The 72,089-nt window shown below is 36.9% G+C and overlaps 4 protein-coding genes, 1 long non-coding RNA gene and 2 pseudogenes across 7 annotated transcripts; 3 read left to right on the top strand and 4 right to left on the bottom strand.

The window, feature by feature from the left end:
• Window positions 1–2,572: 2,572 nt before the first annotated feature.
• LOC142636728 (disease resistance protein Roq1-like) lies at window positions 2,573–9,062 on the top strand. Of its 3 annotated transcripts, none has more exons than XR_012844378.1 (6): window positions 2,573–3,372; window positions 3,580–4,684; window positions 4,800–5,255; window positions 5,369–6,838; window positions 6,943–7,634; window positions 8,494–9,062. XR_012844378.1 is itself a non-coding variant. In XM_075811014.1 (5 exons), the coding sequence occupies exons 1-5, from the start codon at window positions 2,870–2,872 to the stop codon at window positions 7,114–7,116; spliced, it is 3,708 nt and encodes a 1,235-aa protein (XP_075667129.1). In that variant the 5' UTR covers window positions 2,573–2,869; the 3' UTR covers window positions 7,117–9,062. The 3 variants fall into 3 exon arrangements, 1 of the variants encoding a protein (XP_075667129.1); XR_012844377.1 differs by having other exon boundaries at window positions 7,789–9,062; XM_075811014.1 differs by having other exon boundaries at window positions 6,943–9,062.
• A 10,161-nt stretch (window positions 9,063–19,223) lies between these two features.
• Window positions 19,224–33,735, top strand: LOC142635776 (disease resistance protein Roq1-like; annotated as a pseudogene).
• A 2,663-nt stretch (window positions 33,736–36,398) lies between these two features.
• On the bottom strand, window positions 36,399–37,920 carry LOC142633254 (uncharacterized). The gene is made up of 4 exons (XR_012843857.1): window positions 37,444–37,920; window positions 37,228–37,333; window positions 37,050–37,131; window positions 36,399–36,930 (listed from the first exon to the last, which is right to left on the bottom strand). It is a non-coding gene; the product is annotated as an uncharacterized LOC142633254 (long non-coding RNA).
• Window positions 37,921–39,655: 1,735 nt separating this feature from the next.
• LOC142635775 (biotin carboxylase 1, chloroplastic-like) lies at window positions 39,656–44,544 on the bottom strand. Its single transcript, XM_075809867.1, has 9 exons — window positions 44,523–44,544; window positions 43,374–43,513; window positions 42,772–42,843; window positions 41,328–41,417; window positions 40,812–40,871; window positions 40,251–40,436; window positions 40,048–40,140; window positions 39,813–39,869; window positions 39,656–39,757 (listed from the first exon to the last, which is right to left on the bottom strand). The coding sequence occupies exons 1-9, from the start codon at window positions 44,542–44,544 to the stop codon at window positions 39,656–39,658; spliced, it is 822 nt and encodes a 273-aa protein (XP_075665982.1).
• Window positions 44,545–44,771: 227 nt separating this feature from the next.
• On the bottom strand, window positions 44,772–46,184 carry LOC142633904 (uncharacterized). Its single transcript, XM_075808166.1, has 3 exons — window positions 45,831–46,184; window positions 45,341–45,608; window positions 44,772–45,208 (listed from the first exon to the last, which is right to left on the bottom strand). The coding sequence occupies exons 1-3, from the start codon at window positions 46,074–46,076 to the stop codon at window positions 44,772–44,774; spliced, it is 951 nt and encodes a 316-aa protein (XP_075664281.1). The 5' UTR covers window positions 46,077–46,184.
• On the bottom strand, window positions 46,176–47,769 carry LOC142635774 (serine/threonine-protein phosphatase 7 long form homolog). Its single transcript, XM_075809866.1, has 4 exons — window positions 47,659–47,769; window positions 46,792–47,555; window positions 46,336–46,426; window positions 46,176–46,223 (listed from the first exon to the last, which is right to left on the bottom strand). Exons 1-4 carry the CDS (start codon window positions 47,767–47,769, stop codon window positions 46,176–46,178), a joined length of 1,014 nt encoding a protein of 337 aa, XP_075665981.1.
• Window positions 47,770–50,495: 2,726 nt separating this feature from the next.
• On the top strand, window positions 50,496–53,337 carry LOC142637362 (lysine-specific histone demethylase 1 homolog 2-like; annotated as a pseudogene).
• Window positions 53,338–72,089: the final 18,752 nt, after the last annotated feature.

Below are 72,089 nucleotides of genomic sequence, written 5' to 3'. Positions count from 1 at the left end.
TTGAACGAAGTGATAGTGCACCAATGCCAATCCCATCAAAAAAAAGTACACCACACCAAAGTAAATATACACTGAATGGAGCTTATTAGAAATTTCCTACATACGCGTGACGAAGCCCCAATCTTCACTCTGCTCCTCAAAAGCTGTGCACACTGGTGGGGAATAGAAGGGTTGAAAATTTGCACCCTTTTTTTTATAAATTTTTTTACTAAATATATTGTAGAAAAAAATAAAAAAAAAGTCTCTTCTTTTTTCTTAAAATATTGTTAAATTAAAAAAGAAAAGAAAATCGAGCTCTTTTTTTTCTTTTTCTTTTTTGCTTTAAAATTGAGCTCTTTTGATCGGTCTTCGATTGATAGTTGATCAATCGACCATTCTTTTATGTGAATTTAAAATATTAGGTTCAGGGCATTGATTGAATTCTTGTCAATCGGTTAAATAAAGCTGAACAAAAAGAGCAAAAAATTAAATTAAAAAAAAAACTCATAATATACGTGTATACCAAGTACGATAACAAAAAACTAGAAAAAAAAAAGTGTAGAATTTTCTGTTGTTTTTTGAAATTAATATTATGCTTAAAGGAAGAAAAAAGAAGAGAAAAAACCTAAGGGGAAGGATAAGAATAAAAAAAAGGGGACAATAATACTCATTATATATGTGTTTAGATGTAAAATTAAAAAGATTAAATATAAAAAGAACAAAAAATAAACTTAATTTTTTTTTGTTTTATACTTTTATAATTATTAATTATTAATTCCTAGATATAAAAGTAACTCTTACAAGATATTCAGAAGCTTTTAAATTTCTTAATTTTATATAAAATTTAGTAATTTTCTTATTTTCTTTTAAACATGTCAGAATTGGACTCTAATTTGTTTATTCACTTAAAGCCTAAAAAATAACATGGTTATGACTAAAAACATTTAACCATTTTAAAAAATGGGCCAGATAGGATTTTCTTGGGTTATACGGTCAATCCATTTTTTTTAAGGATTAAAATTATGATTCTGTTTTACCTATTTTTTCATTCTTTACTAAAGTTATTAAATTAATGTATTATAGATGAAGAAATTGACAAAATTAATTACAAATTTAACGTATATTTCTCAAGCATGAATATTTTTAATGTTAGATCTACGACTACACCGAGTTGATTGAGTTAAAAATGATATATTTAGTTACCTGTGTAGGTATTTTTAATATTATTTCATATTATAGATTTTTGGCATCCAATTTGCATAGTTTTTTTTTTTTTTCACTTTTTCTATTGGGGGGGGGGGGGGGGGGGGAATGGTTAAAAAAGCATTTGGGCTTTGGGTCTGGTTAGTTGGTACAAGTCTGTCCACTCAAAGTCCTCTAGACCCACAGGTCAATCCGCACTATAATGGTCCGAGAAGTTGTCTGGGAAGGAGTATCTCCTCGGATAGGCCTAGTAAAGGCCGTAGGACTTGCTAGACAGTTTAGGGACAGAATTCTGAAAGATCTGTTGGATAAAGGAGTGATCCAATCCAAGCACCCGCTAGAAGTAGGAATGAGTGAGAAATATCTGAGGAAAAAGCTACTACCACCACATTAAAGGCCCTACATCTACCTCCCTAACTGCATTTATGGAGAAATGACCTCTGAACAGTAGCATTCAGCCTTCTAGCTATTGTTTGAAGACTTTAAAAATGTAATGGATGGGACAAATATCTGGAAAAAATATCTATGTTACACGTAGATGGATTAGGGAAGAAGAAAAAGGATATAAGAAGACGAGAGAGAAGAGAAAAAGGGGGCCTGCTTCTTTTTTTTTTTTAAAGCTAAAAAATTGTAATATTTTGCTGAAAGAAAGAAAGACTATACAATTTGTCATCGGCTTATATTCGAGGAGGTTTTTTTGTTACGTTCGTCTATTATTTGCATAGACTGCAGCATTCTAGCCTGTAGATCAACTTTCCAACATCCCAAACCTACGTTTTAAATCCATACTCTACAAATTTCAATGTATAAGGCTCTTTGGGCCTGAACTCATTACTTGTTTTTTGAGTCTGGGTACAAATTGTGCACTTACATCTATGATCATGACTTTTTTCTTTTCTTTTTTTACAGACGTGAAAAACTTCGGTCAAGAAAAAAAAAAAAAAAGGAAACGAATTTATATAAACCAAACAACCTTTTTCTTTTAAACCTTGACATAAATTCTAGCTCTTGCTTCTTATATTTCACAAATATTTATAATTGTAGGGTGATCATCATACTAAAAGTGTGCCGAGTATAAACTAAAAAATTAACTTAAGTATAATCTAGCTTTTGTTGATAGAATTATTAAGAAAAAGAAAAAAAGAAAAAAGAAAAAAAAAAGTGGACCCGAAGGACAGTTTAATTTTTCCTTTCAAATTTGACAAAAAGCAAAAATTGTCTAGCTTTTATTGATAGAATTATTAAGGGGAAAAAAAAAAAAAAAGTTGACCCGAGGGACAATTTAATTTTTCCTTTCAAATTTGACAAAAAGTAAAAATTGAAAAATGAGTGGAATTTGCAACTTACCTGGATTTTTCCTTTCCCTACTTTCTTTGTTCAGTACCACCAAAAGACTGTCACTTTAGTTCTGAACAAAACACTACACAATTCAGCTAGAGACAAAACCCAACAACCTATCCCGTTCCCTACTACACAATTTAGCCTTACGATAACACTCCCCCTGAGTTCTCAACTGTGAAGCTTCAGTTGTTCTTGCTCATAAAATTCCAAAAAAAAAGGTTATGTTTGGCCCCTCTGATGAAGGGAATTCATCAAATAGTTTTTCTTCTTTCATAATTGTTTTCTTTTTCAATTTTCTTCAGTTATAATTGATTTTTTTCCCCCCGCAGATCTATATCGTGATTCAATGGATTCAAACTCATTATCTTTACCAAGTTCATCTTCAACTTCTTCTACCAGCCGATGGAAGTATGATGTGTTTCTCAGTTTCAGAGGTGAGGACACTCGTTACAAATTCACTGATCATCTATACACAACTTTGGTACAGAAAGGCATTGTCACTTTTAGGGACGATGAAAAACTTGAGAGAGGAAAATCTATTTCATCAGAACTGTTGCAAGCTATAGAAGAATCGAAATTTGCTATTGTCATTCTCTCAGAAAACTATGCAACTTCATCTTGGTGCTTGGATGAACTTGCAAAGATCATTGAATGCGAGAAAGAGCTAGGAATGACAATTTTCCCTATTTTTCATTACGTGGATCCTTCTGATGTACGGAAACAATTGGGAGCTTTTAAGGAGGCCTTTGTTAAACATGAAGAACGTTTTGAGGAGAAGAAGGTGCAGACATGGAGAGATGCTTTGAGTCATGTGGGCAATCTCGCCGGATGTCATTTAAAGAACATTAGGTAATTTAATTTGATGTATTTCTTTATTCACATGTCCCACTTCGTATATACAACTTCATTTTGAACCTAAAGCAGATCTACATAATTGTTTTGTACTTCTTTTAATTTTTTTTTTCCACAAGCCAAACAATTTTCATATTTTTCGCATCTCCTATTTATTGGTGGTTCAAACTTCAAACTCAACGTATTGTTTTTTGTTCATTGCAGCCCTGAGACCCAAGAAATACGGAGCATTGTGAGACATATATCGTGTGCAGTTAGATATAAATTCTCTGAACTTAATCAGGGCCTAGTAGGAATCTACCCTCAGGCTATGGAATTGGAGTCTGTTTTAGCTTTAGATCAGGTTGATGATGTTCGGTTTGTAGGGGTTTGGGCCATAGGGGGAATGGGTAAAACAACTCTTGCTCGATTTGTCTATGATAAGGTTTCGAAAGAATTTGACGATTCTTGTTTCCTTTCTGATGTTAGGGAAGTTTGTGAAAAAAATCGTTTACCCACAGTTCAAAAAACCCTTATTCTTAAACTTTTGAAGGAAACCCATTTGGATTATGGTGATGATCATGATCTATCTAACAAAATCAAGACTAGGTTACGTCACAAAAAAATTCTTCTTGTTCTTGATGATGTAAATCAATTAAAACAGTTACGGGGGTTGGCTGGAGAGCGTAATTGGTTTGGTTTGGGCAGTAGAATTATCATAACAACAAGATACAAAGATTTGTTGCAGACACATTCACTAACTAAATCCGAAATATATGAAGTTAAACCATTGGAATATGACGATGCTCGTCATCTCTTTTCTTTGAGAGCTTTTAAAAAAGAGCACATTCCAGATGAATTTTTAGAACTATCTAACAAGTTTTTAAACTATATTGATGGTCTTCCTTTAGCTCTTGAGGTTTTGGGTTCCTTTTTGTTTGGAAAAAGTATTGTTGAATGTAAGAGTGCTTTAGAGAGGCTCAAAGAAGGTCCTGGGAGAATTGTTATCCAAGTACTTGAAATAAGTTTTGATGGACTCGATGACTTAGTCAAGGAAATATTTTTATATATTGCATGCCTCTTTAATCATGAGGAGAAAGATTATGTAGTAGAAATACTTCATAGTCTTGACCTCTACCCTGAAATTGGATTGAGGGAACTCATTGACAAATCTCTCTTGAAAATTTCAGATATTAATAAATTGCAGATGCACAATTTACTAGGAGAAATGGGTAGGAATAAAGCTTGTCAATACTCTCGTGATGAGCCTGGGAAGCATAGGATACTGTGGCTTTTTAAGGACATTGATCATGTGTTGAGAAACAATATGGTAAGAGGTTATTTACTTGAGTTCATTCAATTTCTTCATATTCAGCAAAGTTTAAATATGCATAGTTATGCTTATAATATATTTTTCAATTCACGAATTCCTTTTTTATTATTAGGGAACCGAAGCAGTTCAAGCCATAGATATCAGGCCAGCCAAGGATACAAGTATTTATCATGAAGAAAAAGAGGAATGTTGGAGGTCGCAAGGGTCAGTTCTATTGGTTAATCTTCAAGATCAGATTCTAAGCTCTCTATATTCGCGAGGGTTAGCTTTGTTGGTTACTTTTCATGGATGGGTCCAAAGGACTCTATCTTGGCGAGGCTTCACATCATCAAAAAACCAGACAGGGCCACTTTGGAACTCTAACGCCTTTTTGAAAATGCCCAATCTTAAATTTCTGAGAATTCGTAATATTAATCTTCTACATGTCCCCACACACCTCCCTAATAATTTAAGAATTATTGAATGGAGTGATTATCCTTCAAAATCGTTGCCTTATTTCCAGCCAGGTGAGCTAGTTCAACTTCGTTTGCAACGGAGCAAAATTGTAAGACTTTGGGAAGGAATGAAGGTAAGAGCGTTAATAAGCATCCTCATACAAATTTGCGGTTTTATAGTATTATAATTTTTTAAATAGACAATCAGAAGTTAATTATTCTAAACTTTTTTCTTTTCTCCTCATAGAATTTTGACAAGCTAAAGTTCATCGATTTGGCTGGCTCGTCAGCTTTGATTATAAGTCCCGACTTCACTGGAGTCCCAAATCTTGAGAAATTAGTTCTTGCATGGTGTTCAAATTTATGTCAGCTGCACCCATCCATCGGGAATCTAAAAAAGCTTATTCTTCTTGATTTAGAACAGTGCAAAGAACTAAGTTGTCTTCCAGACAAGTTTGAAATGGAGTCTCTTAAAACTCTAAATCTTAGTCATTGCTCAAAAGTCAAGAGAATTCCAGAATTTGTGGGAAACATGAAGTGCTTACAGGAACTTCTTTTGCAATACACTGCTATTACAGAATTACCTTCATCTGTTGAATGTTTGACTAGCCTTAATAAGTTGATCTTGCAAGATTGCAAAAATCTAGTGTGTCTTCCTAGCACCATTTGTAGTTTGGCATTGCTTAAATTTCTTGATCTTTTTGGATGCTCAAAATTGGACAAATTGCCAGAGGACTTGGGGAATATTGTAAGTCTAGAGAAGCTTAGTTTGAGGGGAACAGCAATACAAGAATTGCCTTCATCAGTTGAATTTCTGATTAGCCTTTGGTCATTAGATCTAACAGATTGCAAAAATTTTGTGTTTCTTCCAAGCACTATTTGTAGTTTGAAGTCACTATCTTATATTCATCTTCGTGGATGCTCAAAATTTGTCAACTTGCCCAAGAACTTGGGGAATCTCAAAGGTCTGGAAACACTCTATTTACAAGGAACAGCAATAGAAGTGTTGCCATCTTCCATTGGACATTTGAGTGCCCTTTGTACTTTGAATCTAAAAGATTGCAAAAATCTTTTGCATCTTCCTAGCACTATTTGTTATTTGAAGAAACTAAGCAATCTTGATCTTTCTGGATGCTCAAAAATTGTCAACTTGCCAGAGAACCTGGGGAATATGGAAAGTTTGTCGGATCTTTATTTGCGTGGTACAGCTATAAAAGAGTTGCCTTCCTCCACCGTTCGCCTTCAAATTGTCAAGGGAGTGTGTTTGAGTGAGCGTCAATGGCCATCATCTCCATTTGATTCTTTGCCAAGAAGTCTAGATCCCATGGGTGCGCTATTGCGTCTCTTATCAAGTATGCCTATAAGAGATTTGGATCTTCGGGACTGCCATCTTTTAGCGATTCCCAATGATATTGGCTGCCTATCCCTTTTAAATGCGTTACGGCTAAGTGGAAATGATTTCATTTCCCTTCCTGAAAGCATCTCTCAACTCTTTGAACTTAGATTGCTCGACTTGGATGGTTGCAAGAGGCTTCGGTCATTACCAAATCTTCCGTCAAAAGTTGAATGTATAAGTGTGAACAATTGTACCTCACTAAAGAGATTGCCAGAATCACAAAATGATTCCTTCTGGTCATGTCATTTTCAATTATGTTTCAAATGTATCAACTGCTTCAAATTGGCTGACAATATTCAAAGCAGTAGTAACTTGTTTAAGGTATTTCTCTCTGTTTTCTAAATATCTTTGTCTCTGTCCCTGTCCGTGTGTTGGTTTTTATTTTTTATTTTTTTAATCTCAACATCATGTGTTGTATATTTCAGGGACAAAGTGGTAAACTACTAGGGAGGAGATTACCTTCTGTTATTCCTGGAAGTGAAATTCCGACATGGTCTAAAGAAGTGAACATATGCGAAGACCCTTATAGCTCATTTGTTACTTCTTCCATTTTTCAAAGATATCTATATCTACTACGTAGCTTCCCAAATTTGGATTAAAATTTTAAAATAAAAAAAGTGAACATACAGGTGCCTTTTAATGAGTGTGATGAGTGGAGGGGAATTGTTTTGTGCTTTGTTTTTGTACCCAGCAAGCGTCATCAACACCGATCTCTAATTAATTTTCAATCGATTAAAGTCGATGGATTTCAAAAAAATTGTTGTCCATTTGACTTTCATATAGGGGAAAAATATGGTAAACTTAAATCGCATCACCTTGGGCTGCTCTATTTATCTAATCTCCACAATTGGGAAATCCCTTGCGTTTCTATTGATGCGAAGGAATTCCATCAAGTTGAGATTAAAATAGCTATCACGGGCTTTGAGGTGGAGAAAATCGGGGTCCGTTTGGTATACAAGGAGGACATCGAAGATCCCAATCAAACTATTGCACATGACAGCAGCAACCGCAGTGGGCGAAGATTTGGTAACATTGTATATTACGTTTTTGGGAGATTATGAAATCTAGGATCTAGATTTTAGCACCTCAAACAGAATTTTGTTCTCTTCTTTTACCTGTAAGTTATCATCCTTCTTCTCCTGCCATTATAAATCTAATTGTTTTCTTTCTTTTCTTTTTTGTGTTCCTGGACATAATTTCTTTTTCTGTTTTCTTCTTAGCGTTACCTTTTTTCAATAATTAAAATCATACTGTATCACTTTCTTTTTTAGCTTTTTAATCAGGTTGGAATGATACAAAGTTTTTCATTGTTCTCTTGTTGGTGCACTTGTATTTAATGGAAGAAGGGGACCAAAAGGCCCACCTGGGCTCTCACTATATTGGTCATGATCTCAGCTCTCAAGGGCTCAAAATGATAAATCATTTAAATTAACTGTCAAATTGCTCTTATTGTTGATTAAATAACTTTTCTTTTTGGTGTGCTGCACATGTAATACTCTTTCTTATTTTATTTATTTGGCTAAGCATATCTGTTAAACTTCTATTAATATACAAATGCATATGGTTCATATTGAAGAAATTTCCAAAATACACCTCGCTCCGTTCAAATGTTGATTTTGCTCCATGATTTGCACACCTATATGCAGTTGAAGTTAGTGAAAGAAAAGTAATGAAAAAATGAATTGAAGTTTGCAAAACCTTTTTCTATTTGGTAATCAAAGAATGAGAAGTGAATAAATGGATAACTATTCAATATTTCATGACAAGTCTTAATAAAGTTTATAGTAGAATACACTATTCACATGAGAGGAGGTAAAACTATCCCAAAATGCTACCTTATAATTTATCCAAGCAACAAACCTTACAGTTAATTATATAGCTGTTGGACCTCTATGCATTTGTCATTTAACAACCAGGACTTGTTCAATGGAGGAACTGATACAACTACCACGTCTATCTACAATCTTTGCTTACAGAAACAATGCGGCTTCATCCAACAGCAACTCTTCTGGTGTGCCTTATGCTGAGATTGATGTGGAAATTTGTGGATACACCATTCCTAAGCACACCCATGTGATTGTAAATGCATGGGTGATAGCCCGAGGTCTCATGTAGCCAACACAATTTATACCAGAAAGGTTCATGAGTACTGAAGTTTTGGATTTTTGAGGAACAAATTTCACTTTTATTCCATTTGGGTCTGGGCAGTGGATTTGCCCAGGTTTGTTGCCAGCTTCTCTCATTCACCAATTTGATTGGAAACTTCCGGATTGAATGACACCCGAAGATATCTACACAAAAGACAAATTCGGACTGACATTGCAGAAGGCTGTTCCATTTGTTGCCATTCCTGTGTTTGTTGCTAAAGTGTAGATTAAGGACCTTTTCCTATGTTATACTAATGTTGTTACTTGTTAGTAATGCAGCAAGTTGTTATTTGATAATGTGCTATTGCTGAATTGAGTGTAAATTTTTTGATAGATTTAATGTGACCTTGTGCTCCTCATTTCCAATTTTAAACATGCACACCTTGTGTTTGCTAAAATGCCCCGCTCATTATTTTCTTCAGATTTGCTCCAATTTTCAAGCATTGCGCCTTAAAGTTTGGGTTGTCAATGGTCTTCTCTAGCGTTTCATGTGCCTCAAGACGTGGGTCTTCATGCCACAGTACTCAAAATGACGTAATTTTGAATAATGATGTAGTTTTGAATATAGAAATTTCGTTGTTTTGAGTTTAGAATAATGGCGTAATTTTAACTTAGTGGACACTTCATCAGCAGAAATAAAAGTGTTAAAATCCAAAATCCAAACGTGATGTAACATTACAAGCGTGGGTCCAAATTTTGATACTTTAGAGACTAAAATCAAAATTACCATGAACTTTAAGGGTATAAATAAATTGTAATTTATTCTTCTTCCTAAAATAAAAGTCCACACGTTTAAATTACTTTTCTTCATGCTTGACCTACCATGAGTCTCCATGCCATAGTTGCTAAAATAGTCTTAAGCTAGTGGCCATACTTTGGAGTGTGCCCCATTGATACATTCATGTCTCGGCTTCTTAGAGAAAGTGTCCCTTTGCATTTCATGACAAAAAATGGGAGAGGTTTTAGGGTATTAGAATTAGCTAGAGAACTCTCATTTGGATAATGCAGGATATGTATATGACCTTGGATATATATTGTGCTTCATTGTTATATGTATGCTTTTGCTTATGGGGAAGATATGTCCGCCATTATTTGTGAAATTACCAGTAACTGACTTTTAGTATGGTTTAAAATTAAGATCATTGTCCAATGTTGATTATTTTGTGACTATGAGTTGTTGCTTATGCCTGTTTTTTTTTTTTCCTTGCCTTTAATGTGTTGCTCATGGTTCAGGAAAAGACAGGTTACTTTCTTTGTGATAGTCTCTAGTAACAGGTGGTAAGTCTTAGTTTGTTTTGTGGTTTCTCAGGATTAGCTGTATTACTTTAGTTTATAATGGGATTTAAAAAAAAAAAAAAAGAGAAAAAAGATTATAATGGGGATTTAGTCAAAGAATTGCTAACGGAAGAGACTATTAGGATTTTGATTGGCAAATCTCTTGTGATCCCCAAGAGAGTGTTTGAGAGATTGAAACCACAGAGTTCTTTTTCCAGCGAGGTTCATTGTTGCAAATATTCAAGGAGGTTCCTTGGAGTGTCAAAGGTTCTGGTTTAAGCAAACGAGAAGTTAATGGAGAAAATCATTGTGGAAATATTTAAGAGGTTCTAGAGGGTCTAGGCTACAAAGATTTTGTAAGTTCTGACTAATTGTAATTGTTCCTAGATAGTAAATTTTCTGAGTCATTGTTTGTGTCCCTCGACTGGTTTTTCCATTGAAGAGGTCATTCTTTGATTTTCCACTTCCTTACCAAATCTGTGTTAGATTACTTATTGCTTTGAATGATTTGGTTTTTGACAAACTGTGGTGGAATTATATATATATGGGTGGATTGCTTTACATTACAACTGGTGTGATAGAACTTCAAATTTGATAATTCTGCCATATTAATCACATTGGGGCCTGAACATAAATTTCTAGTCTGCTTAATTTCCATCCCAACCCTGGTCTACATTCATGATTCAACCTGTCTTTTTTTTTGGGTCAAATGTAGAAACTCATGACTAGGGAAAGAACCCCTTTGATATATAATTTTATATGACAATGTGTTTTCTGGGATGTAAGAGTACTCTTCAAAGTCTAGAGTGAAGTCTATCCTAGAAAACTACCAACCAAAATCGTAACTTGTTAGACGAACATGGCTACCTGTTCTGCATGGTCAGAACAAGTTATGGGACCTGTCAGGAAGACAAACTTCTTGTCTGTCCTTTGTTGCTTCTGTTTAAACTTAGGCTTCGCCATAGATACCATGCGATCTTCTCAATGCATCAAAGACCTTGAATTCATAATATCCAATGGAGAGGGCTTTCAGACTGGAATTCTTCAGCCCTATAAGTTCTGCCAATGGGTAACTTCGAATATGGTATAATTACATTTCTATATTCACTATCATACGAGTAGCTAACAAACAGAAACCTCTCAAGTGCTTACTATATCGGACGATGGCAATCTTGTGGTACAACCTATTAGCGTTTGGAGGGAAGAGAGAGAAGGTTTGGGAATTGGAATTGGGGAGAGAAAGGAAAGGAAAGGGTTTTGGGGAGTGGAAGAGACGAAGAGTACTCCACTGTGTGTGTTTGGAGGTGCGGGGAGGAATTTTGTGTCTTTTGTTTCTTTGGGTATGGTACTTGATTTACAGAAGTCAACTACTGTGTAAATATTATATTTTTATTTTTTAAAACAAATTTGATATTATTAGATGGAATTGAGAGACTGAATTGGACCAATTAGACTGAAATGGACTGATTTGGACTAAATAATTTTTTTTTAATCTATATATATAAAATCGAAACGTTTAGAGCTCCCACATTTTTACACATCAGTATTATTAAAAAAAAAAAATATATATATATATATATATATATATATATATATATATATATCTCTCTCTCTCTCTCTCTCTCTCTCTTTAGCAAAATCCAATTTACCTCTTTCTCTTTCTTAACTCGTCAGTTCCCTTTAAATTTGATGCACACTAATATATTTCATTTTTAATATATATATATATATATATATACACACACATATACACACACATTATTTATAGCCCTTAGAGCTTGCTAGACACTGAGAAAAATAAATCAATGTAATAGTTCTTTGGATAATAACTCAAATCTCATTAGATACCTCTATCCTTTCTAGCTCCATTGATGCCAATTTGCTTCAACCATTATATCTTCTTCTCGGAGCTGTGCTTTAGATCCCAAATTGAGATCGTAAGGTAATTCTTCCACTAAAAGGTGGGTACATAATATCTAAAAAACAACCATTTCTTTGTCAGTCTCTTAAATTTTTGCTTTATTACTTTGATCTCTTTAATTTTATTTTATAATTTTGGTTTGAACGCAATTGCCTTTTAGTTAAATGCACACAAATTGTTTGATAAAATAGCTAAGTGTTTTGCTTTAGGCAACAGTTTTTTTTTTTTGACACACACACACACAAGGGAGAGGGAAAGAAGTTCTAACACAAAGGTACACCACAACTCCACTCAAAAGCCATGGTAATGCAGAAGCAGCAAATTATTTTTCATGTGCTCATATTGTAAATTGCAGCAATACACAATAAATATGGTCTGCGCTTGAAGTAATGTTGTAAATTGCTTCAAATAAACACTATTTTGGTTTTGCTTTCTTTTCTATAATGTTTATGGTTTGTTTAACTTGATAATTTTGTCACTAAAGCAGAAAAAAAAAAAAAGAATTCTATAGCTATGAAATTTATCTTAAATGATGTCCATTTTGCAACATTTTGATTGTGTATGTGTGAGTGATATTAAAAAAATTCAAAAAATTTTAAGAATATATATATATTACAAGTCAATTCTTTCCATTTTTATTAGTGTGACTGTTATTTATTCCAACAGTACTATGAGCATGAATTTTATAGAAAGGTATATAACAAAATTTGCCAATTGTTTGAAATACAAAATCTTTGGTCTTTAATCTGCACTTTACCACTTCTTTTTATCATAAATCAAACATTAACTTTCTAAATACTGTATTTGTACTTTTGCTTTCCTATAAATTTTTTTCAAATTTAAGTAATTGGTTGAGTGACTATGCTCTGTAATTAGTTTATCGTCATACATGTATTGAAGATGGATTGTGGGTTAAGAACAAGTTTTTGGGCTAGGTTTTAGGATAATTATATCTAATTATAATTATTTAAAATAGGTGGAATTATATATATGCATATTAGAATTGCCAACACCTAAAGCATCATAAATTAAAATTATAAGGCGAATATAAGGAGGCTCAACTCCATGTTTCAATGAATTTTATGAGAGAGAGAGAGAGTCGATGCCCTAATGAAGGACGAAGTCCTTACATCTTTCAATCGAATATCCAAAACCACCACAAAATTGGGTCTTTATTTCTGATAGTATGAGAAAAACCCCGTTGTGCATAGCCAAAGAGATTTTTTTTTTGAAAAGGCGCCAAATAGATTGATAATTGGCTAAGTGCTTTGCCTAGACATGACTCACTATATGACCTTGACACGGCTATATATAGTTAAAATATTATTGAGGATGCTTGATGAGATCAATGCCTTGGATAGATATTTCATATGAAAAGTGATAGCTTCAATGAGTCTGATATGTACAACATATGCTTGCAGTTTATTGGGTTCATGATTGTCTAGGGAGGTTTTTCGCGCGTAACCATGTGTCTTTCATGAGAAAGGCTTTTGTAATATGTTCTTTGAAGAGTGTTGGGTATCTTTTAAGATTTATGGAGATAGTAAGAAATATATATGTTTTGTGAGATATGGTGTTTGTAAGATAAATTAGAAACACACATGTGAGAAGTATGTATGGGTAGTTTGTGAGGAATGTATTTGTAAAATATAAGAAAATTTGAGATAGATAATATGAAGGTTAAATGTAGTAAAAGCTGTTGCGGGAGTTGTTTTTTGTGTTATGACATTGGTTATGTTGCTTTCTAAGAAGTGAGGTATTGCAAGAGAAATAGAGAAAGAGATGGAGAATGTGTATATGAGCAGCAAAATGATGATATTTCAAAATGATGGAGTGTGGGAAAGATGAGTAATGGATAATAGTGTGTTATAATATGTGTGTTGTGTTGTTATCTATGAAGAGAGATTTTGTAGGAAAGATTGAGAAGTATGAAAATGTGTATGTGACAACAAAATTAATGAAGTTTCAAAATAAGGAGGTGAGAGAGAAATGGATAGTGCCTCCTTTAGTGTGTAGCTTGGTCCTCTTTATATAGAGCCAAGTATCTAACTAAATTAGATTTAGTTGAAGGAAAATTTAGCAAATAAGGAAAAGTCTTTGACAAAATAAGCAGTTTCATTAGTGGGTTTTTGTTTTTTAGCTAAAAGAAGAAAATTTGAGACTTTAATTCTATTGGAGTTGCTGTTACAGCTGTCAGTTACAGCTGTTACAGTTGGATGATGTCATTTGAATGACATCTTTTGCTTGGAGGAAAATATTTAGCATTAAATTCATGGTTTGACTAAAAATAGTAAGATAATCTTTATGGGATCCTTCTATTTCCTTGGATATGACAACAAGCTGCTGGGATTGGGCATTAATGGGCAAGTGATGTCATTTTAGGACATGTATCAACCTGCTGGAGTTACTGTAGCTTCTGCTCGAGCTGTTGCAGCTTTTGCTAGAGCTGCTGTTGGTATTCTTGGCTAAGTTTCCACTTTTGAAAAATTATATGTTTAGTCTATATATAATTTTAGTAAATAATATACTAGTTGGTTGATATTTGATGAAGTTTTAGAGATGTAATTATGGGTTTTTTGTATTTTTACCAAATTTTGGAGAATAAGGAGAGCATTTATATGATGAACATTAATTTTTATGTAAAGAGCATATGGAGTTTTATCATTTTGAGTGTTATGTGATATGAGAGGCTTACCAAATGTTACCTATTGCATACGGAACCGTCAGAGTTTAGGAAATTGGGGAAGACATGTCAAGCAATGTGATTTCTTTTATCAATTTTGAATTACTAGAGCAATACTGAACATACTTCTTGGCCTTCCAAACCACGACTCCCAAAATTTCTCCGATGAGACTCATGAGCCTAGATCATGAGTTGAAAATGAGATGATGTGCCATGAGCTTGAACCATGGGCTTTGACGTATTTTTGTGTAAACACGGGCTATTTTGGGCTTTAAAAGAAATTTCTCCAAAATCCATGATAATGTTGATGTGGTGTAGGTTACCAATGAAATAAAGTCATGTGCTGTGAAAAATTTGTCTACAACAATGATCAACTAATGGTAGGGAACAAAATATGCCTACTTGGATAGTGTGAATATAATTAAGAAGGAAGGATACACTAGGAAATTTATTAGAAATATAATAAGGACAGTTGAAGAAATTCCATTGAAATTTCCTGTTTGCTCTTTAGTTTCAACATTATTTCTTAACCTAACATTAATGTCTCTCTCTTTTTCTTCAAAGTTAGAGAAAATGAGTTATAACCAACTTCTAGCGTATGGAATCCTTTGAATATTTATGACATTAAACGTATTTTCTAGGATGTAAGACTTTTCAAAGTCTAGAGTAGCGTCTTTCCTAGAAGCCTACCAATTACCAAAGTTGTAATGTGTTAGATGAACATGGCCTCCCTGGTCTGCATCCTTATTACACTCCCACACAAGTTGGTCTGAACAAGTAGTCATGGGATTTCTTAGCAAGAGAAGCTTGTTGTCTGTCTTATGAAACTGAAACCACTATTTCCACTGGCTCTGGATATCAGTTTTCTCATTGCCATTCACTGGCTTGTCAAAAAGCAAGGTAAAACACGAAGCTTCCTTCCAAATTTCATACACCATGCCCAAGTAAATATACATTGAATGAAGGTTTCTTGGAAATTTCCAATCTGCACTTTGTTCCTCAAAAAAAAAAAAAAAATTGCACCTTTCTTTTATAATTTATTTTACTAAATATATATATTGTAGAAAAAAGCAAAAAATAATATAAAAAAGTAAAAAAATTGCTTTCTTATAAAAAAGTGAATGAAACACGGTATGCTAAAGTGAAATATACATTGAATGAAGCTTCTTGAAAATTTCCTACGTACAGTGACGAAGCCCAAATCTGCACTCTGTTCCTCAAATAAATTAAAAAATTGCACCCTTCTTTTATAATTTATTTTACTAAATATATTGTTGAAAAAAGAAAAAAATTATATATATAAAAAAATAAAAAAATTGTTTTCTCATAAAAAAGTGAATGACTAAAGTAAAAGATACATTCAATGAAGGTTTTTTGGAAATTTCCTACGTACGCGTGACGAAGCCTAATCTGCACTTTGTTCCTCAAAAAAAAAAAAAAAGTTTGCACCTTCTTTTATAATTTATTTTACTAAATATATTGTAGTAAAAAGCAAAAACAAATATAAAAAAGTATAAAAATTGTTTTCTTACAAAAAAGTGAATGAAACACGGTATCCTAAAGTATAAGATACATTGAATGAAGTGAAAGTACACCATGCCAATCCCATCAAAAAAAAGTACACCATGCCAAAGTAAAGAAAAATTCTGGTCTCATAAATTAGTGCATAACTAATTTATATAAGAGCATCCATGTTAGTGTATCTAAAATTATGTATAATGTAATTTTTTTTTTAATTTTACACATTTTGAGTTGAATCAGTGTATCTAAAATTGGGTAAAATAGTGTAAAATTATTTCCGAGCTACAGTACCGTGTATATTTACACTGTTACTGTAGCTCGTTTATACAATATTTTATCATTTCTCCTTCGCTCCTTTTTTTCTCTCTCTGATCCGTTTTCAACAGACTTATTCTCTCATCTTTTTCTCAACACAGAATATACAGAGATATACTTTGCTAAAAAAAAAAAAACACAAACATACACAAACAAACATGGATCGGTGCTTGACTGGTCGGAGCTCGTGGGTCTTGCCGTGGATCGGAGCTCGCAAACGCTGGATCGGAGCTGGCGGATCGGCGATCGGAGCTGGCGAATCGTGATCGGAGCTCGAGGTTCGCCGATTGGAGCTCGCGGATCGCGATCGGAGCTCGAGGTTCGACGATCGGAGCTCGCGGATCGCGGATCGCCGATCGGAGCTCGCGGATCGCGGATCGCCGATCGGAGCTCGCGGATCGCGATCGGAGCTTGCGGACGGTGATCTGAGCTCGCCGATCGGACTCGCGGATGGTGATCTGAGCTGGGATAGGAGAAGGAGAGTCTGAGAGATGAGTTTAGAGAGAGAGAGCAAAAGTGAGAAATGAGCTGGGAGAGGGAGAGCGGAATTTAAGAGGTAGTTGGGTTTAATAATAAAATATTAAAGAAAATTAATTATTTAATTAAAAAAGGTGGTAGGATAAATGAACTGATGTGGAGGTTTTATAAAATTAAATGCGTAAAATAGAAAAAGTGAATTTTTAGTGTAAAAGTGAATCTGTAAAATGGAGGAGCTGGTATGGATGCTCTAACGAGTTAGAGTAGGCAGAGGAGTGACGCACTTACAAAAAAATATACACAACTTGCGACATGTACGAATTTTGCACAAAATTATACACAACTGTGTGTCTGTGTGGCAGGATTCAGATCCTCTAGAGTTCCTAGGGTACTCTACCAAGTAGAGTTCATTAAATCCTAACTACTCTTTAATGATTTAATGGTCTAGATTCTGCCATGTCAGCATTTCATTAACAATCATTTTAATTGTTTTGTTTACAATATTATTTTATTATTTTAAGAATATTATTAATGAAATGCTGACATGGCAGAATCTAAACCATTAAATCATTAAAGAGTGGTTAGGATTTAATGAACTCTACTTGGTAGAGTTCCTAGGAACTCTAGAGGATCTGAATCCCTGTGTGGCATCAGATGAACTCCAAAGTAAATATACATTGAATGTTCAGTCAAAAAAAAAAATGTATTAAATGAAGCTTTTTGGAATCCCCAATCTTCACTCTGCTCCTCAAAAGCTGTGCACATCTCTGGTGGGGAATACAAGGGTTGAAATTTGCACCCTTTCTTTTATAATTTTTTTTTTCTAAGTATATTGTAGAAAAAAAGGTAATAAAAAAGTCTTTTTTTTTTTCCTAAAATTCTGCTAAATTATAAAAAAATAAAAAATAAAAAATAGAGCTCTTTTGATTGGTCTTCGATTGATAGTTGATCAATCGAGCATTCTTTTATGTGAATTTAAATATTAGGTTCATGGCATTTATTGAATTATTGTCAATCGGTTGAATATAGCTGAACAGAAAGAGCAAAAAATTAAATTAAAAAACTCATAAAATACGTGGATACCAAGTACGATAACAAAAAACAAAAAAAAAGAGGGTGTGGAATTTTCTGTTGTTTCTTGAAATTAATATTATGTTTAAAGGAAGAAAAAAGAAGAGTAAAAATATATGGGGAAGGATAAGAATAAAAAAAAAGGGGACAATAATACTCATTATATATGTGTTTGGATGTAAAATTAAAAGGAACAAAACATAAAAAGAACAAAAAATAAAACTTAATTTTTTTTGTTTTATATTTTTATAATTATCAAAGAAATAAATGTAATTCTTACAAGATATTCAGAACCCTTTTACTTTCTTAATTTTATATAAAATTTAGTAATTTCCTTATTTTCTTTTACGCATGACAAAATTGGACTCTAATATGTTTATTCGCTCAAAGCCTAAAAAATAACATGCTATGGCTAAAAAACATTTAACCCTTTTAAAAATGGGCCAGATAGGAATTTTTTTTTTTTGGGTTATACGGTCAATCCATTTTTTAAGGATTAAAATTATAATTCCATTTTAACTATTTTTTTCATTGTTTACTAAAGTTATTAAATTAATGTATTATAGATTAAGAAATTGACAAAATTAATTACTAATTTAACGTACAATTTTCAAACATGAATATTTTTAATGTTAGATCTACAATTACATTGAGTTGATTGAGGTAAAGATTATATATTTAGTTATCGTTGTAGGTATTTTAAACATTATTTCATATTTTACATTAGAAGAGGTAGATTTTTTGGCATCTAATTTGACATTTTTTTTCCTTGCCCTTCACTTTTTCTATGTTCATGACTTTTTTTTTAATGACACGAAAAACTTCATTCAAGAAAAAAAAAAAATTTATATAAACCAAACCACTTAACTTATGTATTATCTAGCTTCTATTGTTAGAGTTATTAACTGAAAACAAAAATTGAAAAAAGAAAAAGAAAAAGTGGACCCAAAGGACAGTTTAATTTTTCGTTTCAAATTTGACAAAAAGCAAAAATTGAAAAATGAGTGGAATCTTGAACTTACCAAAATTTTTCCGTTCCCTACTTTCCGTGTTCAGTACCACTGTCGTCCCTTTAGTTCTGAACAAAACACTACACAACTTAACGAGAGAAAATAGCCAGAGACAACCCAACAACCTATCTCTTTCCCTACTACACAATTTAGCCTTACGATACCAACACTTCCCCTGAGTTCTGAACCGTGAAGCTTCAATTGTGCTTGCTCATAAAATTCCAAAAAAAAAAAAAAAAACGGTCATGCTTGGCCCATCTGATGAAGGGAATTCATCAAATAGTTTTTCTTCTTTCATAATTTTTTTCTTATCAATTTTCCTCAGTTCTAATTGATTTTTTTTCCCCGCAGATCTAAATCTTGATTCAATGGGTTCAAACTTGTTACCTTTACCCAATTCTTCTTCTACTTCTTCTACCAGCCGAAGGAAGTATGATGTCTTCCTCAGTTTCAGAGGTGAGGACACTCGCTACAAATTCACAGATCACCTATACACAACTTTGGTAAAGAGAGGGATTGTCACCTTTAGAGATAGTGAAAATCTTGAGAGGGGAAAAATTATTTCACCAGAACTGTTGCAAGCAATAGAAGAATCTAGATTTGCTATTGTCATTCTCTCAGAGAACTATGCATGTTCATCTTGGTGCTTGATGAACTTGCAAAGATCATTGAATGTGAGAAGAAACAGAGAATGACAATTCTCCCTATTTTTCACTATGTGGATCTAACTGATATACGGAAACAAACAGGAACTTTTGAGGAGGCATTTGATGCACATGAAAAGCGTTCCGAGGAGAAGAGGGTGAAGACATGGAGAGATGCTTTGATTCATGTGGGCAATCTTGCCGGACATCATTTAATCTAATTTGTCTTATATATTTCTTTCTAATATTCACATGGACCCACTTCATATATGAAACTCCATTTTGAACCTTAGATCTGAATAAATGTTTAAACTTTTTTTTGAACTTTTTTTATAAGCCCCAAACTCAATGCATATTGTTCTTTATTCATTGCAGACCTAAAACACAAGATATCCTATGCATTGTGAGACAGATATCGCATACTGTGAGATATAAATTCTCTGAACTTACTAAGGACCTAGTAGGAATATACCCTCAAGCTATGGAATTGGAGTCTCTTTTAGCTTTAGATCAATTTGATGATGTTAGGTTTATAGGGGTTTGGGCAATGGGTGGAATGGGTAAGACAACTCTTGCTAGATTTGGTTATGATAACGGTTTGGAAGAATTCGAAGATTCTTGTTTTATTTCTGATGTTAGGGGAGTTTTTGAAAAGGATGATTTACGTGCCCTACAAAAAAAAACTTATTCTTAAACTTTTGAAGGAAAACCATTTGGATTTTGATGATGATCATGATCTATCTAGCAAAATCATGACTAGGTTATGTCACAAAAGGATTCTTCTTGTTCTTGATGATGTAAATGGACCAGATGGTCCAAACCAGCTAAAAATGTTAGCTAGAGAGCATAACTGGTTTGGTCGGGGCAGTAGAATTATCATAACAACAAGAGATAAACATTTGTCGAAGGCACATGCAGTGGATAAAATATATAAAGTTAAACCAATGGGTTATAAACATGCTCTTCATCTTTTTTGTTTGAAAGCTTTTAAAAAAGAATACATTCCAGATGAATATTTAGAATTGTCAAAGGAGTTTTTAAATTATGTTGATGGTCTTCCTTTAGCTCTCAAGGTTTTGGGTTTATTTTTGTTTGGAAAAAGTACTCTTGAATGGAAAAGTGCGTTATAGAGGCTCAAAGGAGATTTTGTGAGAGATGTTATTAAAGTACTTCAAATAAGTTTTGATGGACTTGGTCACTCAGAGAAGGAAATATTCCTTCATATTGCATGCTTCTTTAATCATGAGAAGAAAGATTATGTAGAAGAAATTCTAGATAATCTTGGCCTCTTTCCCAAAATTGGAATAAGGGAACTCATTGACAAATCTCTCTTGAAAATTTCATTTAATAATGAATTGTGTATGCACAATTTACTAAGAGGAAATGGGTAGAAACAAATTTTGGCAAGATTCCCTTGATGAGCTTGGGAAGTGCAGTAGACTGTCGCTTTATGAGGACGTTGATCATGTGATGAAAAACAATACGGTAAGAGGTTATTTACTTGAGTTGTTTCCATTTCTTCTTATTTAGCGAAAATGAAATATGAAAAGTTATGCTAATAATATATTTTGCAATTCATAAATTCCTTTTTTATTATTAGGGAACAAAAAATGTTAAAGCCATAGATATCAGGGGAGCAAAGGAAACAAGTATTTGTTATGAAGATAAAGAGGCATGTTGGAGGCCGCAAGGGTCTACTCTGTTGGTTAAGCTTCAGGGGTGGGTCCTAAGCTCTCTATCTTGGCAATGGTTAGCTCTGTCGGTTACTCTTCAAGGATGGGTCCAAAGGACTCTATCTTGGCAAGGCTTCGTATCATCAAAAAAACAAAAAGGCCACTTTGGAACCCTAACGCCTTTTGGAAGATGCCCAATCTTAAATTTCTGAGAGTTCGTAATATTAATCTTCTACATGTCCCCACACAACTCTCTAATAATTTAAAATTTATTGAATGGAGTGATTATCCTTCAAAATCGTTGCCTTATTTCCAGCCAAATGAGCTTGTTCAACTTCGTTTGCAGCGGAGCAAAATTGTAATACTTTGGGAAGGAAAGAAGGTTAGTGTTAATAAGCATTTTCATACAAATTTGATTTTTAATTTGATTATTATATTTTAAATAGACAATAGGAAGTTAATTGTTCTAAAAATTTTATTTTCTTCTAATAGGATTTTGAAAAGTTAAAGTTTATCGATTTGGCTGGCTCATCGAACCTTATTATAAGCCCCGACTTCACTGGAGTCCCAAATCTTGAGAAATTAGTTCTTGCATTGTGTTCAAATTTACGTCAGCTTCACCCATCCATTGGTAATCTGAAAAAGCTTATTCTTCTAGATCTAAAACAGTGCAAAGAACTATGGTGTCTTCTGAACTTTACTGGGGTGCCAAATCTTGAGAAATTAGTTCTTGCACAGTGTTCAAATTTATGTCAGCTTCACCCATCCATCGGGAATCTAAAAAAGCTTACTCTTCTAGATCTAGAACAGTGCAAAGAACTAAGTTTTCTTCCATACAAGTTTGAAATGGATCGCTTAAAATTCTTAACCTCTCTTATTGTTCAAAAGTCAAGAAAGTTCCAGAATTTTTGGGAGACATGAAGCGCTTACAAAAACTTTTTTGGAATGCACTGCCTTTACGGAATTACCTTCATCTATTGAATGTTTCACTGGCCTTAATATTTTGATCTTGAGAGGTTGCAAAAATCTACAATGTCTTCCCAACAACATTTGTAGTTTGACATTGATTAGCAATCTTGATCTTTATAAATGCACAAAATTTGAAAAATTGCCAGAGTACTTAGGGAATATTGTAAGTCTAAATGAGCTTAATTTGAGTAGAACAGCTATAAAGGAACTGCCTTTATCAGTTGAATCTTTGATTGACCTTGATTTATTGAATCTAAAAGATTGCAAAATTTTTGTGTTTCTTCCAAGCACTATTTGTAGTTTGAAGTCACTATCTAAAATTGATCTTTGTGGATGCTCAAAATTTGTCAACCTGCCAGACAACCTAGGTAATCTCAAAGGTCTCAGAAATCTTTCTGTAGAAGGAACAACAATAGAAATGTTGCCATCTTCAAGTGGAAGTTTGACTGCCCTTGGGTCATTGAAACTAGAAGATTGCAAAAATCTTAAGTGTCTTCTTAACACCATTTGTAGTTTGACGTATTTGATCTGTCTTGATCTTTCTGGATGCTCAAAAATTGTCTACTTACCAAAGGACTTGGGGAAGATGGGAGGACTGGTGAGTCTTGATTTGAGTGGTACATCTATAAAAAAGTTGCCTTCCACTATTCTCCTTAAAAGGCTCATTAACGTGTGTTTTAGGGGATGTCAATGGCCATCATTTTCGTTTGATCTCATGCGTATGTTATTGTGTTTCTGTATATGTGTAAGCATTTTGGATCTTAGTGACTGCCATCTTTTGGAAATTCCCAATAATATTGGCTGCTTATACAATTTAGTTGCGTTAAGGCTAAGTGGAAATGATTTCGTTTCCCTTCCTGAAAGCATCTCTCATCTCTTTAATCTGTGTAGGGGATAAAAATAGGAGACAGATATTTCCATTGTACTTGAAGGGACGGAGAGTATGAAGACGGATCGACACTGTAGGTGACGCGAATAGGACGGTTGAATTTACTGAGTATCCGTCATATATTAATTAATTGCAGATTCTAGGTTGTATGTCACTTGATATGTTTAAGTCGACTTTTGCTTTATCTCCACGCCAGCGTGCACACTTGAACTTCTTGCAACACACGTTTGAGAAGATTCCTATATGGAAAAGAACTCAAGAAGGAAGTGGTATCTTAAAAGGAAAGACAATTTGACCCAATATAAATACCCCAGAAACCCTAGATATCAAGGTACGCACGATTATCTCAAATCTGGCATTCTAGGGTTGAAGAATAAAAGCTCTAACTTGACCTTCAAGGGTTTTTGGCCGGCATCACACCGGTGCTCTCTTTTAGGTCCTCTTTTTTCATCTTTTGCAGGTGTTGCTTTGGTGAGAGGAGTGCTTGCAACTTACTGGTGATTTTTTCGGCTTCATCAGTTGGCGCCGTCTGTGGGAAAATCTTTTGATTATTTCAGCTTCGCTCTATTCCTGAGACGAAAATTTGTATGGTACTCACTCGATCGATGGCAACAAACAACAATCAAGGCGACGAACCGCACGCCACAGCTCTAGAGAGGCAGGTCCAAATGCTTGCACCAGCGGTTGAGCGCCTCACCAAGCAGAATCATGATTTGGAAGAACAGTTGCGACAAAAGACCGCACACCCAAGTGCACCAGAGGAAGACCAGGAGGGTGCTAGTCCGGAAGGAAGAAACGCAAAAGGACCTAAGGGCAGCAATGCTCCAACTAGACTTGAGCGGCAAGAAACCAATCGACCATCCGTCTTAGACACTTTGCCGACTCACATAGCTACCGAAATGTAGGAGATGAGGGAACGTATGGATGTGATGATGAACGCCCTTAGAGGACGGGTATCCAGTGACCTGGATGACCTAGTCCACAGAACGGATTCGCCTTTCACAGCGCTAGTGAATTCATGCCCCCTTCCTCCAAAGTTTCGCATGCCTTATGTGGAGAACTACGACGGATCTAAAGACCCATTGGATCATTTGGAATCTTTCAGAACATTAATGCATCTTCAGGGTGTGCCGGATGAAATCATGTGCAGGGCTTTCCTCACCACTTTGAAAGGGTCTGCGAGAGATTGGTACAGCAGACTGACACCCAATTCCATTGGCATTTTTAAGGAATTGGGCGCACAGTTCGTATCACACTTCATCGGAAGTCATCGGCATAAGAGGTCTATTGCGTGTATATTGAGTATTAAGCAACGAGAAGACGAGAGTTTGAGATCATACATAACCCGCTTTAACAAGGAAGCCCTCTCGATAGACGAGGCGGATGACAAGATACTTGTGGTAGCATTCACGAACGGGCTGCGAAAGGGTAAGTTCTTGTTCTCTCTATGCAAAAATGACCCGAAAACTATGCCCGACGTGTTTTACAGGGTGACGAAGTACATGAACGCCGATGATGCCTTGCTGGCTCGAGAGGACTATAAGCCAAGGAAAAGGGAAAGACAGGAAGATATGAAACCGAACAACGGACGAAAGATGGCAAGAACTAGAGATCGACGAGAAGACCGGAGATCCAAACCACCTTCGGGAAGATTTACATGCTTCACCCCCCTCACAGTTCCAATTGACCAAGTGTTAATGCAAATCAAAGATGAAGGAACCTTGACGTTCCCGAGCAAGTTGAAAGGAGATCCGAACAAGAGGCCAAGAGATAGATACTGCCGTTTTCATCGCGATCACGGCCACGATACGACGGACTGTTATGACTTGAAGCAACAGATCGAGGCCCTTATTAGGCAAGGAAGGTTGCAGAGGTTCGTAAGGAAGGAGAGAACGGATCAACCCCAGGAGCAGAATCCTAGACGGGAAAATGAGCATCCCAGGCCACCCGTAGGAGATATACGGATGATTGTAGGGGGCAATATTTCTGCAGGGTCATCCAAAAAGGCCCGAAAAACTTACTTACAGACGGTTCAAAGTGTCTAGTCGACAAGCTCCTCACCAGAAGGAACACGATGGAACAGCTCCCGCATCGAGTTTTCGGAAGAGGAGGCCCGACGCCTTCACCACACCCATGACGACGCGCTCGTGGTTAGCATACAGGCAGGGGACTTCAACATCCACCGAGTTTTGGTGGACAATGGGAGCTCAGCAGATATCCTTTACTACCCCGCGTTCCAGCAGATGGGGATTGCTAAAGAGCGCCTGATCCCGGCATGCTCGCCCCTCGTTGGCTTTGGAGGAACCCGGGTCTATCCTTTAGGATCCGTCACGTTGGCGGTGACGATAGGAGACTACCCGCAGCAAATAATCAAGGATGTTTCCTTTCTCGTGGTTGATTGCTCCTCAGCATATAATGCCATACTTGGACGACCCACTCTCAATGCTTGGAAGGCTATCACCTCTACCTACCATCTGATGATCAAGTTTCCCACCGAATATGGAGTTGGAGAACTGCGCGGAAATCAGGTGGCTGCGCGGGAATGTTACGTTGCCATGATGGAGATGGATGACCATGTATAGGCAATGAACATCGAGGAACGGAGGACAGTAGCAGAACCTATGGAGGAATTGGAGGAGGTACGACTGGATGATTCAAGGCCCGACCGGACCACCAGGATCGGAACCTCAGTCAACCAAATGGTGCGACATGCGCTCCTGTTATTCCTCAAAGAAAACCAAGACGTGTTTGCATGGAGCCATGACGACATGCCGGGAATAGATCCAACAATCATAGTTCACAAATTGAACGTATCACCTTCTTTCTCTCCAGTTCGACAAAAGAAGCGTGTGTTCGCCCTCGAACGGGATCGAGCCATGGCAGAGGAAGTGCAGAAGCTGCGAGAAGCAAACTTCATAAGGGAGGTGTACTACCCTGATTGGCTGGCCAATGTGGTAATGGTCAAGAAATCAAACGGGAAGTGGAGAATGTGTGTTGACTTCACGGATCTGAATAAAGCATGCCCTAAAGACAGTTACCCACTCCCGCGCATTGACACCTTAGTAGACTCCACTGCAAGACATGAATTGTTGAGCTTCATGGACGCCTTCTCAGGGTATAATCAAATTAAATTGGATAAGATAGATCAAGAGAAAACATCATTTGTGACGAGCCAGGGGCTTTTTTGCTACAAGGTGATGCCGTTCGGGCTCAAGAACGCAGGAGCCACGTATCAACGACTAATGAACAAAATGTTCGCACACCAGATTGGCAGGAACGTCCAGGTTTACGTAGATGATATGTTGGTGAAAAGCGCAAAGGTGTCTGATCATCTGAGGGACCTCCAGGAGACTTTCAACACTCTTCGGACGTATAAAATGAAGCTGAATCCAAGCAAATGCGCATTCGGAGTAACCGCTGGAAAATTCTTAGGATTCATGGTGTCCCAGCGGGGCATTGAAGTCAACCCAGAGAAAGTCAAAGCGATTATGGAACTGTCTCCTCCGAGGACGGTGAAGGAAGTGCAAAGCTTGACAGGGAAGATAGCAGCCTTAAACAGGTTCGTATCAAGAGCGACGGACAAGTGTCTCCCTTTCTTCAGAACACTAAGGAGATCTTTCGAATGGACGGACGAATGCCAAAGGGCATTTGAAGAGTTGAAGGCATATCTTTCTGCCCCGCCATTGCTTAGTCCGTCCACGCCAGGGGAGGAATTGTTCCTGTACCTTGCCGTCTCATCAGCAGCGGTAAGTGCAGCTCTGATCAGAGAGGAAGGGAAGATACAAAAGCCCGTGTACTTTATCAGCCGGGCACTGAGAGGAGTAGAAGAAAGATACCCACGGATGGAGAAACTCGCTTTCGCTCTTGTGACTGCAGCTCGAAAACTCAAACCCTATTTTCAAGCACATACCATAAAAGTCCTGATGGATCAGCCCTTGCGGAGAGCGATGAGCAATCCTGAAACTGCAGGACGGATGGCTTTGTGGGCTATCGAGCTGAGTGAATACGATATCCAATACCAGCCACGAACGGCTGTAAAAGGACAGATATTGGCAGACTTCATTGCGGAATTCACTGCAATTGAGGAGCAGGGGGCAGAAGAGACGCCCGCATGGAGAATTCACACGGACGGGTCATCCAACAAGTATGCGGGAGGAATCGAGGTCGTACTCCACACCCCGGAAGGAGATAAGATTGAATGCATGATCCGTTTGGAGTTCCCCACTACAAATAACGAAGCAGAGTATGAGGCCCTGGTGGCAGGATTGGAGCTTGCAATAGCGGCTGGGGCTAGGAAGGCGGTAGTCTACTCCGATTCTCAAATCGTAGCCAGTCAAGTTAATGGGAGCTATGATTGTAGGAATGAACGAATGAGAAGGTACCTCGGGGAAGTGAAGGGTCGAACGAGTGACCTCCAATTCACGATAGTTCAGATCCCAAGAGAAGAAAACCAAGAGGCGGATCGACTCGCAAAGGCTGCTTCGGCCGAACCTATGATCGCCCCGGAACAGGTATTGTCCTTCGTCCAACATTCATCGCTATTAGATAACGTTCGAATGCAGGAAGTAAGCACTAAAGACGATTGGACGGTTCCAATTGTGATGTACCTCAAGGACGGCAAGCTGCCAGATAGCAAAGAAGACGCAAGGAAATTGAAGGTTAAGGCTGCCCGATTCATCCTGATTAAAGGCGTCCTCTACAAAAGAGGATTCTCCCGACCGTATCTAAGATGCCTTGGCCAGGAGGAAGCAGACTACGTGATGAGGGAAGTTCATGAAGGAATTTGTGGAAACCACTCTAGATCAAGGTCTCTGGTGCACAGGCTACTCCGAACAGGATACTACTGGCCGACAATGCAAAAGGATGCCCATATGTACGTTAGAGCTTGCGATAAGTGTCAATGTTTTGGCAATCTCATTAGACGGCCAACGGAGGAACTCACACCTATGACGGCTCCATGGCCGTTCGCGCAATGGGGATTGGACATCATGGGTCCATTTCCAATAGCGGTAAGACAACTGAAGTTCTTGGTGGTTGGTATTGACTACTTCACCAAGTGGGTGGAAGCAGAAGCTCTTGCTACTATCACGGAGAAAAACATTCGCAGCTTTGTATGGAGAAGTATTATTTGCCGATATGGGATCCCAAGAGTGCTCGTTTCAGACAATGGGAAGCAATTCGACAACGATGCATTCCGAGACTTTTGTTCTCAGCTGGGAATCAAGAATCACTACTCATCACCCGCCCACCCACAGGCCAACGGACAAGTTGAAGTCACGAACCGGTCCTTGTTAAAGATTATCAAGACCCGGCTCGAGGGGGCAAAGGGCATATGGCCGGACGAACTACCAAGTGTACTATGGGCGTACAGGACAACGACAAGAACGCCAACAGGAGAGACACCGTTTCGATTGGCGTATGGTGCTGAGGCCCTCATACCGGCGGAAGTGGGATTAACGAGCTACCGCGTGGAAAGCTATGACGAGAGCAAGAATAATGAAGCATTGCGTCTAGAGCTTGACCTTGTAGATGAGGTCAGGGCAGCAGCAGCACAGAGACTGGCGCGGTACCAAGACATGATGGCAAAACACTACAACTCCAAGGTCCGGCACCGGGACTTCAAGGTGGGAGATCTGGTATTACGAAAAGTGCTTGGCGCTACGAAGGATGCATCCCTGGGAAAGCTGGGTCCTAACTGGGAAGGCCCGTACAGAATTATCTCATGGCATAGGAAAGGAACGTACTACTTGGAGACGTTAGACGGAAGGAAATTAGGCCATCCCTGGAACACGGAGCACCTGAAGAAGTATTACTAGTAGTGCAGCAGTCATAAGACATATCTACCGCCTTATTTTCAGTTTAATTTTAAACAGTCATAGTTTTTACTTATTAGAACCCAAGTTTTCTTTTCCATAAACAATTTGGTCTGTTGAACTGATATAATGAGAGGAGTTTTTATTTAGAAAATATGAAATGCATGTTGATAAAAATTCTTCAGGTCCACAAAGTGGATGGTTCATCCAATGGATGAAAATTCTACAAGTCCACAAAGTGGACGGTTCATCCAACGGATGGAAATTTTACCAGTCCACAAAGTGGACGGTTCATCCAACGGATGAAAATTCTACAAGTCCACAAAGTGGACGGTTCATCCAATGGATGAAAATTCTTCAACTCCACAAAGTGGACGGATCATCCAAAGGATGAAAATTCTTCAAGTCCACAAAGTGGACGGTTCATCCAACGGATGAAAATTCTACTAGTCCACAAAGTGGACGGTTCATCCAAAGGATGAAAATTCTTTAAGTCCACAAAGTGGACGGATCATCCAAAGGATGAAAATTCTTCAAGTCCACAAAGTGGACGGATCATCCAAAGGATGAAAATTCTACAAATCCACAAAGTGGACGGATCATCCAAAGGATGAAAATTCTTCAAGTCCGCAAAGTGGACGGATCATCCAAAGGATGAAAATCCTACAAATCCACAAAGTGGACGAATCATCCCAAAGATGAAAATTGACTATCACAAAGTGGATGGATCATCCTAAGAGATGAAAATCGACATCCACGAAGTGAACGACTTATCCAAAAACCACAAAGTGGACGGGTTTCAAAAAATACATCTGGAAGTCCAGCCCAAATAAAGGACGGACATCTAAAGTTCTTCACATTAGACGGGTTATCTAAATGAGATAAACGTGCATATAATGTGCGACGGATAATAAGCAACCAAATAGGCAATAAAAGATTCGATAAGTTAAATTGTATAATTACAAACGACGGTTCAACGAAGTTCGCTTACAACGGTAAGAATTTTTACAGATAAAAAAAAAGGCATCACTACTCATTCTTTGGCGGAGAGTTCTCAATCATCTGGCCATCGTTTGGTTGACTTGGAGGAAGAGCTTCACCTTCATCAGCTGGAGCAGTGACGGCAAACACTTCGTCTGTGCTTTCTGAACGGACGGACTGTGCAAGTGTTTGCCCTTGAGCTTCAATTGAAATATGGGATACGTCCAGATCAGGATACGATGACTTCACCTGACGGATGGCGTCGTCGAATCCGTCAGCAAAGGAGCTCCCAAGCTCTGTCAGAAGGAGGTCGGAGTCGCGATATTCCTGGACGGCTATCTCCTTCGCATTATGGAGTTTAGTCTTTGTGTCCATCAATTCCTTCTCCTTGTCCTTCAAAATTTCGCGCAAGTGCTCATTCTCCTTCTCCACCTCACCTCTGACTTGCTCCGAGCATTTGAGCTTTCTGTCCATATTGATCTTGTAGGTCTTCAGCTCGTGAAGCTCATCCTCCATCGTCTTGTTCTTCTTCCTTAGACGGTCCATTGCTGTCTCGTGATTGATGCAATGGCCCAATAATCCTTTCATCATCAGCATGGCCTGAGAGCAAAGTACAACACCGTGTAAATGACGGATAAGTATGAGCATAACAAAAGTTAGACGGATTTATAAATACCTGCGCAACATTGAAGAGACCCGTCTCTCCCATCGCTTCCGTCGCGTGATTGCCGAGGTCTTCATAGTTGTCAGCCGTCAGGATGGATGAGAGCTTTCCCAGGGCGTAGCTTGAGTCTTCCCTAAAAAGGACGGGTGCTTTCTCTCCTGTGGGAGCTGGACCCTTCATCAAGCCCTTGCCCTTTCCATGCCTGACGGGTGCCTTCTCAGCCTCCAACGCCACGACGGGCTCTGGTGTGGTCTTCTGCTTCTTAGGAGGATGGTCCACCTTCTCTTGTTGGTTATGTTTTGATGGAAGAGATGGAACCGTCCCCTTAGCTTGGCCACCCTCTTATTTTTTCTTCGCTGCCTGTTGTTTGATGAAGGCTCTTCTCTTGGCAGCGTCCATCTCTGCAAATCAAAGACGGGTGTGAATAGAAGTAAAAATGACGATGCTCAGATAGGACGGAGAGAATTACAGCTAACTTACGTTTCCTAACTCTGGTATCGTAACGACGGGTGGCGGACGAAGGATCAGGACCGTCACAGTACCAGTGGAGAGTGTCAAGGGTGACGAGTTGTGCCCACGTTCTCTCCTGGAGCTTTTTCTTGTTAAAAATCCTCTCTAGGAAACTCCACTGCTCTAAGGAAACTTGTGGACGGTCCCGAGCTGCAAAAAAGACGGTTAGAATTTAAAAAATAAAATGACTTTCAAAGATCAATTAGGCGGAAACTAGAGTGATGGCATACCCGACGGAGGCATAATGCCCCATGTAGTGTCGACGAGCATATGTGTACTATCCCCTGGACGACACATCCATTCATCCCCTTCCAAAAAGAAGTACCTACTCTTCCAGTCTCTGTTTGAGTTCGGTGTATCACTGACGAGCCTTAACAACGGGCTCCTGGCTACAAAACTGTACATCCCTTTTGATTTGACGATCTCCATCGGACGATAACAGTGGAAGAATTCTTCCACCGTCAACCTTTTAGAATCGTCAGACATGGCCCCGTACAAAACTTCTACGCCTATGAACACTCTCCAGGCATTTGGGGAGATCTGAGTGATGGATAGGCCAAGGTATTGAAGTAGTTGACGGTGGAGAGAGCTCAAAGGGAACCTAAGCCCTGCCTTTAGGGTTTGCTCATAAATCCCAACACCGTCGATCCCTCTGTAGTAGCACTTCTCAGACTTATGGGGGAGACGCAGACGGATGTTGTCGAGTATTTGATACTTGGTCCTAAGCGTGTTGAGATGGGATTCAGTCATTGACGACCTAAAATCTTTTACAGTCCAAAGGGGGAGCATGACGAACTCCCTAAGACCATCCGAGCCAATCACTGACTGAACGGGGGGATCCACACCGTCTAAGCTACTACTGGATGACTCTGAACTCTTCGTCTCCAGACCTCCATCTAGGGAAGAAGAGGCACTAGACAGATTCCTCTCTTCACTTGAAGTGTCAGGATCTCTTGGACCTGACGGGAATCTCTTATCGTAGCCCGCCCCGTCGCGGACAAACGACTGATTACTTGACGCACTAGACATTACCTACATTTATGACGGTATAACCTAAGACACCGACGAATCTAAAGATAGCATATATATGTAAAACAATAAAATAAAAAGAAAGACGGATAAGGGTTTGGAGTACATACCGGATCTAGATGGCTTCTAATGAGAGACGACGGTAGTAATGACGGTGGCGCTCTGCTCACAAATTTTTGATAGGAAGAGAAAATGAAGGGAGAAATGGCTGGCTTTTATAGAACGAGGGGCACAGAATACGAAGCGACGCCTCGTTTTGGGGAAACATCCAATCTATAAGGACCACGTGTCCTTCTCTAGAAATGCAGGCCACGTGTCCTCCGTCATGGTACACTAAGACCGTCCTATCTCAATACATTGCTTTATGAATCATTCCATGAATCCGTCAAGTTTCAAAGACGGATCCAAGGACTGAAGGGGGCACCTGTAGGGGATAAAAATAGGAGACGGATATTTCCATTGTACTTGAAGGGACGGAGAGTATGAAGACGGATCGACACTGTAGGTGACGCGAATAGGACGTTTGAATTTACTGAGTATCTGTCATATATTAATTAATTGCAGATTCTAGGTTGTATGTCACTTGATATGTTTAAGTCAACTTTTGCTTTATCTCCACGCCAGCGTGCACACTTGAACTTCTTGCAACACACGTTTAAGAAGATTCCTATATGGAAAAGAACTCAAGAAGGAAGTGGTATCCTAAAAGGAAAGGCAATTCGACCTAATATAAATACCCCAGAAACCCTAGATATCAAGGTACGCACGATTATCTCAACTCTGGCATTCTAGGGTTGAAGAATAAAAGCTCTAACTTGACCTTCGGAGGGTTTTTGGCTGGCACCACACCGGTGCTCTCTTTTAGGTTCTCTTTTTTCATCTTTTGCAGGTGTTACTTTGATGAGAGGAGTGCTTGCAACTTACTGGTAATTTTTTCGGCTTCATCAATCTAAGATTCCTCAACTTGGATGGTTGCAAAAGGCTTCGGTCATTACCGAATCTTCCGTCAAAAGTTCAATATATAAGTGTAAACAATTGTATCTCACTGGAGAGATTGTCAGGACCAAAAAATAATATGTTCAGGCCAAATTATTTTAGTTTATGTTTCAGCTGTATCAATTGCTTCAAATTGGCTGACAATATTCAAAGTGGCTTTAACGTGCTTCAGGTAAACTAGTGTTTTCTAAATATATCTGTCTCTGTCCGTTTGTGTTGGTTTTTTTTTACTCAATATCATACTTTGTATATTTCAGGGACAAAGTGATAAACTACTAGCGAGGAGATTACCTTCTATTATTCCTGGAAGTGAAATTCCGCCATGGTTAAAAGAAGTGAAAATATGTGAAGAGCCTCATAGCTCCTTTGTTACTTCTTGGAGTTTCCGAAGATATCCATATCACTACGCAAATGTGAATCGAATTTTCAAAACAAAAAAAAGTGAACATACAGGGGCCTTTTAATGGGTGCGATGCGTGGAGGGGAATTCTTTTGTGCCTTGTTTTGGTACCCCGCGAGCGTCATCGATACCCATCTCAAATTAACTTTTATTCAATTGAAGTCGATGGACGGCAACAAAGTTTTGGTCGAGTTTTGGATGGTATTGAATTTGAATCGCATCACCTTTAGCTGGTCTATTTTCCCCTTTGCGGCTCTGGTGATGTGAAGGGATTCCATCAAGTTGAGATAAAAATAGCTACCGTGAGCGTGGAAGTGGAGAAAATGGGTTTCGGTTTGGTATACTGGGGAAAATTCTTACAGGGCAGCCGCAACCGCAGTGCAGAAGTAACAATCTATCGAGAGTATCTGTTGCTTTAATTGGTCATTATGAAATCTAGGATTTTACCATCTCAAACAGAATTTTGTTCTCTTCTTTTACCTGTAAGTTATCATCTTTCTTCCTACCATTGTAAATCTAGTTGTTTTCTTTCTTTTCTTTTCTTCTTTTTGTAGGCAAAAATAGCAAAATAACTCTCAGTTTCTAACTATATAGTTAGCAGGCCCGGTTTCCAAACTATATCATTTACTAGCATTTCGAGTCTCAGAGACTCGATTTTAGGCCTAAAAATCGAGTCTTTGAGACTCGGTTTTTGAGTGTGATGTGGCGTTTTGTCCAGGTGGCATCCACCTAGAAATCGAGTCTTAGAGACTCGATTTATGTGACGTGGCCATCTGGATCTGACGTGGTTGGCCACGTGGAAAATAGGAAACCGAGTTTGTAAGACTCGATTTCAGTTTGGGTTTTTTTTTTCAAATTTAACGCCTCTCGCACAACTCTCCTCTCTCTCTAACACAGCAGACTCTCTCTCACTCTCCCTCACTCTCACACACTGAACCTCAGCCTCTCTCACTTGCTCACCCTCTCCACTCTCACTCACTCACCCTCTTCGTACTCACCACTGTTCTGTCACTCAGTCTCCACCATTTTCCATCAGGCTACGCGGTCCCCTTGCTCTGCGCCTCCACTACCTCCACAGCATTTTCCATCAAGCTATGCGATCTCTCAAAACTGATAACCCTTGCTCTGCGCCTCCACTGCCTCCAAGGCTGGAAAACCACGATACGAATTTTTTGTTCAAATGTTCCCAATGTCATAGTGAGATTCTCTTATTCTGGGCAGTAGTTGCAGTGTACTGCTATGACTATTCAGCTGAACAGTATTCATGTGAAGAGTATTTAGCATGCTTGTGTTTCATCTGACATGAACTTGACAAGACAATACCGAGTTGTGTTAAATGCATCATAAACTTTTCAGGGGTCTTCTGCATCCTTGAAAACAGTGCATTGCAAAATGATGCAGATCTGTGTATCGACGTGAGTGTGAATGATATGACTAGATAGGGTTCAACAGTGCCGAGCTATTGAGCAGCATATGTAGCACTATGAATATCAGTGTAGCAATGGTGGACAGCTGACCCCCAAACTCAAGAATTTGTTTTAATAAATTTAGATTTTGATAAGGGCTCTCAACCTAAACATGTTGTCTCCAATTATATATGTAAGTACACAAAGATGGATCTTCCTGACCAAAATGGAACAAAGTGGACTGAATGGACCAAATTAGACCAAATCAGACCAAATTAGACCAAATCAGACCAAATCAGACCGAATGAGATCAAATCAGACCAAATCAGACCAAATCATACCAAATCAGACCGAATGAGACCAAATTAGACCAAATCAGACCAAATCAGACCAAATTAGACCAAATCAGACCGAATGAGACCAAATCAGACCGAATGAGACCAAATCAGACCAAATCAGACCGAATTAGACCAAATTAGACCAAATCAGACCGAATGAGACCAAATCAGACCAAATCAGACCAAATCAGACCAAATCATACCAAATCAGACCGAATGAGACCAAATCAGACCAAATCAGACCGAATGAGACCAAATCAGACCAAATCAGACCAAATCAGACCAAATCAGACCAAATCAGACCAAATCAGACCAAATCAGACTAAATCAGACCAAATCAGACCAAGTTCTATAATTCACAATATTGATAAATTAACTAAGTTATGTTAACTATCTACAAAATAAATGGTAAAACTCTGACACCCACACCCATAGACAACATACCCAACTACAATGACAATCAAATTATGCAAACCCTTACCTTAGATATGAATTTGCTGAGAGGGAAGAGCAGTGAGAGTGGACAATGTGGTTTTGTGAGAGTGAGTGGTGTGAGAGAGTTATGGTGTGAGAGAGTTATGGGTGACTGAGAGTTAGTGAGGGTGAGTGAGTGAGAGTTAGTGAGGCTGAGAGCTCTGTTTTAGGTTTTCTCTGTGTGTTACTGAGGGTGTGAGTTTCTGTGAGAGTTAATGCCACGGGCTGAGGGTTAAATACCGCTGCTGTAGCTGCAACCAAAAAAAAAAAAAAAAAAATCCCAGTAGAAATCGAGTCTTTGGAACTCGATTTCCACAATATTTTTGAGAATCCCACTGAAGAAAAAATCGAGCATTTTAAACTCGATTTCCACTATATTTTTGAAGCAAAAATCGAGCCTTTTAAACTTGATTTTCATAGAAAAGTATTGAAAAGGAAATTGAGTTTAAAAGCAAAAATCGATTTACACTGGCTTATGTTTTTTCTCATTGTGCGAAAAGGAATTATTATTATTTTTTTCCAAATTCAATAACTAATTCCCAAACACTATCAAATAACAAAAATTAAGGTAATCTTTAATGTTTAATTCCAACTTCTGCAATTAAATAGTTAAGTTTCTTTATATCATAGGCACGTTACTGGCCTTATATACATGGCTTATTATTAACAGAAGAATTTAGATTTTTGTATACATAAAATTATGCATATATTATTTGGAACTCAAGAAGTTACAACATAAATAGCATAGGTATCTGAAAATTGTATCCATCATTTATTTGGAGACTCTTGCACCAATACAACAACAACATCACAGGTTATTAATTTGGTACACCAATACATTTTATGATAGGAAAAAGAAAAAAGAGAGCATAAATCTTTGAAGATGCCTCAAGACAGTTAACCACGAAATCAACGCCATATGTTGAAAGTTGTGCAAGTGTCCAGCGACCATATGTCCATAAACTCACATCATAACCCACACCGCTAGATAAAATCAAACATTGGGAAGAAATGTTGCTGATTTTGTCATCTTTTGGAGGTTCATATGCCGGCCGGTTTTCAAGTTCTGCTTCAGCAGCAACGAGATTGTCTTGAGCTTAATGATTCTTTCTTGACGACATTCTTCTTGCTCCTCAAGTCTTCCATTTCTTTATATTTTTCCCTCGTACTTGCACCCCCTATAGAAAATGTAAATGAACCTCCAAACCTAAGAATAAATACAATCGTGTGAGAAGAAACGTACAGCTTCTGTGAAAGATCACCAAGTATCTTTACGCAGCAAAATTTATAGCTGACTCGTCAAAAGTTATAAGATAGAACACTTACTTTAGCATACATTGTCCGCAATTTCACGAGTGAAGGTAAAATCAGGCGAAGACATAACCAAAATTCAGTTGTAATAATGTACCTGATTACAATTTTGATAATCGTCTTAACATGAGGAAGAAGGTGAAGACATAACCAAAATAGAACAGTTGTAAGTCTAAGACGAAGAGAAACTCACATTAACACCCGCTGAAGACAAATTTTTTGTCATCTCCTCTCCAAACTTGTCCTTTCCAATGGAGCCAATGTAGCCAATTGCACCATTACATTTTGAGCGTCCACAACTATCACACAAAAAAGGGAGACGAGGGTAGGGAGAATTGATCAATTCTATTTCATACAAATTTAGCCTAAAAAAACGTGAAAGATGTTTCTTGCAAATACGAAACCAAACCTGGGCAACTTTGATTGAATTCCAATGTAGCACCTAGAGTCTACTGTGTATGATATGAGTTCCCCATTACAAGCATCACTTTCATCCACCAGTATCACTCTTGTCTCCTAAATCCTCAGGTTTACATTCATTTACATTTTCTATAGGGGGTGCAAGTACGAGGGAAAAATATAAAGAAATGGAAGACTTGAGGAAGCTAGAAGAATCTCGTCAAGAAAGAATCATTAAAGCTAAAGAGAATCTCGCTGCTGCTGAAGCAAAACTTGAAAACCTGCCGCCATATGAACCTCCAAAAGATGACGAAATCAGCAACATTTCTACCCAATGTTTGATTTTATCTAGCGGTGTGGGATATGATGTGAGTTTATTGACATATGGTCGCTGGAGACTTGAACCACTTTCAATATATGGAGTTGATTTCGTGGTTAACTGTCTTGAGGCATCTTCACAATCATAAGGTCTCTTGGCAGGCTATTTTCAAAGTTTATTAGGGGTGGAGGGACAAATCCAGCTTCAAATCCATATTTGCTATTGTCCTACAAAAATTAAGAGTGCGTACATTACATAATTGATGGAGCACTAAACAAGGCTATTTCCAATGGTCATGTGAGGATGTTTTTCTTCTTCTTTTTGAACAATGTTTCTTGGTAGACCCAACTCCCCCCAAAATCACAGTTTACATATTTCTGACTTTCTTCCCCGCATGCATTTTCCAATATGTGACTATGGAAACGTTGAAAACTCTTCTCACAACTAAAGCATGTCCATAGTTATAACTAATGAATGTCCACAAAATTATTAATTAGGATGAAACTTAAGATAGATAGAGTAAGCAAACAAAATTATAATGAGAATGACAATTTTCACTCATTTAAACTAAAAGCAAAAATCTTGGTATGAAGAATTCAATCACAATAATTAACATATGGAGGTACAACCCCCGTTGCATAACATTAAAAACTACTTTTTCCATTACAATCGTCAATCACTACTCTTCACAGGAACCAAGAAACTGAAGCTACTTAAAATTCAATTAACAGATCGAAGGTTTTATTGGCGGTGTGGGAAAAAATGTTGTTGATTTATAATATATATTAACGTGAGAATATTAACCACTATAGTTTGTGTCTCTGAAATATTAAAGTACCCAGGGAAATACAAAAACATGGAAGCCTATATAAGAAACCCCACATCCCACGACGATTAAATGTGCTAGACCCAAATTACTTTTCGAAAGAGGGAAAGAAAATAAGAATGTCCCAAATACATGCATATATATACATGACTCTAGGAAAAAGGGCTTTGGTATAATCACCCTAAAAAATTCAAACTTATAAATATGCTGCACGTATTTTGCTATTTAACTGGCTCTAACACAATTTTCAAGAGAATACCTAAATTACAGACTTGGGGTTTATAGGAGCAAGGAGAATGAGACATATAGAGAAAGCGAGCATATAAAATATTTAATATACCATTACTTATCAAAAATCTATATATATATATATATATATTTAATAAACCATGCGTTCAAAACTATTCAATTAGGATGACACTAAAATCATGTTGTATGGGTCGAACTAGCCATCTAATCGGGGTTCATGTTAACAACTCATAATGTTGCACCGCTCACTGTTCTGTGGCTGAAACCTTTGGATGTTAGCTCTTTGTCTATTTGGGGTCCATTGGTTTATGCCGAAGAGGGTGGTGGATTTATTGGCATGGTGGAAGGGGAGGTTTTCTAGGCATTGTAATGGAGATATTTGGATGCAATTTCATTGTGTGTCATGTGGACCATTTGGAAGGAAAGAAACAATAGGGTGTTTGAGTTGAGGACATTGACTGATCTATGATACTGGTCAAGTGAGCGTTGCTGAACTCATTATATGAGCGGATGGTGGCTTTGTTCAATCATTCTTTTTCTAGAATTTTGGACTTTATTGATTGCTGTAATTTTCTTTAATTGTGCTGCACTACTAGTACACTTCCTGAGTGCTACTGTTTTGTATGTTTTTCCATATCAATAAAGCTTTCTTACTTATCCAAAAATAAAATGTTGCATAATTTAAGAACTTCTCTGTTCACAAGCCAGTCCCCAGCCTAGATAAGAAAGATTTTGCTAAATAAGTTTTTAAACTTCACCAAGCATCCACACTACATAAGCCTACGTACCCTGACATCAATCAATTAAAACTAAATAGAAATTGGAGAATTAGTTGGCCAGATAAAGGCCCTCATTTGCATCTGTACTATTAGCTACTGCAAGAATTGAGCCATATCGATTACTGATGCACAAACAATTCTGAGACACAGACTACACAGATACAACAACATGTTGATACACATTCCTACAAATCCGCCACATGCACATTAACTTCTGCATTGATACGGCATTCAATTGAATGTCCTCTGAGCACAATATCTTCCTATATAAAAAATCCAAGTCATAAATTACATACATTGTATTTTATGTTTAGGACTTCTTTCATTTCCCTTTTTCTTTATTTTTTGGGGGGTGTGGGGAAGTAACTATGGCACCAGGGTATCACTGACTAGCAAATAAAACTAAAAATGCCCATAATTAAGGTATCCCTTTTTCACTACCTGTTTGTACCGGAGTTTTTCTCCCATAGCTACAAGAATTTGTTCCTCAATCAAGTCCACAGAGGAAATCATTTCTGTCACAGGATGCTCAACCTGAATCCCGCCAAAAAAAAAGGGAAAACATTATATAATTAGTACACCCTAAAACAGGTAAGCTTTTAGACACGCTTATGTAAATCCACATTCTCAAGAAATATTTCTACCTGGATCCGAGTGTTCATTTCCATAAAGTAGAAGGAACCTCTTTCATCCAAAAGGAACTCAACTGTTCCAACACCAATGTAACCTATAGATGCTGCTGCTGCAACCGCTGCGTCACCCATTGCTTTCCTCAACTCTGGGGTCAGTGCAGGAGAGGGTGCTTCTTCCAGCAGCTTTTGATTCCGTCTCTGAACAAAAGCCATAGTCAAGAGAGCTTACTACTCGCATTTCAAAAGTAGTTGAAAGAGACTTTATAAAAACAAAAAGCCTTTCAAAAAAAGCCTCATAAATTTAGTGTACAAACATAACAAAACAAAAGCCAAAATGTGGATAAAAGTTGGGACATAAGTTCTATATTTTCTTGAATTGTTGCTATCAAAAGCCCATAAAAAATTGACCACCTTCATATATTTCCATTTGCCTATAGAACTTTAAACATGGTTATTCACTTTTGGATATGAAGCAAACTCCATTTTCATGTCTAAATTAAAAAAAAAAAAAAAAAACACTCTGAAATCAGTTTGACAAAATGTTCCAAAAATAAAAGGAATGAGTTCTGGTACCTGGATGCTGCAATCACGCTCTCCAAAGTGGACGACATTACCATATTTATCTGCAAGAACCTGTAAACCATATTGTATGGCAGGGATGAAGTTAAAGTTCCAAGTAGTATTTAGATGGAAAATTAAAATTAAAAAGATTGTAAATTTTACCCTTTTTCATTTTTATGTTAGTCATCTTTTTTTTGTTTTTTTGTTTTTTAAATTTTATTTTATAATTAGTTGGCCAATATTATCTTACTATTCCATGTGTCAACAACTCAATAAGTACGATGTTAAGTTGTCAACAAACAAGTGAGAATTAGGTACATGATATCTGCACTCCACACCATAAAAAAATAAAATAAAATAAAAACACACACACACACATTCTCAGTTCCAGAATAAACCTATCCATCAGACTTGAAAACGTTTTATGGTTATGAACACTTGGTCCTAAATCAACAGCCCAGAATTCATTTGAGAATGTTAAGAGATCACACATTTAAAAAGACATCTAAACACCCACCCAGAAATTACCTGGAACTCAATGTGCCTAGGATTTTGAATGTACTTCTCCAAATAAACTCCATCATTTCCAAATGCAGCTGCTGCCTCACTCTTGGCTTGCTGCAATTAAACCAGACCCAATTTAATACAAATTTCAAAGGAACTATACAAATAAAATTCTTTGTAGCAAATATTTGTTAAGATTAAATTGTACTATTTAGTTTTTAGTAAACATTTCAAGCCAAATATGATATATAAAATCAATTATCTGAGAGGACGCAAACAAACCATCATGGAAAACAGGGTAAATCATATCTCATGAAATAGATTGATTAAATTTATCAGAAGAAAATTTCATAAACTAATGCACATAAGTAGTGAAAATGTATATACAACCAATTTCAAGTCATGCAACAACCTCAGCAGCAGCAATGGCAGCAAAAGGATAATTAGATGGAGAGATAGAATCAAGACTTTATCAAGCATTTACAGCAGTTCTGAATGTACAAGATGCTAAAATGTTATATTAGGAATTTGATGTAGTACTGGGCAGTGTAACTTTAACAAAAGTTACACGAGGTGTAACTTCCTAATTTCACTGAGTGACAGACATATTATTGGCTTTAGAAACCCAAATTTAGCCTGCAGGCGTGAATACAGTCAGTATCCTTCTTGATTATTTAAAAATATCCATCATAACAGTTTGGGTCTTTAGTAGTACAAACTCTCAGGTTAACACAATAGCTTTTGTTCACTCAATTATCACAAACTAGCAAAACAAAGAGTAAACTTCCTTTTTTCAGTCATTCTAATTTCTATCAACGGTTCCAATTGGTTAATCAGATTTAGCATCAGTAACTCAATATTTATTTGACATTAGAATTTGATGTCTAAGTAATAAACTAATAATACAATTGAGATCTCAGCTTTAAACTCTGTATAAAGCAATTACTACATTTCTCGGTCTAATTTTCATTGTATTCTCCTTGTTACTGTCTCTAAGCTTTTAAAAAATTGAAGTGTAACCTTCTGAGTTTCTTTTCCAGTTTAGGCTAAGCTTTTCAAATATGCTGCATTGTGGACAAGTATCTTTTTCTTAAGTACCAAACATATAAGCAACTAGCAAAAACTTCAGAGATTTCACAAAAATTGTTTATTTTATACTCCATCAGTCAAAAGGGGAAGAGAAAAGAATAAACACACCAACACAACAACATAATTTCATAATCTATTACAACTATTTTTAATAGGTAAAATCAGACATGCATTAAGTGGATTTTGAACCCACACCTTCACCCTATACACCATTCTTACATAGGAAGGAGGTGCTAACGTAACATTATAAGTATACCTTGCAAGAGGAATGTCAGGAAGAAAACTAAATTTTACAGAAGTTCAAACATCAGACAGTATTTAATATAGCAGGCATCCGCCCAAGTAACATAACAGGAAAAACATGCATTTGGGGCAATACCTGTAGCAACTTCACAAACTCATCAGGTTCTTTAGCTAGACGCATGCCACGGCCACCACCACCTGCTGTTGCCTTGAAAGTATAATATGTTTGTCAGTTCACAGAAAATTCAATAAGGAATAAAGATAAGATTTTAATACTTCATTTACCTATGAATATATATATACATATATATATATATATATTAATACTTCATTTAATTTTAGAGTTGTATAAATTGGGCAAGACAGGGACCCTGAAATCTCAGAAAAGTTACACCAATCCCCATCCATTAAACATTTCGTATTTGTTTCTTGTCCTTTTCTTTTCTGCAATCATATGGATACAATTTCAGACAGGACTTACTGACAGTATTTTTATACTTTTTTCACTATTCCACCAAATGCTAAGATTGACCCCTTCTAAAGGATTCATATCCATTGACGAAAGGCAAAAACTGTTTCATCATTAAAGCTTTTATTTAATCTCTTATACCCACATGATTGATAAATACTCATGTAAAAATATATAAAATATACAAAAAAAGTATAAGATGCATGATTGATGCCACAACGGAAATATTAGAAAATCAAACATAAGGTCAAAGATAAAGAACAAAAAACCTTTGGTAGAATTAAGAGTAAAGGAAACAGCATGGCAGCAAATGTCTTCAGATAATCATCATCATGACCAAACTTTGAGTTGGCATTCTCCAGGCATAAAATAGCTACATCAGTAGCTAGACTATTTTTATCTGATGAACCTGTAAACAGAAACAGAACAACAAATGAGACATGTTTTATAACGGACTACACGACAAAGAAAGAAATATAATTTAGCAATAAAATTAAAATAATTGGAGAATTAAGGAAAAAGCCCTTTACCATTTCTGGGTTCAACAGCAGCATATTATTATTCTCCTGTCAAATTTAAAAGAGAAATGAAACAAGATTAATCCAGTTCATTGGTGAAGATATCTTTGCAAACAGTAAATTAATAATAGTTAGTGCAAGTGCAAATTGTATTGGAATGAAAGGCAAAAATTTGCTTCTCTCTCACAACGTCTTTAAATAGTTGGTTTAATGGAGACTGATCTACAGACCCTTTTATTTTCTCTGAACTTGATGCACTTCATATCCATAACCTTCCCAAAACCATGTCCAAAATAAATTAATCACATGAATTGGACCGGTTTAAGTAACTACAAATATATTCTTTGAGTAAAAAATAATCCCAAAAAAGCGGATATGAATATTAGTTGTAAATGATGCTGTTCATTTTCTGAAATACTGATCTATTTTATAGTTTCCACCAAGCATGCAAATGACTCACAAACAAAATATAAACGTAGGAATTATATCATTGATGATAAATAAACCTGAATCATTGGTGTATCAAAATAAATTAATCTCCAACCAAAAAGAAATAAAGATCAATACCAAAAGAGACACACAAAACAGAACCAGCAGCAGCAGCAAATAATGAAAACACACACACAAAACACACACAAAGAAATAATGAAAACACACACACAAAACAGAACCAGCAGCAGCAGCAAAAAAAAGACTGTTTTCTAATAATTTTTTGCTAAGCAATTAACCCATTGGCTAATACAAAACTAATCTCAGAACTCAGATCACCAATTTGTTGAGTCACAACTTTCAAGCACCGATTAGTAAAGTAAAACCTGTTCTTTGGGCAGAAACTAAGCATCCAAGGGTATAGGCAAATGTTAATTAGATGTACTTAGGCTTGGCAGCCCAAGACTTTACCATAGTAGCAGACAATGGCCATTGATTTAACCGCCAAAGTCAAGAGTAGTTGCTTACCGTCTTCTACACCCGCATCACTGTCATTTTGGCCCCCTTCAACCACTTGTTCCCATCACCTACTTCGAAAAATGTATGTTAAAACCATATTGATCTCCATAATAATATCATGAAGTAATCAATAGTAGATTGAAATGTGAAAAGAGGAATACCACTAGTTATAAAGTGTGTTGTTTGACATTTAGCTTTGAGTTACCTTTTTTGAATCTTATGCCGTCTAGTATAATAAGGAGGAGGTCTTGCATGTCTTTCGTCAGATGCCTCGGGCCCAGCATTGTGTCCATGTTTGTGCCCCCCTGTCCCACAAGGAGGTGCCTTTGATATGCGTTTCGGCCGACCTTCTGCCACTGCAGGTAACCCAACAGTCTGCTCAGCCTGAACATGGGGTAGGTCGATGGCTGAAGAAGGGCCAGTAGGGGTACTATGGGAGGGTGGCTCTTGCTGCATGTCAGGTGGGGTTGGATCAATACCCAGGTCAAAGGATGGAATAGGTGACAACTGAGGAAGTGACTGTGGGATGGGTGGACGAATGTCGGACCCAGGACAAGGATGTGGGGTGGGTGGAGGGATGGTGGGGCGAGGAGATGGATGTGGGGTGGGTGAAGGGATGGTGGGGCTAGTGGATGGATGTGGGGTGGATGAAGGGATGGTGGGGCTAGGGGATGGATGTGGGATGGTGGAGCTAGGGGATGGATGTGGGATGGTGGGGCTAGGGGATGGATGTGGGGTGGATGAAGGAATAGTGGGGCTAGGGGATGGATGTGGGGTGGATGGAGAGGGATCAGGGGTAGGGACAACCCTCGGGGTAGCAACAGGTCGAAAAGGGCGACATCTGGCCGGAGCTGTGCTCGTGCTTGGGCCTTCAGTAGTACTTGGGCCCGTAGGGGTAGCTGCCTCCTCATTCAGGGCCTCAGGTATAGGAGGTTGTACACGTTCAATCGCATGCACGGCCGTCAGCACCTCAGTAATGTCCTTGTGGTCCTCCGTGCCCACTGGGTGACGCCTCAACAAACGGACATATCCTTCAATCTACACATGGAAAACCACACATTAGTAATGCAATACGAAATCAACAATGCCAATCGATAATAAATACAATGTTGGTTCTGAATTTGATTCCAACCAACCATTATTGCAAATTATAAGGAGACTAAGTGCTAAGCAGAAAATATAGTAACATATATCATGTTCTCTAAACAGTGGTTTCATGGTTGGAAGTACAGTAAGATGTAGAAGACATTGAGAAGTTACCAGCACAGTCACTATAGCACCGGGCCTATCGATGAACCTCCGAGTTACCCTTTTGAACCAGTCGTGGTACTCGTGCTGTGGAGGCATATCACCAAGTACTGCTTCACAACGCCGTTGAAGGCGATTACCCCACTCATCGATATGCACAGCATGTTTTCTCGTCCAATCAACACCGACCTTCCCCCTCAAATCAATGGCATGAAGCACTGTGTCAGTGTCAACATCGCGGGGAATTTCTTGGATCATCCCAAATTGACGAACGACACGATCCGGTGTATGTTTTTCTACTAGGTGGAAACATACAAGCGGCACCGTTGCCGTCCACACGGCCCTCCCTGCAACGCACTACGGCGGAAGGTCCTCTAACTCAGCTTCATATGGCTGCCACACCACCTACAACAGCCACAAAACAAGTACACAACACATTAGACAACAATGTTTATAATTCAAAGCTCACCAAACCTATATCTTGTTCTTAAACATGTAAAACAATGCATTTTCATACCTGGGCTGGCAACATTGAAGCTATTTGCTTGCGATACCTGTCCCTGAAGATGTGGGCGGGCCTATTTTTCTTGTTTGGAACCCACAACCACCTACAATCAAGAACAATGGATCAATATCTACAACTTTCGTACTAAGATAATTCCAATGTTAAAACTATAATGTAATCACATAAAAATACTGAGATGTACGTTATAGATATTTACTTAATTAATAATATCACTAGAATAAGAAACAGTCCGTATAAAAAATAAAGCACGTTCAAGCCACATGACAGTCATTGTATTAGAGTATATTAACTTAATCATATATATTGAACCTCAGTTTAAAAATTTGTTATGTTCACATAAAAAATTGCTAGAAGCCTTTAAAATAAATAAATAAAATTAAGTTACATGATTGTGGGCTTAGGTAATGATCACATAATGTATATGACGTGCATGAGGTAGAAACTTACTTCAGGGACAGTGGACCACGCACTGGAGGACCATAAGCACCCATTGGCGGGCCATGCTCAACTGCTGGACACAAATAGGGGAACCTAGCCCATGCCCAATACTGGACCAATAGTAAGCACCCACCAATCTGACTGGTGTCCTCGCTTGCCCTGCATAGCTCTCGGTACAACCATGCAAGGCAAGCACTTCCCCAACTGTACCTTCGTGGGTTGCGAAGGTCTTCCAACTGCTGCACCCACATTAGATGCACCCTATCGCCGGATTTGTCCATGAAAATTGTGTCCCCCAGTAGCGCTAGGATGTAGCATCGTGCGTACTTATGCAGCTGATCCTCTTCAGCATTAGGCGGCAATGGATTAGCAACTTGCTCCAAAAGCCAGTTGATGAGAATCCTCTGACCCATAAGTTGCTTATGGTTGCCTTCATTTCTAGGTTGAAAGCCAAGGAAGTCCCGGCACACATCCACCCACGTTTTCTGCGTGCTCCCTGTTATAGCGTCACCATCAACAGGAAGCCCGAGAAGAACCTCCACATCCTGCAATGTGATGGTGACCTCACCATGTGGCATGTGGAATGTGTGAGTCTCGGGCCGCCATCGCTCCACTAAGGCCGTTATCAGGCCATGGTCAATCTCTCTACCCGGGACCCACAGGAGTCCCTCCAAACCAACTGCCTTGATGATGTTCCTGAGTCGGTCGTCAACCATTGGCTCTCGATTGGAGAACTCTGAACTACGGCTACGGCAGGTAATGGACCCTGGATCCTGCACAGAACAGAACCATGGATTAATATATGACAGCAAATGCATGTACATTGTATGAATTAAATGCATGTACATTAGTTAAATCTTTAGTGTTGTGTTTTACCTGTCCATTCCAGATAGCTTCGGACCGATGCTTCAACTGCTGTGACAACACCGACGTGTCAATGGGTCCAGGCTGTGTATAGTCAATCCGCCCAGCATTTGTAGCAGCCATACTACAGAAGAAAGTAAAAGAAAGTCAATAATTGAAATAGAATCAAATAAAATATCCCAACACAGTAAATGCAGGCAATGCAAGAACTTAGCAAATAAAATAAAAAATATAACACTACGGATATATTACATTAACAAGAAAAGATAAATTAAAAAAGTTATAAATATAAAGATAAAGGCATATCAACAAATAACAGCACTGCCTCTGCCCCCAATTTCAGTTTTCTTCCTTGATAAGTATTTTATCCTACTTTTCCATTCAACAATAATTTAATGAACCAAGTTTGTAACCAACAGCTTAAAACTAAATTAGTCTGCATATCGTCTCAAGGGCAATTGTATAGTTAAAGCAAAAAAAATGTGTTAAAGTAATTTCATGTGTGAAACTTGAACCCTTGTGCTCTGATAGTAATATAAATTGCTCAAGATATAGCATTTCCCTATCTGAAAGTTCAAGCACGAATCCTACCAAAGAGACGGGTAAGATGACTAAAAACAAAAATGGAAGCAGAAGAAAAAAAGAAAGAAAGAAAGAAATACTTCAAGAGAAACCAGCAACTAATTCAAGCTCTTAACTTTTATGTTAGTGCAATCCTTTCAATTGGTTAGTTGCAAACAATGTTTACTTGTCCCCTAGTCACTATTGGACACCATCGCATGGAAAATACAATGGACCATTCATAAAAGCATTTGTTTCTTTTGTAAGTAAAACAGATGATTAAAGAATCATAAAAGCATTTGTTCTCCATATTCTTACAGAAAAAGATGACCTCATCACCCTTTGTTTGGTTCAAGATATCATCATACTTCAGAAGAAGATTATCTCATCACACTTCAAGAAAGTTTCACCCTAACAAATAAATCCCAGAGAACTTGAAAGCTTATAGATGAAAAAGAGGATTAACAATGTAATCTCATCTAACATAAAACCACTGAAACACTGTAGAACAGAACAACAGCAATATGAACTTAGCACGGAACAAGCTGAATATGATAGGTACTATATCTGTATGATGTCTCAAATTCTAACAAAAGTTATGCCAAACTTGCTTCTAGAGGATCATTATGCATGATTGAATGTATAGTAGTCATCATTCATAGATTATGGTAAGGGAAGTGTCAAGCATCAAACTGGACACAGATGATATGCAAGAAAATTAAATTAAAGAGAATTTTATGATTCCACTTCTTTAGTAGCAACAAAGTTCATGAATCTGATAGATTTAAATGGGGAAAAGTAAGATACATATCAAATCTTTCTGCCTGTAAAAATCTTGAGTGCAATTAAGGTAAAGAAGCGAACAAAGTAGGCATTAGTAAATTCTCATTCTTATTTCCTACATACAAACAAATATATAAACCACCAGGATTAATTTCATTAGCCTTGCTCAATTTTCAAAAACAAAAATCAATAATATCTTTTACTCACAGATATTGAAGCAAATAACATAGTGAACTCAAAATAAGAGTTAGATACTACTTCCCTCCTTCAAAACAAAATTTAGAAACAATGGTATGAGAACATAGAGTGGGTGAGGTTAATCTCACAATAGGTAGGTTCAACACATTTGGCCCTAATGCAAGTAACATATGTACAAGCATACATTCCTACATGTATATATACACACGTACATACATATGTACATATTTATCCATCATATATAGTGACATTTCTCAGATGAATAATAATTATAATGGCAGTCAACTGGTTTCAAGCTGATAAGGTCAGAATCGTCAGATAACCTGAGTGAACCCAACAGGCATCCAAAACCAGCAATTCATTTCAAGATGGTTACAGATACTAATTAATTAAACAAGACCTTAACTTTAACTGCTTAAACCAGGCTTCAAATGTTCTCCAAGATACACTCATATTTGTCATAACACAAGAAGAGTAACTAAAAGGAAATTAAGTAGTCAACTCTCATAATAACCGTAAAATTGATAATGGCAGTCAATACACATGATAAAATTATAGAATGGGCCTCTATCCAGTACAAGAATGTCAGCAAAGTACCAGCATAGCAAAAAAACACCGTGAAGTAAAATAGAAAAAAACTTTGATTTTTCCCACTGTTTCTCGGCAACCAAACAGCGACTGAAGACAAAGCCACTCACCTTTCCTTTTAGTTTTGAGAGACGGTCTGAATCGAATGCCGTGGCTTTGTGAAATCTTTTGGCGAAGCGAAGGCGATCAATGTGGAGCTTCAGAGTGGAGACTGTGAGAGAACAGTGAAAGAGGAGAGGCTGCGCGAGGGAGAGAGGAGAGGCTGCGCGAGGGAGAGAGGAGAGACTGCGCGAGGGAGAGAGGAGAGGCTGAGGTTCAGTGTGAGAGAGAGGGTGGGTGAGAGGGAGGAGTCTGCTCTTTGTCTCGGTGAGTGAGAGTGGAGAATGTTCAGGTGAGAGGCGTTAAATTCGAATAAACCCCAAATTGAAATCGAGTCTTAGAGACTCGGTTTCTGTTTTCCACGTGGACAACGTGGACCAACCACGTCAGACCCAAATGGCCATGTCACATAAATCGAGTCTCTAAGACTCGATTTCCAGGTGGAGGCCACGTGGGCAAAACGCCACATCATTCTGGACAAACCGAGACTCAGAGGCTCGATTTATAGCCCAAAATCGAGCCTCTGAGACTCGAGATGTTAGTTTACGATATACTTTGCAAACCGGGCCTGCTAACTATATAGTTAGAAACTTAGGGTTATTTTGCTATTTCGTCCGATAATGGATACCCCAGATTCAGGTAGTGTGGTTTCGAAGCGGTCATTGAGAAAGAAAGCGGGTTTGCGGAATTATGATGAGAATTTGATGGATGAGCTCATTGAGAAGCATTTGGGTGGTGCTTTCAAGAAGAGGAATAGAACGAAGGCGGATTTGGAGAAAGAGATGGAAACTGAGGCAATGATTGCGCTGTCTCTTGGGTTCCCAATTGATGCGCTGCTTGAGGAGGAGATTGAAGCTAGGGTGGTGAGTGAATTGGGTTGCGAGGAGCAGAATGATTATATTGTTGTGAGGAATCATATACTAGCAAGGTGGAGGGATAATGTGCGGGTGTGGCTTTTGAAAGGACATGTTAAAGAAACTGTGAGTAGTGAGTATGAACATGTTTTTATATGTTCAGCTTATGATTTTCTTTTGTTCAGTGGGTATATTAATTTTGGGGTTTCTCCTACATTTATCTCTCGTATGCCAGGGGAAGCAACAGAAGGGTCAGTGATAATTGTTGGTGCAGGACTTGCTGGGTTAGCAGCAGCAAGGCAGCTGTTGTCTTTTGGGTTCAAAGTGATTGTTGTAGAAGGTAGAAATCATTCTGGTGGAAGAGTTTATACTCAAAAGATGGATCAGGTAACGAGTTATTTGCTGCTGTGGACCTTAGTGGTAGTGTTATTACTGGTATCCATGCTAATCCAGTAGGAGTTTTGGCCAGGCAACTTTCTATACCACTTCATAAGGTCAGAAAGGTTTTCTGCCCTTTGTTCAAGCCTGATGGAGCCCCTGTTGATAAGGTAATTGATTCCAATGTTGAAATCATTTTTAATAAGTTGCTCGATAAAGTTACTGAACTGAGACAAATTGTAAGAGTGATTTGCAAATGATATTTCCCTGGGTTCAGTTTTGGAAACACTTAGGCAATTGTATGCTGTGGCTAAAAGTACGGAGGAGAGGCAACTTCTTCATTGGCATCTTGCAAATTTGGAATATGCGAATGCTCGATGTCTATCAGAACTGTCAGCTGCCTATTGGGATCAGGATGATCCTTACGAAATGTGTGGGGACCACTGCTTTCTTGCTGGAGGTAATTGGAGACTGATAAAAGCATTATGTGAAGGAGTTCCTATACTCTATGGAAAGACTGTCAATACTATTAGATATGGAAATGAAGGCATTGAGGTGATAGCCGGGGACCAAAAGTTTCAGGCAGATATGGTCCTGTGCACTGTACCTCTTGGAGTTCTAAAGAAAAGAACTATCAGATTTGAACCAGAATTACCACAAAGAAAGCTGGCAGCCATTGAGAGGTTGGGATTTGGGCTGCTGAATAAAGTTGCAATGGTATTTCCACATGTTTTCTGGGGAGAAGACATAGACACATTTGGATGTCTAAGTGAACACAGTGATGAAGCGTGGAGAGTTTTTTTTGTTTTACAGTTATCATACTGTTTCTGGGGGTCCAGTACTTGTTGCACTGGTGGCTGGATAAGCTGCACAAATATTTGAGTCCACAGATCCATCCATTTTGCTCCATCGTGTTCTAAGAATCCTAAGAGGTATGATTTTTCTTAAATTGACAAATATTGTAAGATTTCTTGTTTTTCACTGTCTTCCTTTCCAAAGCTTGATTGAGTCTAGCTTCTTCTTAGCATTTACATTTCTCTTTACAGGTATATTTAGTCCTAAAGGTATTGGGTAATCAGCTGTTCTTTGCTGGTGAGGCCACAAATAGGCAATATCCAGCCAGCATGCATGGTGCCTTCTTAAGTGGCTTAAGAGAAGCTTCACGCATTTATCGAGCCACCAGGGGCCGCTAAAATAATCTGAGGAAACTCACGCAGAGGACTATTGGACCTAGCAGTGATTTGCTGTTAGATTCCCTTGGTGCCCTCTCCTTTGATTGGAATTTTAACAATACATTGGCTATTCTCACATCAGCAGTTCTAGGCTTCTTGCTACAGTGGTCAGGTGCCTTAGCAATTGGGTAAGCAACCTCTTAAGCTTTAAGTAGGGTTTCTTAAACAACTTATGTAAACCATTTACAACTAATTTTCATATTCCATAAATTCTATAAAATTTTCTTAAAAGCTATTCCTAAAAAATAATTATTCCTTAAGAGATGGGAATAGCTATTCCTGAACACTCTTTAATAGTTTATACAAAATTACATATATATAAATTCTATAAAATGATATAACACATTAGAAATGAAAACGAGTAAATAGTTGAGAAATTATAAATTTTATTTATTATATATGATATTGTTTTTTCTCATACAATGTTTCTGCATTTTCTATAAGGAAAAAATGTTGTTAGTATGTGTTAGAAGTGGTTGTTTGGCTTTTTGTAAAATTCTTTGGTATGATGCGCCGACATGGGTGATAGTACTATGTGAAATTTTGGGAGGATGTATGGTGTGGGGAGCCTGTTGAAGTAGGAATAAGGATTTGCCCCCTGGTTGAAATAAAGAAGTTGCTCAGCTTAGTGGCAAGCATTTGTTGGAAGAAGAGGGTGGGGTTCCTGCTGGGCCTGTGTCTTGTTAATGTAATGTTTCATGTTTTCTTACCTCAGGAGTAGCTTAATTCTATTTTGATCTTTGTGAAAATCTGAAGGTTTGAGTCCCAAGTCAGCTTTGACTTAGTGTACTTCCCTTGGAACAGGTCATTGGAAAAGCACTTGTCCTTCAGGTATGTATCTCCTTTGCCACTGTATGACGATAATTTCCTTTAGACTGCTGAACCTGAACTTTTGCAATATGTACTCAATTTCACAGTTCCTGTCAATGAGATCGTTGAAGCAGTTAATTCAAGGATGGGCATGAAGGTTGTCATGGACGAGCTTGAAGCCAAAAGATGTAAGCTTAAATACATTGATTGATTGCCTGACATATCTATCATCACAAAGCGATTGTCCCAAATAATTATTTCTCCTGATACATCATCTTAGGAATACACTTATAAAAAAAAAAAAAAAAATTCATCATAGTTATCATACATTTATGATCTATTTATTTATAGTGTGCTGCTTATTGAGCAACAATAATTTAGACATGGTCATCATCAGTCTTGCTGAAACAGAGTTTTCAGTCACCTGAATACTAGAGTTTTAAAAAACTTGGGTAGCATCTGAAGTCAAATCCAGAGTGTAGTTTTTAAAAAAATTTATGGACAACTTTAAGCTCTAATCTGTTCCATTAGAGAGCACAGTTCTGTTTCTAGGCATAAAAAGAAGTTCTGCTGTATGTGTTTTTGGCACAGTGTTTTTCTCCAAATAGGTTTTGAGGAACCTCCTTCAACCCGTTACATGGTGATCAGATGACCTTGCAGACATGCTTAATAATTCACATGCCAAACAAGTTACATGAGTATATGCTACTATGACCTAATTGTACTGCATATTTAAAGGACTTCTCTTGGTGGTTATAATTATTGTGCCCTTTCTTGTTATAATTACTATGACCTAATTGTACTGCATATTATACATGGTAAAATTATTAACAAAAATGGATAGGAGGACCAATATGAAAACGAAATCATAGACATTGACTTGTAGTCTTGTGATGCTTTTTAGTTCTTTCCTACGAAGTTTCTGTCCTGAGACCATGGATTAACATAGGCTTTGATTCTCCTCATTGTTACAACTAGCAAAGAGGGTTGCACAACTAGTCCTGTGGCTGATCTTTTAAGTGGTCTTTTCCTTTCTTTCATTTCCTGTGCCCCAGACCCGAAGACCCAGATAATCAAAAAAACAAACCCAAAGCTGACCCAAGTTTCTCCATTAACGAAACAGCATTTCAGCTTTTTAAATCCATTTTTGGTGTGCTCCCGCAATTTGAGATACCTCTCTATACTCTGAAAAATCTTATTTATTTATTTATTATTACTAATTTTTAGTTTTCGTCATAGCACTTGTAAACTTGGCAAAAGATGAAGCAGTTAAGTCTGGAATTATATTGTAGGTCACTGGTTCATGACAATCTACTTTTTTTTATTCATTTGTTTTAGAAACAGAGTTGTTGGTTGTTGGTAGTTCTCATTTGTCAAGTACTATTATTATTATTATCTGCAAATATTATTGTTATTAGTTAATCATTATTATGAACATTTCTATTTTTAAAAATATCCTTGATATAGTGTTGGATAAGTGATAATCAGTATGACAAAAATAATATCTCGTGAATATTTGAGATGTCAACCACTATTTTAATTTTTTGTTCGTGAGGATTGATTGATATTTGATTATTAATTATTTATTTAATACTTCGATTTTTCTCATAGATTTTTGTATTTTTCCAATATATTGATCCGTAACCCAATATATTAAGTTGGGGGGGGGGGGGGGGGACCAATTTTGTGTTATTGATGTGTTAAGTGGTGATGTGCACACTATAAAGCCAAAAGTGTAGTTTAGTTTGAGGTTTTTATAAAATTTTTTGGTAGTCCATAGGTAGAGGGGCAGCATGTTGCACGCTCTTCCATCAATAGGGAAACCAATGAGAAAGGTTTGACACTAAAGAAGATGGTGGAAGAGTTTGAGAATCCCATTGATGCGTTGAGGACGCTAAGGGAGTTGAAGCTTCTTACACATATTCACCATGAAAATGAAATTGCGAGATTCATGTTATGATGCCAATTCACAGGACGAGCTTGAACGACGTGTATTTGGTTCACGAACTTATGGATATGGATCTTCATCATATCATTAACCCCTCGCAGCCGCTTTCTGGTGACCATTGGAAATATTTTTGATTTCAGGTATTAATAAGTTCTCTCAAGTAGTGGTATGGTGTTTTTTCAATTTTTACTATTTTCACCTATGTTGGTTACTTGGTACTAATTTGGTAACCAAAGAAAACATGATGATGAGGGACTATGTTTGTATTTGGTTCCTTGGTATGTAGATTAATACTAGTTTTCTGAAGTATGAATTTCGATTATTCTGTTCATAACAAATATTTGGCCAATTTTTTGAGACCGGATATTGCCTTTAGTACAGAAGTTCTCTGAAACTATAGTATATAGATATTCACTTATTAAATAGCTACTCTACGTTTAAGTACATGTTAAATTAGAGGTCTATTTGAATTTAACACTAAGGGGCAACATGTTGCACCCAAACTAGCTATTTTATAAAGTAAGTGAGATTTATTGATTAATTAAGTTTGTTTTACTGTCCATAATATGGCAATAATACAATATAATAATTTTTTTTTAAATAAATAATTATAAAATACCGTTTTTGTCCCTAATCTTTCATATATATTTTTTTGTCTCTAAAATTTTCGGAAGTTCACTTTTTGTGCTGAAGTCAAATTGTTTGTCTTATATGGCTTAACACAGTCTTGATGTGGTAAGCATGTTGACAAATTTAATATGTTTTTAAAATTAAAAACACGTGGCAGAAAATGACTTGCTTCTGTGGATTCAAATTATCATAGTCTCTAAAGCTGAAATGGAAACTGCTACGCTACAGTCGATTGTCTCAAACGACGACCCCAACTCAAGTACTTAACTATAAAAATACACAAGGACGGAGGTTGTTGTTTATCACTGTATTGCTAGGTTGGGGTTGTCGGTTGAGGCAATCTTCCCAACTATGGCGATGAGGTTTTCTTTCAGTGTTGGGGGTTTGGGGATGTTTGAGATTGAAGCGGCATGGGGTGAGGGACAAATTTGTTTCACTAGCTATTTGTAATTCACATGCCAATCATTGTGCTCCATAATTTTTTAAGGGTCATGGTAACGAGTACCATTAGGGCAATTGTTAATAATCCAATATGGTTAGGAAAGGTTTGACACTATTATTATGGGAAACAAAAAAAGTTTTTGATATATTAATTGTTGTTGTGCCTGAAATTTTTTTTTTTCATAAATTAATATTGTCCAAGTCTTATCAATTTGTTAAGCCACGTAGGATATATAAACTGTACGCACAAAGATAGATAGAAGCTTGAAAAATAAAACATTTTGTTTTGTTTTAGGGAGGAAAATTGAACACTCTTTTGGTATAACTATATTTCAACCAACTTACGGAGAACAAGCAAATAGGAAATTTTGCAAAAAGCTATATTCAAACGCTCTAACTATTTGTTTGAAAACAATTTATCTACCTTTTCTTGCTGAAAGTATGCACAGGAAAGTAATAAAATAAAAAAAAAAACAAATAGATTATAGAAGCAATTAAAGTTGATCCTTTCCATCTTTTGCACTGTAAAACCACTGATTACTAAAATATTGTGTTATGTTAATTGCACCTTGTACAAATTGTGTCTTCGGTGAAATCTTTGTTTATTACTATCACTTTTTATTGAACGCTGGCCTTTTTTTTTTTTTTTTTTTTATGTTTATAGATTGAATTTTTCCTCACATGAATTATAGGGATTTTGACGGTAACTTATGATTAAATAAAACATGTCAAATATTCATTATGAAGTTCTTTTCTATATATTAAGAAAAAACTCAGGTAGAGCTCTGGCGTGGTTTCCCATGTTTTATGCCAAAACTTTGGGGTTGGCAGAAGTCGTCAATAGGCTAGTCAGTGGAGGTTAGCTTCATGATTGAATTAGCAAAGTTCATTTTCTTATTGGGATGTACATGCGTCTTCACATGTTTGAATTAAGATGTATGGCGGGTTTGTTTGTGGGTAAATGCATACGGGGTAGAAAGTGCCTGAAAAATGTAAACTGTGATTTTGGAGGGAGTTACAATACCAAGAAACATTGTTAAAAAAAAAAATTATCCTCACATTACCATTGGAAATGATATATGCATTGAAGTGTTAATTAAAAAGGAGTTTACGTCACTTGAAAAAAAAAAAAAAAAAAAGTCTTCAGGTGATTGCCTTATTGCTATCAATTTTACCTAACTAATATAGCCAATGGAATATGATTAATTGCCTTGTTTAGTGTTTCATGTTAGATTTAAAAATGAGTCGGCACTCTTCATTTTTGTAGGACAATAGCAAATGCAGATTTGAAGCTGGATTTGTCCCTCCATCCCTAATGAACTTTGAAAACCACCTGCAGCCAAGAGACCATAACTCTTTGCAGATGCCTCAAGCCAGTTAACCACAAAATCAACTCCATATATTGAAAGTGGTTCAAGTCTCCAACGACTATATGTCCATAAACTCACATCATAACCCACACCGCCAAATAAAATCAATGATTGGGTAGAAATGTTGCTGATTTCGTCAATTTTTGGAGGTTCATATGGTGGCCGGTTTTCAAGTTCTGCTTTAGTAGCAGCGGGATTCTCTTTAGCTTTAATGATTCTTTCTTGACGAGATTCTTCTTGCTTCCTTAGGTCTTCCATTTCTTTATATTTTTCCCTCGTACTTGCACCCCCTATAGAAAATGTAAATGAATGTAAACCTGAGGATTTAGGATTTCAAGAGTGATACTGTCATTGAAAGCAGCTAGAGACTATCTTTCTCTTGAATTTCACAGCCAAGTGTCTGACATAGTAGCTTACTCCTATCAAGTACACATCTTATATTTATTCCATTATGGGAAATGGCTACTCTATTGTGACTCTGGTGTTAGATGCTGGAACATTTTCACTGTTCAATTCTAATCTGCAGGAAATTGGATTACACATCTTATATTTTTTGCCTGTTCCATGCTTGCGTTGGCCTGGTTTTACCTTCACTGGCGAAATTGAGGACAATGTATGTTAAAGTAAGTTTTCTATCTTATAACTTTTGAACAGTCAGCTATACTTTTTGTCAAGAAAGAATCTTCTATGGTGCCTTGTAGTTGTACGTTTCTTGTCACACAATTGTATTTATTCTCAGGTTTGGAGGTTCATTTAAGCATGTTGTATAGGGGGTCTAGGTACGAGGGAAAAATTTAACGAAATGGAAGACCTAAGGAGCAAGAAGAATCTCGTCAAGAAAGAATCATTAAGCTAAAGAGAATGTCGCTGCTGCTGAAGCAGAACTTGAAAACCGGCCACCATATAAACCTCCAAAAAAGGACGAAATCAGCAACATTTCTACCCAATGATTGATTTTATCTGGCGGTGTGGGTTATGATGTGAGTTTATGGACATATAGTCGTTGGAGACTTGAACCACTTTCAATATATGGAGTTGATTTTGTGGTTAACTGGCTTGAGGCATCTGCAAAGAGTTATTGATTAATAGTTTTTTTTTGCTATCATAAAATGTATTGGTGTACGTATAAAATAAATGTGATCTTCTTGTTGTATTGGTGCAATAGTCCCCAATGGATCACATTGTATGTATAGGTATTCTAATTGCAACTGTAAAGTATGGAATAATACATGTGGTCAGATATTTTAGATTTTATGTTGTAACTTCTTCAGTTACATCAATCTTCAATCCAATTCAAGTACTTAACTTCTGCTGTTGTCCAATGCATGCTTTTATTTATACAAAAATCTAATTTCTTCTGTTGATAAGCCATGTATAAGAGGAAATTTCTTTATGTCTTTCAAACTAAACTATTTAATTCCAGAAGTTGCTCAATTGAACACCTTGTATTTTAGTTTTTTTTTAATAGTTTTGTTATTTATCTGAAATTAGTGAAAAATCTTAGAAATCGAACATTTGAAACTTGATTTTTGGAGTGGAAATCCAGTTTCAAAGGCTCGCTTCCTTGTGAATAATTCCAAAAGAATTCGGGTTTTAAAGGCTACATTTTCAGTGATTTTTTTAAAATATGAGATCGTTGAAAAGTTTATTTCCAAATTACTAGTCGAGTTCCAAAGGCTTGATTTTTAGTGGCCTTTTTTTTAAAAAAAATTCCGTCCAAATCGAGCCTTTGAAATTTTATTTCCATTTAAAATCAAGTTTCAAAGACTCGATTTTGAGTGGTTTTTTAAAAAATAACATCCCATCAAAATCGAGCCCTTGAGACTCGATTTTAATGGTTTAAAAAAAACGTCAAAATGAAGCCTTCGAAACTTATTTCCATTAAAAATCGAGTTTCAAAGGCTCGATTTTTAGTGGGTTTTTTTTAAAAAAATATCCCGTCAAAATCGAGCCTTTGAAACTTTATTTTCAATGAAAATCGAGTTTCAAAGACTCGATTTTTAGTGGTTTTTATACCCCGTCAAAATCGAGCCTTTGAAACTTTATTTCCATTCAAAATCGAGTTTCAAAGACTCGATTTTAAGTGGCTTTGTAAATTGCTGTGGAAACGGTCCGTTGAGGGAATTTAGGCAACCCAATGTAAATCGAGTTTCAAAGACTCGATTTACACTAGGATTTTGTTTTCATTTTTTTTGCAGCTACTCTGCAACAGTACAACAGTAAACAAGAATTAGTTTTCCCTTCCCCTACAACACAAAAGCTAGCTAGGCAAAAGCTGTACAACTCAACTAATGTAACGAGTACAATGGATAACAAATAGTTCAATTACAACAACATTCAGCAATAAACAAAATACAGAAAATAACAACTAACTAAAAATGAACATAGTCTACATTCGGCAACAACATTGAACAATAAAAAAAATAACACTTGTAGATAACCACAACATTCAGCACTTCTCCATACAGAAGATAACCACAAGTTCCACGTACATTGCCAAAACTTCAATAGAGTCTCCGCTCGCCTGACAAACATGAAAATACAATCGTTAGTTTCCAAATGCGAAGAACAAAAACCAAATGACAATCATAGCATATTATATAAAAACAGTGAGGGCACTTGCCTAGTTTGTAGCACTACCACTTGTCGAAGCCCTACGGGAATTGGGACAGCTTCTGCGGTTATGCCCTTCTTGATGACACACTCCACATCACTGCCTCGGTTGAATCTCCCTCAAGTCCGGATCTTCCCTCCGGCTTCCTCGTTCTCGTCGTACCCCGTCCATTTCATTCCTTATTCTTGAGGCCACAGGACGACCTTTGGCCCGCAATAGCTGTGGGTCAGGCACCCACCGTGGTCCGCGAACGTCCCTCCACAATGACTCTGACTTTGGCACCACAAAATGATGTGAATATGTGTGAATGGCATTGTTCAAACTGTAACATGGGTCAATATAGCTGGTCGCATCGAGGTGCAGACCTTGAAGAACTTTAATTGCATGTGAATAAGGTATCTTCAAGTTTTGCCACTTTCCGCAACCACATATTCTATCAAATACGTGCACTTCATGACTGTGGTTTCCCCCTCCACCTCTATGGTCGTTGTACGGGGTAAGCACTTGATATACACCAGTTTCATGATTAAAATTCCTCACAGTGTGGCCTGCGGTTTTCTGCGCATTTTTGTTATAGATCTCCATTGCATAATCACTCCACACCTTACCTCGAGAGAGATCTTCCGTAATTTTTTTATGTCGATCGTGGAAATATGCAATAAGTTTGGACCAAGTGAACTCAACCATTGCCGCAATGGGCAAACCGCGGGCACCTTTAAGTACCCCATTAAAGCACTTAGAGATATTGGTTATCATTGCCCCGTAACGTCTTCCACCATCATGTGACTGGGTCCATTTGTCCAGATCCTCACTGGTTAAATATGTGTATGGCATACAGCGTGCAACATAGTGAGCAGTAGGGTCTACACCCCTCAGTAAATTAATCTCGGCCTCCTTAATGATTTGCATTATGGATTCAAATTTAGCTTCATGGGTCGCATATCCAGCTTTCAAGGCTAATGCCTTTAGAATCGGGTCATCAAAGCGTCTGTTGTAGTTGCTAGCAACATGTCGAAGGCAATATCGGTGATATACCTGTTCTGTTCCGTCCCTCCTTCTAGGCCACTGTCGAATGGCGTTTTTGATACCTTTATGTCGGTCAGAAATAATGCAAATGCCGTTGGCAGGTATAACATGCTCAATCGAAGCCTTGAGACACTCTAAAAACCACCCCCAACTAGCCTCTGATTCCTTATCCACAACAGCAAAGGCAAGAGGCAAAACCTTTTGGTTGGCATCAGTTGCCATTGCAATCATCAAAACCCCTTTGTATTTACCATACAAATGAGTCCCATCAATACTAATCACTGGCCTACAATATCGGAATGCAGCAATGTATGGAGTAAATGCCCAATATACATAGCGTAGTAACGCAGAATTCTCGTATGGCCTAGGTATGGTGTGATAATTGTACTGGGTACCCGAATCCTGATCCAAGTATGCCAACAACAACTTTCGCAACCTTTGGTAAGAGTCCTCCCAATCCCCAAATATCTTAGCAATTGCCTTTTGGTTTGCGTCCCATACTTTATAGTAAGAAAGCTCATGTTTATACTTAGTATGCATGATGTCCCAGAGATCTTGTATACGAGCAGTGTGGTTTTGTCGCAATTTTCCCACAATTTCTGATGCAACAAAATTAGAATCCATCATTTTACCGTCTCTTCGTAGGCCAAAGGGTATACAAGTGTGTGGACCCACATAAGACGTGACCATCCATAGACCATTAAGTTTAACCTTCATGAATGCCCCAACGTACCACTTGCAGTTGTCGTCAACGCATGCAGTGCACAATTTAGTTTTGGTCGTCCTCTGGATTATAAAATTTCTATTATCATTTGCTGCGTATATTATCAATGCACGCTTCACCGCCTCTTTATTTGCAAAAGTCAACCCTTTATGAAAATGCATCCCATCTTCCCAAGTAGAAACAAATGGTATCTGAAGACGTGAATGATCAACCATATTTTCCCAAGTATTTGCGTAAAATGAGTCGGCAGGAGGTCTGTAGGCAGTAGTCGTATTTGTATCATGCTGGATGCCAATATCATCATCTGCATCACCTTCATCATGGTACTCCATATTTTCCTCTTCAAAATTGGGAACAACTTCATGGTCATCCATATCGTTCTCAAAGTCGCCTCGCTCAATCCTCTCTTCGTATTCATCCACGTCATCAATATTTTCACCATCATTCGCGGCATGATCTTCGTCTTCGTCTTCCTCCTCTAAATGTGTCTCTTGAGGATGGAGGGGTTCACCAGTATTGGCAACATGATCTTGAGATGGGAGCGTATAACCTCCCATTGTATACTCTTTCATTGTAGTACATCCATCATCTAGGGCTGTAAATTGTAAAGCTGTAGTTGTTTCTTGCACCACCTCAGTATTTATGTCAACAAGCGGCTCCGAACTTACGTACAACTCAGCAGCATTTACTTGGGGCATTTTTTGGATCCTATTAAACATCATCTTTACATGTTTGTCTTCTTTGATCGCCATATACCCGTAATTTATCCGTTCATGAAGGACTTCTTGTGGGTAACGATAAATAATCTTGATATCATACCAAGCAGGGTTCAAACTCAATGAGTGCATTATTTTCCTCTTCAAATCATCCAACATCTTCAACTTACGACGTATCATCATATAGTAGCATTCAATACCCGGCCCTCTAAATGGGAATCCGTCAATCTCTCCAAGATTGTCAAGGGGTCCACCATAGTATACATTTATATCAATATTCTTCAGAGATTGTGAACCTATTTAGAGAGTAAAGTATAATATGTTAGTGACATATTTTATCTCTTTTATTTAACATCAATTAGAAAACCTTGAATATCTACTCAAAGTACAAAAATTACAACTTCTCACCCCACAATTGCATATACTCACCCTACATCACATACAAACACACTCAATCATTATCATTTCGTACTCAAACAAATAAAAAAATTAAAGACAAAACTCACCCCCATTACAAAATTTCGACTCAGTTCTAACAAAAATATAAATAAAAATATCAAACCAAACAACAAAAGTCATGAGGATGTGCAAATGAATGAGTGCAATTTGATCATGAGCAATCAAAATTAGACATATCATCTAATTTCAAAATCAAGGCATTAATATACAGTTAAATATACCATATGTAATATACAAACTCAAATTTAATACAAATTATGGAGAAAAGGAAGCAGATAAATTCACCGAAAGCTAGCAAAAAGACTTCCTAGGTCATGAATAAAATATATATATATATATCTTTCTCCTCACTTTCTAAAATAGATATATATATATATATAAATATATATAAATATAAATATATATATATATATATATATGTATGTATGTAAAAATATATATATATATATATGTATGTATGTAAATATATATATATATGTATGTATGTATGTATGTAAATATATATATATATATATATGTATGTATCTTTCTCCTCACTTTCTAAAATAGATATATATATAAATATATTTATATAAATATATATATATATATATATGTATGTATGTAAATATATATATATATATATCTTTCTCCTCACTTTCTAAAATAGATATATATATATATATATATATATATATATATATGTATGTAAATATGTAAATATATATATAGGTAAGAGTGAGGAGAACATTACATGACATGAGGATGTGCAAATATACTACTAGGATTGTATGAGAGTGAAGAGAGGAGCAATGTTTGTGTGAGAGTTGAGAGAGGAGCAATGTTTGCTGAATGCGTATGATGAGATGGTTTTGCTGAATGTGTGAGAGAGGAGCAATGTTTGCTTTTCCTATACAGTTTTTTTTTTTAAGATTCTTGAGAGACCTAGGAGACCTATTTTCTGAAGACATACACGCGTGCTTTCTTTTTCTGAAAATTTACGTGATACTACTTATCTAGTCTCAGAGACTAACTACTGAAGATTGGACTACACTACTGAAGATTCAAGACCAGTCAGATTTCAGACCAGACTAGAGAGACATGGAAGTGACAGATGGGACCCAATGCTGTGGAAAGACCCCACTTAAAAATCGAGTTTATGAGACTCGGTTTCCATTTCAGGAAACCGAGTCTTTAATACTCGAGATCTAAGTGGCGTTTACGTGGCAAGAATCGAGTCTCTAATACTCGGTTTAAAAATCGAGTCTTAGAGACTCGATTTCCAGGTGGATGCCACCTGAAAAAAACGCCACATCAAACTCGAAAACCGAGTCTCAAGGACTCGATTTTTAGGCCTAAAATCGAGTCTCTGAGACTCGAGATGCTAGTAAATGATATAGTTTAGAAACCAGGCCTGCTAACTATATAGTTGGAAACTGAGGGTTAATTTGCTTTTTTTGCCCTTTTTGTATTCTTGGACATATACTAGCATTTCTTTTTCTGTTTTCTTCTTAGCGTTACCTTTTTTTTTTTTTTTTCAAAAATTAAAATCATACTGGTATCACTTTCTTTTTTTAGTTTTTTAATCAGGTTGGAATAATACAAAGTTTTCATTGTTCTTTTGTTGGGGTAAACTTTTATTTGATGGAAGAAGAGGACCAAATGACCCGCCTGGGCTCTCGCTAAAGTGCTCATGATCTCAACTCTCAAAATGGTAATGCATTTAAATCAACTGCCAATTTGCTCTTATTGTTGATTAAATCACTTTTCTATTTTGTGTGGCTGCATATGTAATGCTGTGTCTTTTTTTTTTTTTGGCTAAGTTTGTGAATGCTATGTTAAACTTCTATTTATATACAAATGCATATGTAATCGCTGTTTTTCTTTTACTCTGATAGTCTGACGTTTATAATAATGTTTTCTCTTTTTCTTACCAGCATTTGAGTCTATGATTCATATTGAAGAACTTTCCAGAAGACACCTCACGTGGTTCAGATGTTGATTTTGCTCCATGATTTACACACCTACATGCAGTTGAAGTTAGAAAAAGAGTTAATGAAAAAGTGAGTTGAAGTTTGCAAATATTTTTTCGATATGGTAATCAAAGAATGAGAAGTGAATAAATGAATAATTATCCAATACTTCATGACAAGTCTTAATAATGTTTATAGGAGAATATACTATTCACATGAGAGGAGGTAACATTATCCGAAAATATTTACCTTATAATTTGTCCAAGCAACAAACCTTATAATTTCTTGTACAGCAATTGGACCTCTATGCGTTTGTTGTTTAACAACATTGTGACAATTTAATTGATACAGACTACCACTACAGGTGAATGGGCAATGACTGAGCTTCTTCGCAATCCCGACATAATGGCCAAGACAAAGCAAGAACTTGCTGCAACAGTTGGAACGGTACAAAGCATACAAGAGAAAGAGATCCTTTGACTTCCCTATCTACAAGCTGTGCTTAAAGAAACAATGCGACTTCATTCAACAGCACCTCTTCTGGTGCCTTGTGCTGAGATGGATGTGGAAATTTGTGGATCACCATTCCTTAGCACACCCAAGTGATTGTAAATGCATGGGCGATAATCTCATGTAGCCAACACAATTTATACCAGAAAGTTTCATGGGCACTGAAGTTTTGGATTTTAGAGGCACAAATTTCACTTTTATTCCATTTGGGTCTGAGCAGCGGATTTTCCAGGTTTAGCTCTTGCTGTAAGAATGCTAAACTTGTTGCTAGCTTCTCTCATTCGCCACTTTGATTGGAAGCTTTTTCCTGATCAAATGGCACCCGAAGGTATCAACACCAAAGACAAATTTGGACTTACATTGCAGAAGGCTATTCCACTTGTTGCCATTCCTGTGATTGTTGCTAAAGTGGAATAGTTTATGGACCTTTTTCTGTGTTATACTAATGTTGTTAGTAATGCTACAAGTTGTTAACCAATAGTCTATTATTGCTTAATTGAGTGTAAATTTTAGGGTAGATTTAATGTTACCTGGTGCTCGTCATTTCCATTTTAATGCCCCGCTCATGGTTTTCATTGGGTTTACTCCAATTTTCAAGATTTGCGCTTTAAATTTTGGGTTGTCATTGGTCTTCTCGAGTCTCATGTGCATCAAGATATGAGTCTTCATGCCCCACTAATTTATTTTTCTTTTCGTCATGCCTGACCTACCATGAGTCTTCATGCCACAGTTGCCAAAATAGTCTTAAGCAAGTGGCCATCCTTTGGAGTGTGCCTCATTGATTCATTCATGTTTTGGCATTTTAGACTCCTATTTTGTTGGTTGCATGTAAGTTTTTAGAGAATGTCTCCCTTTGCATTTGGTGACCAAAAATGGGAGAGGTTTTAGGTGATTAGAATTAGCTAGAGAACTCTTATTTAGATAACACAGGATATTCCTTGGATATATTGTGCTTCATTGTTATATGTATGTTTTTGCTTCTGGGGGCATATGTCCGCTGTTATTTATGAAATTACTAGTTACCGATTTTTAGTAAGGTTTAAAATTAAAATCTTTGTCTGTTGGTGATTATTCTGTGACTATGACTTGTTGCTTATACATGTTTTTGCCCATGCCATTAAGGTGTTTGCTCATGGTTCAGGAAAAGACTAGTTACTTTCTTTGGATAGATCTCCAATAATAGGTGGTAAGTCTTAGTTAATTTTTTATGTGGTTTCTCAAGATTGGCTGTATTACTTGAGTTTATAATGGGATTTTTTTAATAAAAAAAAAATTGTAATGGGGATTTACTCAAGGAATTGCCAAAGGGAGAGATAATTAGGATTTTGATTGGCAAATCTCTTGTGTTCCCAAGGAGGGTGTTTGAGAGATTGAAACCAACGAGTTCTCTTTCCAGTGAGGGTCATTGTTGCAAATATTCAAAGAGGTTCCTTGAAGTGTCATAGGTTCTGGTTTAAGTGAACGAGAAGTTGGTTCTGGTCTAAGCGAACAAGAAGTTCATGGAGCAAATCATTGTAGAGAGATTTTAAGGGGTTCTAGAGGATCTTGGCTACAAATATTTTATAAGGTCTGACTAATTGTAACTGCTCCATGATAGTAAATTTTCTAAATCACTGTCCCTGGACTGGTTTTTCCATTGAAGAGGTTATTCTTTGCTTTTCCCCTTCCTTACCAAACCTCTGTGTTAGATTATTTATTGCTTTGATCTATTCGGTTTTTGAAATTTATGGTGGAATTATATATCTGGGTGGATTTTTTACAGCTGGTGTGATAGATCTTCAAATTCCATAATTCTGCAGTATTAAACATGAATTTTTAGTCTGCATAATTTCCATCCCTAGCCCATGGTCTACATTCAACCTGTCCTTTTTTTTTTTTCAAATGTAGAAACTCTTGACTAGGGAAAGAATATGAAAATGTGTTTTCTGGGATGTAAGAGTACTCTTCAAAGTCTCTAGAGTGAAGTCTATCCTAGAAAATTATCGCACAAGCAGGTCAGAACAAGTTATGGGACTTCTTAACAAGACAAACTTATTGTCTGTCCTTTGTTGCTTCTGTTTAAACTTAGGTTTTGCCATAGACACCAATAGATCTTCTCAATCCATTAAAGGCCATGAATACATAATATCCAATGAAGAGTACTTTCAGACTGGGATTCTTCAGCCCTGTAAATTCTACCAGTGGGTAACTTGGAATATGGTATAATAACATTTCTGTATTCATTGTCATATGGGTAGCTAACAGACAGAAACCTCACATGGGTTCTTACTATATCCGACGATGGCAGTCTTGTGGTACTACCTGTTCGCATTTGGAGAGAAGAGGGTAGAGAGAGAAGGTTTGGGAATGGGAATTGGGAATAGAAAGGAAGGAAAGGATTTTGGAGAGTGGAAGAGTACTCCACCGTGTGTTTGTTTGGAGGTGCGTGGAGGAGCTTTACTTAATATATTTTTTGTATGGTACTTGATGTTTCAAAAAGCAAGTAGTGTGTAAATGTTTTATTTTTATTTTTTTTAACAAATTTGGTATTGCTAGATGGAATTGAGAGACCGAATTTGGATCAAATAGACCGAATTAGACCAAAATGGACCGATGTGAGCTAAGAATTTTTTAAAATTTAAATTATTGGTTTAATGAGCCATCTCTCCTTGTGGATTTTCTTTTTTAGGTACACTATTTTTTTAGGAATATTATTATTATTATTATTATTATGCACATGATAATTACCAAGTGGCATTATTGAAGGAAATTAATGCATGTATTATAATGACAATAAATTATTTTTGGTAGTTTTTTAAAATAAAATTATTAGTTCAATATCAGTTAATGCATTTTTAACAAAATTATTGAATAAATGTTGGAACTAGGGATGGCAATGGGGCGGGACGGGACCGAAGGGTGGGGTCTTTGTCCTTGCCTCGCATGTTTTTGTTTTGCCCCATCCTTGCCTGCCCTGCCCCGCCCCGCTCCGTCCCTTGGGGCCTTGTGAATCCCCGTCCTACTCCGTAAAACTCTACTTTTTGTTAATTTTCCCTACAACTAGTACAATTTTTTTAATGAAACATATTTCATTAATAAAAATATACTTAAAATTACAACTAAATTTATCTCATCAAATCAAATCAATTTTTAGAAAAAATTGAATAATAAATCCAAGCATTTAACAAGACAATCACAAAAAGAAAAGAAAAAAAAAACTCATAGTACAATACATAATAAAATAAATGTAGAGAACCACAATGGGTAGAATAAAATAAGTTAATATTAAAATGTTTGTTTAAATAGTAGGGTTTTAGGATATGAAAAACTTACAGTTATAGCCCTTAGCAATGCGGGACGGGCCGAGGATGGAGAGGGGCGAGGCAGGGTGGTCTAAAAAGTCTAAACCCATCCCCGCCCCACCCCATGGTGCGGAGCTAAAATTGTCACGACCCAAACCTGTACTTCAGAATTTAGAGCATGATCGGTATGTTAATATCAAGTTTACCTCAATACTAACACGAACCAACCTAAACTGAAGGTGCTTATCAAGAATTGTTTCCTGTATACTTGCTTATTTTCTTGCATAAAAGCCATAATATACAAAAATGTGAAAACCTTGAAAATTCATTTCATTTGAACTTTGCAAGATTGCCACTTGGTTGAAACTTCAGGTATTCGTGCAAATATTACATAGCTAAACATTTAGCAAAAACTCTTATTTACAAACTCAACCCCAAAGACATACAATTGGGGTTCAAACCAAACTAAAGTTCAGAATTACATCTGTGCTCAAATGATCAAGTACATCTTGATTCTTCTTATACAACAAAAAAGCTAAACTACTATACAAAAAAAAAAAAAAAAAAAAAGACTATACAATCTAAACAAAAGAGAATCACAGAATCTTGCCACCTCTAATACTCTCGCTGCTTCTAGGAAGAACCTGTGTACTGAAATATAATAGGGTGAGCTGCGAAGCCCAGTAAGGTTTTTAAGTTCCATGGGCCTTTGATAAGAATAAATGTAAATCAAATATTTTATGGACATGCCAGCTTTGATAAAATAGCCTTCATACTATTCATATTGTTCTTAAATTAACTTATGAACTTTCAAATGAAAATACTTCATTTTCCTTTCATATAATAATAAAAGAACATGATAAGGAACTCAAACATAATTCAACATACTTTTCTTATCAGCGTACTTTTCTTATAACTTCCAAATATCTTAATAGCTCTTTTATAATACATATTAGTTAGTCTAATTGTAAGTCTGTCACAACTTTGGGAGGCTTCTAGCACTTAGTGCCAGACATCCAGCATTCTTCACAATGCTAGGTATTTCCGGAATCATATCATAATACATACTTTCAACCATAAGGGTAGGTTGATATCCTCCACAAGTTGGCGGTTACCAACAAGGGCGGGTACAGTAGAGCCAGTCCCATTTTTAATGGCCAAACAGAATCTCCATGGAAATACCAGTACTATAACCCCTACTGACTGAGTTCAGATCATGACAATGGAATAACTAAAAATTATATTTTTCAGATACTATACTTTTACATAACTATTTCATAATAGTAGCATATCCAATTCTTTCTTTAAATATTACGTTCATGATATGAAGAGTAGCATCAATATGCTAAAATTATCATATATATAGGATTCAATAAGTCATGAACATAAATCATTACTTAATTCATGCTTATATGTAATATCTCTAATTAAAAGGTTTTAATGCATTATAGTTTTCTAAATAGTCCTTATAGTTATCAAACGCACATGTCACAAATCTTTTACCTAAAAAAAAAAGACGCGAGAGATTTGTACCAGAGGAGCTTAAGTGTCAGTGGTCTCGTTCTCGTCACCTAAATGAAAGATCAAAACTTATTACTAACAACTCTTCCTAAAAATATAAACTTATACACTGTTTTAAAAACCGGACCGGACCGGCCTGTCCGACCGGTTCAATCGAAAAAACCGGTGTAGTCCGGTTCGGTTAAAAGCATCAAAACCGGTCAACAACCGGAAATTTTCTGAAAAACCGGTCAAAAACCGAAAATTTTAAAAAAAAATCTGTTTGATGTTCGGTTCGATTTTTAAAACCATGAATTTATACCTCAAACACAACCTAATTCTCAACTTAGTAAAATCTTAATTCCCTTCACATAGAGTTTCCCCAAAACAAGGTACAATCATCAAACGCGTTACATACCAAAACATAGAGAAACCAAGGCATAAAAATTCTTCTATGACCTAAACATACCAAAAGATAAGCATATTAAATTATAGCTCAAAACATTTACCCTAACTTCAAAATTAAATCCACAAAGTCAGAGTTATCCTACACTGTTTACTGCTCATTCCAGCAACAAATTTCCCATTTGTAAAATACGAATAGGCTGTCCAAACACATCCAATTATCATGAAATTTTACAGAGATTCTCCCCTCTATGTCTAATATATATTTTATAAATTTCAAAGCCAAATCATAAAACCATAATTTATTAAAAATCGTACAAGGAAACGTGCTCAAATCTGTCCTCACAGAAATTTATGCAACTTAGAAATTAAACCATTATTTTTGTGTTAATCCAAATGCAGTGATACCACTTCCATAACAACCATATATGTCTTAGGATTCATAAAAACTACTCCTAGCATCCTAATTCACAGAAAATGATTTAATACAGAATTTTTTTGTGGTAAACATCAAATCTGTCACAGTGACAGCTTCAATGCATGTTGATACAAAATTCATCATCTAAATGCAAATGGTCTTCAATTCATTTGGGTATTTTTATACCAATACAATAAACATTAAAATAACTTATTAAGCATCCAATAGACCATAAAACTATCAAACTTTCAACTTACAAAAACAGAATCACAAGTTCAGCCCCGAAACCAGATTTGAGAGCAAAGAAGGGAAAACAATTAAACTATCAAAATACTCTAAAATCAAATAAGGTTTTAATTAATTACCCACAAGTTTGAAGCTGAAACTTTAGTTTTAGGCTCTTAATTCCTTCTTTAGAGTGAGATTTATTGTTTTGGTGAGAGAGGGAGAGAGAGAGGTCTAGTCGTGTAAGAGCAAAGGAGAAGAAAAGAAAGAGCAAAAGAGATGAAGCAAGAAGCTTCTGGTACAGCAAAAGAAAAGATGAGAAAATTGACTTTGAGGGGGTGTACGTGTATAGCAAAGGAGAAAAAAAATCAAGACCCACTTTTTTCCACATTTTGGCATTTATACTTTTCACCCCATATAAACTTATATTTCAAGAAAGGCCCAATGACGATATAACTTTGCATATATGTATGTATATATATATCCTTATCTTTATAAAATTTCTTTTCTACAACATTAAAAGAGCATATGTCTTCTATAATATCACAATAGCAAATTTTTAATGCACTTAAAATAATTAAGGTAATAACAAATATATAAACTCATAAATTTAATTGTGCAATTAGGTTGGAGGTGTTACAAAAATCTTGCCCCATCCCCCCCTACCACCTTTGCAGGGTGGGGAAAACCTGCGTGAGGTGAAGCAGGGAGGGTCGGGTTA

Source organism: Castanea sativa, chromosome 5 (assembly GCF_040712315.1).
Source record: "Castanea sativa cultivar Marrone di Chiusa Pesio chromosome 5, ASM4071231v1".
Lineage (NCBI taxonomy): Eukaryota > Viridiplantae > Streptophyta > Magnoliopsida > Fagales > Fagaceae > Castanea > Castanea sativa.
This window is presented reverse-complemented; position numbering and strand designations above follow the sequence as displayed.

Coding starts and splice junctions, on each gene's coding strand:
- LOC142636728 (XM_075811014.1), top strand. CDS start 2,870: ATGGATTCAAACTCATTATCTTTACCAAGTTCATCTTCAACTTCTTCT. Junction 4,685..4,799: donor ATGTGTTGAGAAACAATATG/GTAAGAGGTTAT, acceptor TTTTATTATTAG/GGAACCGAAGCAGTTCAAGC. Junction 5,256..5,368: donor GACTTTGGGAAGGAATGAAG/GTAAGAGCGTTA, acceptor TTCTCCTCATAG/AATTTTGACAAGCTAAAGTT.
- LOC142635775 (XM_075809867.1), bottom strand. CDS start 44,544: ATGGCCATTGTCTGCTACTATG. Junction 42,844..43,373: donor TACTCTTAATTCTACCAAAG/GTTTTTTGTTCT, acceptor TATACTTTCAAG/GCAACAGCAGGTGGTGGTGG. Junction 39,758..39,812: donor GTATCAATGCAGAAGTTAAT/GTGCATGTGGCG, acceptor GTATCTGTGTAG/TCTGTGTCTCAGAATTGTTT.
- LOC142633904 (XM_075808166.1), bottom strand. CDS start 46,076: ATGATCCAAGAAATTCCCCGCGATGTTGACACTGACACAGTGCTTCAT. Junction 45,609..45,830: donor GTGCTATAGTGACTGTGCTG/GTAACTTCTCAA, acceptor TTCCATGTGTAG/ATTGAAGGATATGTCCGTTT. Junction 45,209..45,340: donor TCCCTCTCCATCCACCCCAC/ATCCATCCCCTA, acceptor CATCCACCCCAC/ATCCATCCACTAGCCCCACC.
- LOC142635774 (XM_075809866.1), bottom strand. CDS start 47,769: ATGGCTGCTACAAATGCTGGGCGGATTGACTATACACAGCCTGGACCC. Junction 47,556..47,658: donor AAGCTATCTGGAATGGACAG/GTAAAACACAAC, acceptor TGTTCTGTGCAG/GATCCAGGGTCCATTACCTG. Junction 46,224..46,335: donor CTTCAATGTTGCCAGCCCAG/GTATGAAAATGC, acceptor TGGCTGTTGTAG/GTGGTGTGGCAGCCATATGA.